The sequence below is a fragment of the Rhinatrema bivittatum genome, chromosome 3 (genome assembly GCF_901001135.1).
Source record: "Rhinatrema bivittatum chromosome 3, aRhiBiv1.1, whole genome shotgun sequence".
NCBI classification, from domain to species: domain Eukaryota; kingdom Metazoa; phylum Chordata; class Amphibia; order Gymnophiona; family Rhinatrematidae; genus Rhinatrema; species Rhinatrema bivittatum.
In genome coordinates, this window is record NC_042617.1 from 501,827,553 (window position 1) to 501,896,100 (window position 68,548).

Sequence of the window (68,548 nt, forward strand, 5' to 3'; positions counted from 1 at the left end):
GCGACCAGTTCCTTTCGGCGCATCTAATACATTGGAGAGCATTGTTTGTTAATAACATAGCGGCGCAAGATATAATTATCAGAGACCATTTTATGTATATGCACAAATTGAAACCAGGATACTCAGAAACCCCAAAACGATAAAACTGAGCCCCTGACGCAGCCCCATTGTAAGAGGGCTTGTTTGAAAATTTTGTGTCTCTGTCCAATAAAGAATCCAGATCGGACATTTGGCTTCTAATTTCGTATTGTCGACTCATTACTATTTATACACATTTTGAAAACTAGACTTGTTTGTGGTCCTCAGACTGGAATCATGCACTTCAACAGTGCTTCCAGATTAGACAGTTTGGGGAGTGGGGGGGCAGCATCACTATACTTTTAGTATCACTTTAGTGTTGCATATTGGCTGAGCAGGGGGGGGGGGCAGCATCACTATACTATTAGTATCACTTTAGTGTTGCATATTGGCTGAGCAGGTGCAGAGGTGTTTACATGCATTCAGTGACTATCTGGAATCATGCCAGGTAAAAAACTTTGACATAAATAAGTCGCAGGAGTATGATAAAAGGGCAGATGAGGTACTAAATAAAGAAGCTTAGAAGAAGGATAATGTTTTTCCATCATAATACTTTTAAACCTGGATTTTAGTGAATTATATATTTATTTTAATGATTATTTGCTTTAAGTAGATAAGAAGCTTTTAGCCCCTAAGAGAAAGAACATTATATACAGTATTCAGTTCCTGCTTGCTTCTTCATAGGAAGTACATAACACCATTCAAAAGAAAAATATAACAACTAATAAAAGGGTGTGCATGAAGAGCACAGGAGCTGTGAGAATTCTCCCCCCTTATAACACAGGGTAAAGGAGAGGGGGACTTTTATACCATGAATGCCTTAATGTGATTTTGGAGGTGGCAGTTTCTTCAGGTATATAGAAACTGACACTCAGGACACCACCAGGTAAGCCTCTTCAAACCTCTGGGTGGGCCCAGGCTCTCCTTCAGCACCCGGTGTCCAAGGGGGCATACTTCCTTCATGTAGATCTGGTAGTGCAACCGCTTCCCCTGCAATTTGTTGTGCAACCAGTTTGAGCTGAAACGAAGGGCATGATTGAGCAAAGATTCCACATTCTCCAACTTCAGGTGCGAGCCCTGGGATAAGGGGTGGATCTTTGCCATATACAGGATCTCATTTTTAATGATATTTCCTAAAAAGCACAAAAAAAAAGAGCAATTATAGACAAACTGGACAATACAGAGCACTGGACTGTACAGACATAAGACATAGTAGGAAAGCCTTGTAAATACAGCACAGCTCAAGGACCTCACTATCAAATAACCTTGGATAAAGAGAATACAAAAAAATCTAGAGTACAGAAATTCTTGTGAACATCATGGCTGTCTATAAATAGTATGTTACGCTTTAGTTTAGGCACCAAATTATAAAATTTAGAGCATTTATTAACGGGGAGGGGAGTAGAAGATTAAAAAAAAACCCTGATTCAACCTTGCATTCAAGTTGCTCTACCTTAAACATTCACACTAAATTAAGGAAGAGAAAGCTCAGCATCTAGTACACTTAAGGCACTCTGCTCTACTTTAATCTCAAAATCCAGTATAGCACATAGTGTGGCACTCAAAACTAAGTTATATCCACCTGTGTCCAGAAGATAGATACTAAAAATGTATTTTCCAAAACTTGACATCATGAAAGGAGTTGTGATTCTGAAGACACTGGAAGCACAGGAAGTGTGTAGTCTGCACAGCTCATAACAAAAGGAAAATTGGTTCTTACCTGCTAATTTTTGTTCCTGTAATACCACAGATCAGTCCAGACAAGGGGGTTTATTCATCCCTACCAGCAGATGGAGGCAGAGGACAAAATTTTGGGCACTGCTACTTTATTTATTTATTTATTTATTTAAAGTTTCTTTTATACCGATGACCGTTTACACATCGCATCGGTTTACAGTTAAAAAGGAACAAAAGGGCAGAACCCTTACATATAACATTGAAAAAACAGGTTAACTTTTGGGCAGGGCCCTTACATGTAACTGAGAACAAGGTGGTTAAAAGTGGGATAGGGTATAGAGCTGACTATGCCGCGAGCGTCCGTGATATCAATAAATAGATACAGCAAAATCAGTAAAATCACAACTATTTACAAAAGCTAATTACATAATTAGCCGAGTCAAAGTACAAAATCGATGGGCATGAGACATATTCCGAGAAATAGATTCCTAGTCATGTAGCAAATTCTTAGTTACTCAATTTTTAGTTAAACAGTGGGGGTTTATGTAATGGCAGGTGATGTGTGGTAAGCTTGCTGGAAGAGCCATGTTTTCAGTTTTTTCTTGAAAGTGGGTGTGTATGTTTCCAGGCGTATATCGGGAGGCAGGGAGTTCCATATGGAGGGGCCAGCGAGAGAGAAAGCTCTGCTTATGGTAGATGATAATTTGAAAGATTTGATGGGTTGGGCACGTAGGGTTCCTTGGAGGGCTGTACGTGTGGGTCTATTCGAGGTACGGGGGAGGAGTGGGGGGTTAATCCAATTGAGGTTAGAGTTCAACAGACTTTTGTGGATGATGGAAAGGGCTTTATAGAGAATTCGGGAGTGTATAGGGAGCCAATGAAGTTCGATAAGTGTGGGGGTGATGTGATCTCTTTTTTTTTTAATTTGATAGTATCCTAGCGGCAGCGTTTTGTAGTAGTTGTAAGGGTTTGGTATAGGTGGCGGGAATGCCTAGAAAGAGTGCATTACAATAGTCTACCTTAGATAAAATGATAGACTGGAGTACAGTGCGGAAATCAGAAAAGTGTAGCAGTGGTCTGAGTTTTTTTATGGTTTGGAGCTTGAAATAGCATTCCTTGATGATAGATTTGATGAAGGGTTTGAAAGTAAGATGGTTATCAATAAGGACACCAAGGTTGCGAACGTGTGATGGGAAAGATGTGGATGAGTATGCAGGTGGGATGTCTGGGAGCGGTGGCCTATTAGATATGATTAAGAGTTCAGTCTTGCTGGGATTTAGAGCTAGTTGCATGTCATTTAGTAATTTGTTGATAGAGGAAAGACAGGCTTCCCAGTTAAGCAGAGCAGTATGGAGAGAGTCAGAGAATGGGAAGATGAGTTGCACATCGTCGGCATAAATGAAATGCTTGATGTGGAGGTTAGTGAGGAGGGTAGTGAGGGGAAGCATGTAAATATTAAATAGGGTAGAGGAGAGGGAGGAACCTTGGGGAACACCTTGGGGAAGATTAATGGGGTCAGATTCATTGTTATCTACTAATACAGTGAAAAGGCGATCCTGGAGATATGATCGTATCCAGGATAGGGCATTGCCAGTGATCCCGATACTCCTGAGTATGTTGAGGAGGACATCGTGATTGACTGTGTCGAATGCCGCCGAGATGTCAAGCATGGCAATAAGATAAGAGGTACCTGAGTCGGTTCCTTTAATGAGGGTATCGTGTAGGGAGAGCAGCAGGGTTTCAGTACTTAAGTGCTTTCTGAAACCGTGTTGTGTAGATGGGAGAATGTTGTTTTGTTCCAGGTGATCGGAGAGACGGGAGTTGACAACTTTTTCAATAACTTTAGCTAGGAGGGGTAGGTTAGAGACAGGTCTGTAATTGGATAAGGTGTCTGGGTCAAGATTGGGTTTTTTGAGTAGGGGTTTTACTACTGCTTGTTTAAGAACTTTAGGGACTGTGCCATGCTCTAGGGAACAGTTAAGGATATTTGAGAGGGGTTTGGCAATCACCTCGGGGATAGCTAGCAGGAGTTTTGTGGGGATGGTTTCGGAGGGATGAGATGATGGTTTTAATTTTTTAAGGATGTTTTGTACTTCAAGGGAGGATGAAGAGTCAAAAGATGAGAGGGAGACTGGAGAGTTGATGGTGGGCAGACAGATATTGCTGTTATTCTGTGAAAATTGTGCAGTGATGGAAGAGACCTTGTTTTTGAAAAATTGGGCTAATTCATTGCAACGATTTTTAGAGGGATTAGCAGGTAGTTGTTTGAGGGTAGGAGAAGTGAGGTCCGCAACCATGGTGAATAGGGCCTTAGGGTTATATTGCATACCATGTATTTTTTTAGCATAGTAATTACGTTTAATCTGAAGGATGGAATTTCTATATTCATGCATTTGTTGGTAGTATAATGTTTTAGTTGCGGGGGATTGGTATTTGCGCCATGACCTCTCAGCTGTTCTGAGTTGGGTTTTAAGATTCCTAAGTTCAGGCGTATACCAGGGTTTTCTGTTTCTACGGTTTGGGTTGATAGTTTTTATTGTGAGGGGGCAGTGTTTGTCAGCAATGCTGAGGGTGAGGTTGAGCCAGGTAGAGATGGCATTGTCTGGGGATGAGACGTCAATGTGACTGTCTATGTCAGCGCATGCTTGTGAGATGGTATCTATAGCGCATCCGAGAGTGCCACCTGCAGTCCCTCTGTATTGACCTGTACCCAAGCTAAGATAATTTAACAACAGGGCGAACAACTCCCCTGGGATGGATACCCCTAAACCGGATAGCCACCAACCAAAATAGAAATCAACTACAGAAAACTTTGCAACTTCAGAAACAAATAACAAAAATTCCTTTTTCAAATCTCTTCTTATGAGCACATAAGCTCAGCAGTAGAACAAGCAGTCTTTTGGCAGAATCACAGAGGGTGGGCCTCTGGACTGATCTGTGGTATTACAGAAACGAAAATTAGCAGGTAAGAACCAATTTTCCTTTCCTGAACATACCCAGATCAGTCCAGACAAGTGGGATGTACCAAAGCCCCCGTTATACTGAGCGGGAAGCCAAAAGACCCACTCAGTACACTCTCACCAAAGGACATAACCTCAGGCGTGCGCACATCCAATCGGTAATGCTTAGTGAAAGTGTGAAGTGAGGACCAAACTGCGGCCCTACAAATCTTCTGAGAAGACACCAGCTGACACTCGGCCAAAGACACCACCTGAGCGCAAGTAGAACGAGTTTTAAGAACCATTGGCACCGCCCAGCCCTTAGAAACATAGGCCGAGGAAATAGTTTCCTTCAACCAGTGGGCTAGGGAAACTTTAGACGCTTTCTCACCTTTCTTAGGGCCACTGAACAAAACCAAAAAGATGATCAGATCGTCTGAAAAAATTGTTGACCTTCAAATAACGCAACATGGTGTGCTGCACATCCAAGAGATGGAGATCCCTACCTATAGAGGAATCATGAGACCAGTCTGGAAACCGTGGCAAAAACACTGTGATTCACATGAAAGGCAGAGATCGCCTTAGGGAGAAAAGAAGACACTGTACGTAAAGAAACCTTGTCGGCAGAAATCTGCAGGAAAGGATTGTGACAAGACAGGGGGTTCCAGCGGGTTAAGGTAGGGAGTGCATATGAGCGAACGCCCAAGGAATCAGCTTCAACGTTGAAACCAGTGAGCCCAGGACTTGCAGATAGACCCAGACCTTCGGAACCTGCAGGCGAAGCAATAGAGTTATCTGATCCTGGATCTTGACCACCCTGTCTGCCGTGAGGAATACTCTTCCTAGTTGAGTTTCAAAATGGGCCCCCAAGACAATCCAGCCCAGCAAATCCAGTAGAGATCTCACTCTGTGTACCAAACGCAAGCACTCCTCCTGCGACTTCATCCTGATGAGCCAATCGTGGGTTTAAAAAAAGTTTGGATAAGTTCTTGGAGGAGATGTCCATTACCTGCTATTAATCAAGTTGACTTAGAAAATAGCCACTGCTATTACGAGCATCAGTAGCATGGGATACACTTAGTTTTTGGGTACTTGCCAGGTACTTATAGCCTGGATTGGCCACTGTTGGAAACAGGATGCTGGGCTTGATGGACCCTTGGTCTGACCCAGTATGGCATGTTCTTATGTTTTTAGATATGGGTGCACCAACACCCCGTCCTTTCTGAAGGCTGCCGCGACTACCATCATCATCTTTGTGAAGGTACGAATAGCCGTGGCAAGGTCGAAGAGAAGGAACCAAAACTGAAAATGCTGACCCAGCACTTTGAATCGGACAAACGTCTGGTGGTCCTGGTGAATGGGAATGTGCAAGTAGGCCTCTGTGAGATCCGGAGACGTCAAAAACTCTCCCTTTTGGACCACCGCAATCACAGTCCACAAGGTCTCCATCTGGAAGCGCTGTACCTTCAAACTCCTGTTCACCTTTTGGAAGTCCAAGATGGGTTGAAAATTGCCCTCTTTCTTGGGAACCACGAAATAAATGGAGTACCTTCCCTGTCCGTGTTTGGAAACTGGAACTAGTACTACAGCTTCCAGGCTTAATAACCTTTGGAGGGATTCCTCTATCGCCACCTGTTTGCTTTGGGAAAGACAGTGCGACTCCAGAAAAATCGACCTGAGAGGGTGAGCAAACTCTAAGGCATAACCTTCCCTGACAACCTCTAGAACCCACTGGTCAAAGGTAATCTTGGTCCACTCCTCGTAAAAGAGACAGTCTGCTGCCGATCGCCAAAGACTAGACGTGGACTTGCCTGACTTCAATGGGAAGATTTGGTTCCGCCCGCTCCCTGAGCAGACCCGCCTCTAGAAGACTTTCCCAAACCTAGAAAGGACTGCTATCTACTTGAGGACCACCGTGTCGCTGCGGTTCTGGAACCTCTGCCAGCACGAAACAGTCTCGGCTCACGAAACAGAGGTCGAGAGGAAAAAGGCTTCCTCGCCATCTTCTTATCCTCCGGCAGGCTGTTGCCTTTAGTCTCTCCCAAGGATTTCATATGCTGGTCGAGGTCCCCCCCGAACAAGAGCTTGCCTTTAAAAGGAAGGTTATAGAACTGTGACTTGGATGACAGATCTGCCGACCAACTGCGTAGCCACAACAGCCATCATGCAGCCACCACCGAAACCATTCTTTGCGCTGTGGTACACACGAGATCATACAAGGCATCAGCTACATATGCGACTCCGGCCACAAGACGAGCCATTTGGACTGGGGACAGCGTTCCTGAGGCTTCTGGATCCAACACACATAGGTAAGCTGCATTAGGATGGCACAGACCACAGCTCAGAGCCCAAGAGCAGATACCTCAAAAACCCTCTTAAGCTGTACTTCCAGCTTGCGATCCTGAACATCCTTCAGAGCAGCTGCCCCGGCCACAGGAATTGTGGTCTTCTTGGTGACAGCCGACACGGCGGTATCCACTTTAGGGGTTTTAAGGGCATCCAAATGGTCCTGCAACAAAGGATAAAGTTTCGCTATCGCTCTCCCCACCTTCAATCCGGAATCCGGAGAGTCCCATTCCTGGCTGATCAACTTCTGGATCTTCTTAGGAATGGGAAAGGCCTGGGAGGTCTCCGTAGGCCATCTAACACTGGATTAACCCCCTCGTTATCAGACTCCTCCAGGAAGAGCTTAACCCCCAATTCCTCTATCACCTGGGAAATAAGGGGATGCAACTCCTCTCTCTTAAACAGGCGGACCACCTGTGGGTCATCGCTCTCTGCCTCAGGACCTTGAAAGGGCCCCTAATCCTCCTTAGGTCCGTCCGGGGCCAGGGGGAGCCCCCATCAGGGTCTGCATCCAGATCCGCCGCCGAAGAACCACCATCACTCTGAGGGTCATCAGAATCATTCAGTTCCCTGGGTTCTGAGTCCAGCCGCATAGCACGGGAGCCCCGCAGTGAAGGTGCGAGCTGGTGGGCTGCGCACGGGACCCCCGCGACCTCTTGGTGGCAGGCGCGGGCCTCAAGAGAAAATCGGCGCTTGCAGAGAAATCTTCCTCCACCCAGGGGTTACCTCGGGCGTCGGCTGGAGCAGGTTCCCCTCCCACACAGCTCGAACCTCCAGGGGAGCTGTCGGTTCTGCTGAACAGACTGCTTGTCAGCCTGCACTGTTCTCGCTGGACTGCCCCCTGTTCTTTTTCTTTTTTTAAAGTAACAGAAGCAGTAAACAAAGAACAAAGGAGCCCCAACAGGGGATACTTTCCTGGAGTCCAGTGGGCAGGAGGGGACTTCGGGTCCCACTGAGGGAACAAGTCCCCTGGCTGTCAGTGGTCCCGGGAGTCTTGGGCTCAAACCACCAGGGGTATCCAACCCCCCGTTCACCCGGCTCAACCTGAAGAATGGCCCTCAACAGGAACCTAACACCTTGGGGAGTGTAAGATCGTCTAACCACAATCACTGCAGGTTTACACCTTTACTATCTGCTGGAGGCAGAGAAATACTGAGGGACTTGCAGGTGGCACTCCCGGATAAGTTGCTGTGCCCAAAAGTTTTCCTCTGCCTCCATCTGCTAATAGGGATGAATAAACCCACTTGTCTGGACTGATCTGGGTATGTTCAGGAACTGTAATTTAACAAAAAGAATCTCTCTTATGTGCTTTAGACTCTAGAACCACCCATTCAAAACAGAATAAGGCCAAATGAAGATGTACAGTACATAATTCTTGCTGTATATAACTGGGCTTCCCTTAAGTTATCATATTCTAAATAATTACAGCATGAGTAATGACATATCCCAGAGGTTAATACCATACTGCTTAGGTTCTTGAATATGCTTATTTCTTTACAAGATCACAATTAAGTGAAGCTATTCTTTGGGCTACTACACTATGAGGGTAATTTTCAAAAGGATTTGCATGCTTAAAACTGGGTTTTACACTGGTAAATGCAAATATACCCATGTTAAATGGGCTTTTGAAAATTGCTACGGTAGTATGTTACATTTATACGCATAACTCCTTTGAAAATTCCCTAAGTGTGGTAGGAAGCCAAAGATGTGTTCTATGCTTCCTACCATAACTTTCTAAAATATTTTAGCCCCAATCCTGAAAAACAAACATTGAACAATAAAGCATGCTTGACATACCCATAAACCCCTACTCAGATTGTGCCACTACTATAAAGAAAAGTCACCATTTGTTCCCAGTCAGCCAATCATGCGACTCATCATGCATACTACATAATGCATGACATTCTGCATTATCCAAAGCTAGGCTAGTTCTCCATAATACTCCCTTTCCAGATCTTATTATACTGTTTTCATGTGCACATTCAAGAGCTTACCACTTGAAATTTGGAAAGGAATGATCCTTAGCAGAAAGGATCCCATGCCCAGGCTTAAATGGATGAAATGATACCTAAACAAACATTTAGCTCTTGAGATGGACTCATGCCTTCTTTACCACTTTTTCCTTCCTAGTTCCCACTCTATTTCTCATCTATTCTCTCCCTCCCATTCATTATCCTTTATTCAGTCCCTGCTTACTGATGGTTTGTGCACCAATTAGAACTGCATTTCCTGCGGTAGTTGCTTGGTATCTGCAGTAACAGTGAATTTAAAGTTTACTGAGAGAACTTTGAGGGTAATCCATCTTGTTCCAGAAACCTAGATGCACTGCTATTTTCTATGCTGGATGCGTAGTACAGCAGAAGGCGGACAGGTATTTGGACCACATCTCATAGTTCTGCAGCAGGGCCCAGATACTGGAGCAAGACTTTGCTGTAATACCTGCAGGAAACTGGGGATTTTACCTATAAGCTTCTTATAAGAAACAACAATGCATACCTAATCCAGAGAAGTATCTTTGATCCAGTAATATACAGCAGACAGGTCTTGGCTGACAAAGTGCTTCCAGTGCCTGGCCCTGATGAAACTGGACAGAGAGGATGTCACAGGTAGGTTTGATGGTGGGGCCTGAGCACCAGGCCATGCGACAGTTGTAGAAAGCTAGGAAGCCTCCACCATCAAAGTGAAGAACCAATCTGAAACCAAAGGTGGGGACAAAATTCCCAGACTAAACAAAGACAGTAAAATTCAACACAATGTTCAAAGGCAGAAGAGAACAATTAAAGCATCAAATCAGAGAAGGGGGCCTCAATGGAAATTTGGAACCAGATAAGTAGGGTAACAAAAAAGTACAAAAAAAAAGGTTTGCAAATCTGTTTCTTTGTACAATTTTGTACTAGCACCATGTCCCCTTCCTCCCTGTTCCACCACCCTGAAATTCAATTTTGTAAATTTCTGTTTGTGACTTCCGCAGATCCCCAAATAATTATTTTTCAGGTAAATTAGACCAGCATTTTGAGTCAGCTGAAGACTAAGCTAGCCCAGGCCAAGTATCATGGGGGAATTAAGGCATAACCAATGCTCCCACAGGCAATGGCTTGAATTGGGAGATACAGTCTTAGGCCTGTGCATTCTGACATCAGAGATCTCCTTGCATTATTCAGGCCTGCGCGCTAGAGGAATGAGGAGAAAATGCAGGCAGTCATTCCATATGCAGGACATAAAGACTGTGGCTTTCTTTTTCAAAATGTTTCAACAGCCAAACACAGTCTCGGCATTACACTCTTCACAAAAAACACTTGTAGCAATCCACATCAGGAGGCCAGATCTAGCTACCAGTTATGGATCCTACTAGACAAAGGGCAGCATGTTTAACTGGGCTGGAGAGGAGAAAGCAAATCCTAAGAAATAATCAATGGAACAAAAAAAACCCAACAACCCCGCCCCCCCCCCCCCAAAAAAAAACCCCCCAACTATGTGCATCCTGAAATTGTTCTCTTCTTGGATGTTCTCTGAAAAGTAGAAGTGACCAAATCCAAAAAAACAGCCTGCAAGCATTTTTTGGGGGTTTGTCACTTTGTCTTGCAGTTTTTTTCCCCAGATGGTCAATATGTAGGTTTATCTATTTTAAAGGATTTATTACCCACATGCTTCACAGTTTGAGGTGGGTTACACAAGAGCATTCCTAATCTGCATTAACATATAAAACAAAGAAACAGCTGAAAAGCAAGTCAACCTAACATAAAGAAGGAAACCAGTTAAGGTCTTCACTCAGCAATGTAATACCATCTGCAGGAGATGTCAGAAATCACAGAAACACAGTTAAGCCAAATGCTAGCTTAAGGAAAGCAGTTTTTAAATCTCTTCATGAATGTCTGGATATGGTCAATGGCCCGTAAGTTCTCTGGCAAGGAATTCCACAATATAGGCCCAGCTATAGAATCAATTACTCTGTCCTGATAGGTACTACTTGTAGTGAAGGTACAACCAACAAAAGCCCCAACCAGAAACATCATTATTCAAAAGACCAAGGAAAAATCATGCTGATTAGGAATTTAAATTATCCACCATATAGGAAACCAATGGAAACTGCAAAATGAAACCAATATGAAACCTCACCTGGTACGTCAGCACTCACACATCCGTATTCTGCACAATCTGCAAGGCCTTAAGAATTTTGGCTGATAATCCAAATCTGCCCCAAGAGGCTGACAATCTAAGAGCTTGATGTAATATGATGTAAGTAAAAACAAAAAGTGTGCTGAACTTTTTGGCACTTTTTAGTTCAGGAATAAAGAAAATGTGCAACTCCCGGAGTTAAAAAACAAAACACTAACAGCTCTAACTGGAAATATACATATAAAAATATGCTTAGCATGCACAAAACATGCTTTCCGTACAGCATCCTGGCACCATGACCTCCAGGTTCAGCCCCACAGATTTAACACTAACCCCAGAAAATGTACTCCACCCCTGCCCAGGAGTTGAATTTCCAGTGTCAAAAAACATGCGTTAAGCCTATGCACTTCTCTGCATTGGGGAGTAATAGTTAATGCCCTGAACAACATGGGATTTTTATGGAGGAGTGCTAATGCATGTGCACATGTGTGCAAAACACCGTTGATTCAGGAAAAAAGCTTTATTCTACAAGGATGTAAAGCCTATACTCATCATCCATGCAGTACCTGGGTACAGGGTCCTTCCAATCCCCTCTCTTGTTTGCACTCCTGGCTCTGGCAAACTCATTAGCTCGAATGCTTCCGAATAGCCAAAAATGAAAATGCAGCCACTTCCAGGGATCTTCTGCAGGCTCCAAGTAATTGCTTTCCTGAGCTTCCTGCTGCTGGTTATCTGTACTGGGGAGCTTTGGCTCCTGTCCCTTGATTTTTGAAAGTGTAATGCCATCTCTCCCAGTACCCATCACCTCCTCCAAGGCGGTTTCTTCCTGCCCTCTCTCAGGATGCTGAGACATGACAATTTCTCTTTCATCAGAACCAAATGCCAGAAATAAATTCTTCCCATGGACCTAAAAATAAAATCAGAAAGGAATCAAGAATTCTGCATAGGTAACCCCAAAAGTAATTTTCTTGATTGACTAGGACACATATGATGCTTCATCTCACCATCACAGTTACATACTAGATGATGGTAAAAAAAAAGAAAAAAAAAAAAAAAAAGAGACCATCCACTCAAGCCACTCTGCCCGGTTATCTTGATCCACCTGGTAAGAGCATCTCTCAACCATGGGGTGTGACCATATTTTAATGGATGTCTTTCTGGCTTTAACAGCCTCCTTCACAGCACTATTTAGACATACCAGCAGACACTTGATCTTCCTTTGACCTTTAACTTGCAAAATACATATCTGAGTTTCTGATATGGTATTTTTTTTAAAAAACAGTCTCCATGCAGAATTTAGATAGAAGGAAACTAAAAGAAGCAGTTAAAAAGATAAATTTCCACATTTTATCATAGTCTCCCTTTTTTAGGTTATATATCATAATGAGAAATTACTCCTTACCAGATAATTTCCTTTTTCTTTAGACCAGACAGATGAATCCAGAATAGGAAAATTAGTTCTTACCTGTTAATTTTCGTTCCTGTAGTACCACGGATCAGTCCAGACAGTGGGTTGAGCCTCCTTTCCAGCAGGTGGAGACAGACTAAAACTTGAAGGATGCCCTATATCAGGACAGAGCCTATCCTCTACCCCTTCAGTATAACGTATGTCAAAGCATAAAACAACAAACCCAAGAATAGGATCAAGCAAGTAACTGTAAAGCTCAACGGAGCAAATCTAGAATCATGTAGAAAACATGGTATACCTATACGCTCTTGCATCAACTTGGTATAAGAAAACGACCAAGGCTTCCGGTGTAATTGCTCAGTAATCTTGCACAAAGAAATATATGGAAATCTGCAGACCTGCAAGAAAACAAGCTTCGAGAGGACAGAAGACAGACAGGGAAGGGCGTCTGGACTGATCCGTGGTACTACAGGAACGAAAATTAACAGGTAAGAACTAATTTTCCTTTCCTGTACGTATCCGGATCAGTCCAGACAGTGGGATGTACCAAAGCTTCCCTAAACTGGGTGGGACCGAGACAGTCCCGCTCGAAGCCCTTGCCGCCCAAAGGAACCGAACACCGGAGCGTGTACATCCAGACGGTAGTGCCGAGCAAAAGTGTGCAGAGACGTCCAAGTGGCGGCCCTGCAAATCTCCTGCGGGGAGACAGATTGACTCTCTGCCCACGAAGTAGCCTGAGAACGCAGAGAATGGGCCTTCAGACCCTCAGGAAGCGTACGACCTTGACAAAAATACGCCGAGGAAATGGCTTCCTTCAACCACTGCGCAATCGTGGTCTTAGAAGCCTGTTTACCGCGGTTGGGACCACTCCAAAGGACGAAGAGATGGTCTGATACCCGGAAGTCATTGGTGACCTGGAGATAGCGAAGCAAGACTCGTTTTACATCTAGCCGACGAAGGTCGCCACCCACCGTACCCGCAATCTCCTCCGGAGAGAACGCTGGGAGTTCGACCGACTGGTTGACATGAAAAGTGGAGACAACCTTAGGCAAGAAGGAAGGAACCGTCCTGAGAGAAACCCCGGAATCCAAGAAACGCAAGAAGGGCTCCCGACAGGACAGCGCCTGAAGCTCGGAAATACGGCGAGCAGAGGAAATATAGACCAGAAAGACAGTCTTTAGAGTAAGATCCTTGAGCGTAGCGTGGCGAAGAGGCTCGAAGGGAGCCACACAGAGAGCACGAAGGACTGGGTTGAGACTCCACGATGGACACGTGGACCGATGGGGGGGGGGGGGGGGGGGGCGGAGGTGTCTAACGCCCCTCAGGAAACGAATCACGTCAGGGTGAGCTGCTAAGGCATGACCGTCCACCAGACCCAGGAGAGAGCCGAGCGCAGAGACTTGAACGCGTAGAGAACTGAAGGAGAGGCCCTTAGAGAGACCCTTCTGAAGAAAAGAAAGAATCAAAGGAATCGAGGCAGAGCGCGCAGGGACACCCGCCTCCGTACACGCGGACTCAAAAACTTTCCAGATGCGCACATAGGCCAGAGAAGTCGACTGCTTCAGGGCTCGCAGCAGGGTGGAGATGACCTCCTCCCTATAACCTTTGCACCTCAGGCGACGCCGTTCAAAAGCGAGGCCGCAAGACAGAAGCGATCGGCCTGGTCAAAAAATACAGGCCCCTGCCGGAGGAGACGAGGGAGATGACCGAGGCGCAGGGGCCCGTCCACCGCTAGATTGATGAGATCCGAGAACCACGGCCTTCGTGGCCACTCGGGAGTGACGAGAATCACCGGTCCCCGGTGGAGCTTGATTCTCCTGAGAACTTTCCCCTTCCAGTGGCCACGAGGGGAAACACGTACAGAAGGACGTCCGCTGGCCAAGGTAGAGCCAGAGCATCCACGCCCTCTGCGCCATGCTCCCTCCAGCGGCTGAAGAACCGATTGGCCTTGGCATTGCCCAGAGTCGCCAATAGGTCGAGGTGAGGAGGACCCCACCTGTCCACTATCAGAGCCATGGCCGCGTCCGAGAGCTCCCACTCTCTCAGATCGAGCGACTGCCGGCTGAGGAAGTCGGCTTGAACATTGTCTTTTCCGGCGATGTGAGAAGCCGCAAGGCACTGTAGGTGATGCTCCGCCCAAGCGAGGAGACGGCTGGCTTCTAAGGCTACCAGGGGACTGTGAGTGCCCCCTTGGCGATTGATGTAGGCCACTGTGGTGGAGATGTCGGACAGGACTCGTACCGCCTTGCCACGGATCAGGGGAAGGAGCTCCTGAAGTGCCAGGCGGACCGCCAAAGTTTCCAGTCGATTGATGTGCCAGCGCGACTGAGTCTGCGACCATGTTCCCTGGGTGGACTGAGAAAGGCAGACCGCACCCCAGCCCAACAGGCTGGCATCCGTGGTCACTATCGTCCACTGTGGAGCTTGAAGAGGCATCCCTTGCAGAAGATGAGGAAGAGACAGCCACCACTGTAATTCGTCGGCAGTAGAATCCAAGAACGGAAGGACCACGTGGAACTGCTCCGACACTGGCTGCCAACGGGACAGCAAAGCTTTCTGTAACGGACGCATATGAGCAAAAGCCCAGGGGACAAGGTTGATGGTAGAAGCCATGGATCCCAGGACTTGGAGATAATCCCAGGCTGTCGGGGAGGGTAGGGCAATCAAAGTCTGGACCTGATCGATCAGCTTGAGGGTTCGCGCCCGAGGTAAGAAAACCTTGCCTATTCGGGTGTCGAAGTGGGCTCCCAGAAATTCCAACTCCTAGGAGGGCTGAAGCTTGCTCTTGGAGAAGTTCACTATCCACCCGAGAGAGGCAAGGCGCTCCAAGACGCGATCCACCGCCCGCTGGCAAGAGGTCTCAGACTTGGCCCTGATGAGCCAATTGTCCAGATAGGGATGGACGAGAATCCCCTCCCGGCGCAAGGCCGCTGCTACTACTACCATGACCTTCGTGAAGGTGCGAGGAGCGGTTGCGAGGCCGAAGGGGAGAGCTCGAAACTGGAAGTCCTGGTTGAGAATGTGGAATCGGAGATATTTCTGATAGTCGCGGTGAATGGGAATATGAAAATAAGCTTCTGCGAGATCGAGGGAAGCAAGGAACTCTCCGGGGCAGACCGCCGCAATGACCGCCCACAGGGTTTCCATGCGGAAGTGGGGGATCTTGAGAGCCCGATTGATCCTCTTGAGGTCCAATATTGGGCAGAAGGACCCGTCCTTTTTGGGCATGGTGAAGTAAATAGTATACTGGCCGGCGCCAATTTCCCTTTCCGGGACTGGGACCACCGCTCCCAGATCCAGAAGCTTGGAGAGAGTCTGGACCACCGCGTCCCTCTTGGCCTGGCCGCAAGGCGAGAAAAGAAAGAGATCTGGAAGTTCCCTGACGAGGTTGAAAGCGTACCCGTCTCTGATAATGTCGAGGACCCACTGATCCGACGTGATCTTGACCCATTCCTCGAAGAACAGGGAGAGGCTTCCGCCGAGTTAAGGAACCGAGGAATGGGTCGGCTGAACTTCATTGTGTGGCAGGTTACGCGGCAGCACGCATGGGCTGGCCGTCTGCCACGAAAGGACTGCGACCAGGACTGTGCACGAGAAGACCCCCTCGCAGAACCGCCCCGCCCCCGAGAAGCGAAGCGACGCTGGCCCCTGAAGCGAGAGGCCGCGAAGGATCGGGAAGACTTAGGGCGGTCCTCTGGGAGCTTATGGACCTTGTTGTCAGCCAAGGAGTCCATAAGCTTCTCAAGATCCTCGCCAAAGAGCATCTTACCTTTGAAGGGCAGCGGGCCCAGCCGAGTCTTCGAGGACTGATCAGCCGACCAGTGACTAGAGCACCAACATTTTCTGCGTTTTGTGATTTTGGATCATCATTATCAGTTTCAAGCGCTATTTTTTTGGTCTGAAACCGGTACTCGCTCCTCGAGGGCCCTCATTCCCAGACTTGCTCCATATTCTCTACTGCCTGGAAGTCATCACTGCCAACTACATCAGTGAGTTACCATCGCTCTCTCAGAGTTTTCCCTGGAACCAGGTACTCGCTCCTCCAGGGCCTATACATTCCAGCTCCTGGCTTCTATGAGACATTGTGTGAGTGTTACCATCAGGTTTGGTAAATGAACTCTGCATACCCTGCGTACTGACTATATTTCAGTTTTTCTACAGCTCAGCCTCCAGGGATCACTGCTCCAGTATCTGAGGGACTACAGCCCAGCTGGGCATTCCAGCTCACTACTGCCACCTCTGGTGGTTCAGTATACTGTCTAATAAAAGAACTAGTGTGTGTCTGTCTCCTAACTCTGAGCCTGACCGGTGGTCCCTCTTGGGATCTTCCCCCGGGGGCGTGGTCATCTGCCACTGGTCTGAGGATCCACCCACAACTCTTCTAAATGACAACAGATTGCTAACTCCCAACAAATTGCTAACTCCAGCAAACTGCTAACTCCCAACACTGATGAGGCCTTCACCCAATCGATGTTGGGGTAACTGAAATCTTCCATTACTGGGTTTCCAGGTTTGATAGCCTGCATAATTTTGGTTAGCATTTCGTTCTCTGTTTCATCATCCTGTGTTGGGTGGGCAATAGAATGCCTCCACCCTGCCATGCATGGAATTTCTATCCAGAGAGATTCTAGGTTGTTACTTGTAGAATTTGTCTCCTACTTGGCACTATATGTTACATTCAGTAAAGTCGAGTCACTACCGCGTGTCTCTGCTGTGTCATTTTGGTAAAATTTGTATCCTGGTTTCGCTGTGTCCCATTGATTTTCTTTTTTTCACCAGGATGCTGAGATAGCAATTATGTCAATCTCTTCATCTAGTGCTGTACGCTCTAACTCTTCTATATTATTTTTTAGACTTCTGGCATTTACATACAGACACAAACATTCTGTGTCTTCTTTTTCAAAGTCCGCTTACAAGCAATTGATTCAGCTAATTTGGAATAATTTTCCCCCCACATCCTCATTGGCAGGACACTTTTGATATTCCTTTTTTTTTTTTTATTGTATTCTGTGTGGATACCTTGTTCCTGGTTCTGAACTATACATGCTTGAGCAATTGTCAGCTTTCTCCCATGATCTAGTTTAAAAGCTTCTTTAGTTCCTTTTTAATTGTTAGCGCCAGCAGCTGGGTTCCATTTTGGATATGGAGGAGCCCATTTGCCTGAAAAAGGTTTTACTTCCCCAAAAGTTCCTCCTTTCCTAATGAATCTAAAGCCCTTCTCCTTGCATCCAAGTATTGAGACTGTGGAGCTCAGCCTGCGTCTGGGATCCTGCGCATGGAACTGGGAACACTTCAGAGAATGCTACCCTTAGTTTCCTTCCTAGCATTCTAAATTTTGCCTGCAGCACCTCTCTATGCCACTGGTGCTCAAGTGGACCATTACAATTGGTTCTCTCCCCAGCAATCTCTAAAATCCTATCTAGGCAGGTGCATGAGATCTACTACCTTCACACTAAGCAGGCAAATTAGCAAGCAATCCTCGCAGCTGCCAGCTACCCACTTTTCTAATGAAAGCATCACCAATAACAATGGCAGTCCTGTCCCTACTATCCTGGGCACACAATCCTTAAGATGTATCCATGGTGCGAGAGCAGATCCCAGCTATAGAATCATTTCCTGCCACTGGCAGGGGATGATCTTTTTCCTGGTGACCTTGCTCCTCCAAAGCAGCACAGAAACTGCCAGAGAAGAGATGGGACTGCTCTACTATATCCCTGAAGGTGGTCTCCAAGTCCCTTTCTGTCTGCCTCAGCTCCTTCAGGATTACCACTGTAGTCTCCAGAGACCATAAGTGCTAGGAGCTCTTTGCATCGGGTGCACACATAACCTCTTCCCAGCAAGTGGCGGTCTGTAGAAAAAAAGACTAGATAACCTCATCCCCTTTCATCTTACTCTTTTCTTAAGTCTCATCTCATATGCTTCTTGGTGCAGACACTGCACTATTCTGAGTGTCTCTTTCTTGAATTTCTCCCATTTTTCAGAATTAGACACAATATCCTAGAAGGGATTTCACCAGAGGCTTCATCATCTCTTTTTTCTGCATGGAATAAATTTTGCTATTCCATTTCAAATAGGAAAGAGAAGATGGCCTTGTGGTTAGAATAATGTACCTGGAACCAGGAGACCTGGGTTCAAATCCTGCTTCTCCCACTGACAATATTTGTAACTTGGGCAAGCAGGGCCAGCAGAACCAGGTGTGCATACCGTGCAATTGCACAGGGTGGCACACCTGGGGGGTGGTGGCATCAGTAGTGGAAGCAAGCAGATTCATAGCAGCCTTATCCTCTTCCTCCCAAGTCCTGATTGGATGATGTACTGAACAGCAGAGCTGGTGCCAGCTGCTGAGAATGGAAGTGGCTATGTCAGCAGGGTAGGCAGAATTGCTTTCAGGCCTATTTAAGCCTGTAGTGGGGCTTATCCTGCAGAGGAACCAGTCAGAAGAGGAAAAAAAAAAAAAAGCAGGAACAGAAGTTTTGAGCAAAATGGGGAGCCCTGTATAAAGAGTAACGGAAGCAGTAGTGTATCTGTGTGCGAATGGGAGCCTGCATGCCTGCCTGGGTTGCGCACACGATTGTTGTGTGAATGGGAACTTGCCTGGGTTGCGTGCGTGTGTGTGAAGAAATGTTTGTGCCATCCTCACTAATTTATGACAAGCTCAAGATGACAGGATATCAAGTTTTTTCAGGTACGGAGAGTGGGGGATTTTTCCATTCTTATTAGTTTTAATTATTGGGTATTTGATGTCTCTGCTATTTTGAAATATTTTATTGCTGTTTAGAAAAATTATAAACACATTTATATGCTTTCTTGATTATTGGATGTTATTCTATTTGTCAACTCTTTGGCAGTATTCTTTTTATTAGTATGTTTATCATGCTTGAGTTATATCTCTTGATTTTGTTTGATGATTTGTGAGAAATGTTACTGTTTTTCCATTACTGTATTGCATAAATGGTCTGGTTTGTTGCAGTTTCCAGTGCGGTTTCTGTCTATTCTTTATGGTCTCTTTATTCTGTATTTGGTGAGGGGTCTGTCTGTGTTTGGCATCTGTGACCGAGGTGGTGTATTTTGCTAGTATGTAGTTTCTGTGTAGGGATTTATAAAGCCTGGTTTGTTCTGCATTCCTAAAAAAGAGGAGTGTGAGGGCCTGGTGTAATATCTGCAGTGCTGCTTTTCATAGATAGAGTTGTTCCTGTTTTGAGTGCTGACAGTACATTTTTGGTACCGGAAGTTTACTATATCATTGTCATTCAGTTTACTCTATGCTTTCTGAGGGCCAAAATCACATTACAATAGGCATAATACCATATGGGTTCCAAATGTATTTTTTCAGGGTTTTCTTTGTGGTACTACCACAATGCATGCTACAGGACCAAGCCAGTGCAATTTTTATCTGATAGGTGGGGTAGGAGTATCTGGGGATCACCTCTGAACAATTTAGGTGCGTTGGACCTGTGGATGGGGTAAGATATGTTCAGGGGGTGTGCTGTATTGTCAGAGAGCTTTTTTAAGTGGGGAAAGGGGGTATGAGAGAGCGTGAGACTGATGGTTTCTATTGTGTGTTGGTTATTGGGAAAACAACAATTCTGTATTAAAAAAAGAAGAGAATGGTGATGGGGGACAGCACCATAATTGTGGGCAAGTCACTATCTCCCATTGCCTCAGGTGTCAGTTTGGGGCAGGGACTTGTATCTCTGGGCAGGTTTGCAAATGCCCTGCAAATGCTGAAACGAAACACTGGAGGCAGACTGGGTACTAGAGCTTTTTCTTATCCTTTTCAGTGGCAAATAATCTCCCCTGTAGCACTGCTCTTACCGCCACCAGGGGCCCAAGCTGTCTTTCTCTTATTGGCTTCATATCCCTTCTCACATCTTTCAACTCCCAGCCAACCCTTTCACTTTCCCATCTTCCCAGCATCATCTCCACCCTCTCCTCCTTTCCCACAATTCACCCTCTTGCTGCTTTAGTTAAGTGAAACTAACCTGGCAGTCCTGGAACCGAAGCTCCTTCAAATTCTGCAAGTTAATCCGCTTGCTGCTGCCTCCCACCTTTGCCACTACCTGCCCCACAAAGGGAGAAGCCAGCAGAGAGAACTTCTTCACAGAGGGCCCTTCTGGCATTTCTGTATGGATTTCTGCATGGACAGAAAAGCAAGCATAAGACAAATATCTGCTACCAATACCCAATCTTAACTGGTATGTAATAGCACAAAGAAAATTGTACCCAGCTCAGTGGGACGCGCTTCCCCGCGAGTTACTGGTAGAACTACAAAATTGGTAAAGTCACTGTTAAACAGTTTCCCAACCAAATCCTTTAAGTAAATAAGAAAAGGCAACAGCTATGGAATCAGTCGCCAAAATGAATTCTGTATGCATTCCACATTTCAAGCGAACTCCAAACTTGAGCAATATAATAATTAGCCGTCCTAGAACTGGAAGGACTTTCAATGTCACTGGTATTTGCTTTACAACCCAGCAGTTTTCTCCTACTCTTATGGCTTCCAGCTCAAACTGGAAACAGGGCTGGGGTCTGGCACCAGGAGCCTTTTGAGCCTTTATTCATAAATACCCAGGGATTATTTCTCTCTTCTATTTTATTTCCTCTCACAACTTATTTTAATCCAGTCATTGCAGAGATGGTCCTCAGTTGGGGGACCACACACCAGGGCACCTTTATTCATAAATACCCAGGGTTTATTTCTCTCTTCTATTTTATTTCCTCTCACAATTTATTTTAATCCAGTCATTGCATAGATGGTCCTCAGTTGGGGGCCCACACACCAGGGCACCTTCTAAAACCCTGCAATCAGGAGCTGTAAATTCAGCCACTAAATGTTGCCATTGTGGCAATGACTAGGGCTACCTCCCCCCCCCCCCCCCTCCTAGGGCCTGTGAAATCTGCCTCTGCATCATCTCCAGCCCAGCCAGCTTGTTGAGCAGAATACCGGAGCTGGGAATCACCGCTGAGCCGTGTGCCCTTTGTATTTGAAACTAGACACCTGAAGAAAATGGACTATTTCTACCAGGCTTGATTCACTCTCAGCGGTTTGAATTCATTTGGTGAACGAACCGCTGAATCTGGCATTTCTGCAACTATCTGACCACTACCCATGTCTGCATATGGTGGTGGCTTAAGGTGACTCAAAAGGCTCGCTCCTGAACCGCGCCTGTTTCCTGGCTTCAGAAGCGACAGTAACTGCACCATGAACACCCAGACCGATCGGTCTCTGACACCACGTTCAACCAGCCGAGCTCTGGAACAGAGGAAGGAAAGGACCTCCACACCAGGAGCTAGGCGCAGTGTGCAGAGGGAACCTGAGGCCAGAGAGAGTGGAAACTGCTGCGGTCCTGTCGTCTGGAGCAGAGAAAGGCAAAGAGTGGCGTTTCGGGAGCCAGGAGCAGCGTGCTGAGGGACCCTGAAGCTGGAGAGCGCAGGTAAGCAAACTAACAAATTGGTGCTGCCGACTCGCTGGCTCGTGGTCTGCAAACAGGCCGACAGAGTTGGTTTACTTCAATAAGGGCGAGCAAAAAAGGCGAGAAGAAAAGGGCGCGGCGAAAAAAAAGCCGCATATTAAAAGGGTTGTTTATTAGTAAGGACGCAATTAAGCTCGTGCCTTGATTAAGGCCGCAGGCCGGGAGAGAAGGTGGTTGGGAGGAGCTTTGAAGCAGCGCCCCAGAGCTCCCTCTAGCTGCTGTCATCCGCTAGGTTCCACGGTGCTGTCTCAATGCTCCCCCCCCCCCCCTTCTCTCCCGGCACGCGGCCTTAATCAAGGCGCGCGCTTAATTATTGCGCCCTTACTAATCAATGATCTTTTTAAAAGGGCTTTTTGCGGTACCCTTTTGTGCTCACCCTTATGGAAGGATACCCTGCAAGTTCAGCACTGACCGTTTGCGATCGATCCCTGCAAAAACTGCCTTGGCCCTACCATCCGGCTTCCTCCAGAGACCGATCACAACTGCCCGGCCACCCCCCCCCGAGGCAGACTTACTGGTGATCGATCCTCCAATGGCCTGTCGCCACCGGGCCCGCCACTGCCTGACCTTCCGGCTCCACCCCCTGAAACTAAAACAACCTGCAGCTGCCCGGCTGCAGCTCGGCCTGTAACTGCTCAGAATCCCACCGCCCGGCCTGCTGCTACCGCACAGACTACCACCACCAGCTGAATCCTGCTACCTGGCCTGCCGCCGCACTGACTACCACTGCTAGGCCTACTGCCACTTGGTCTGCTGGCCCAACCAGAGACCGCTGGCTCTGACAACCTGCCTGGACTTCCAGTTCACCACCACCGCCTGTTGTGGCTCAGACCACTACCGCACGGCCCCCAAAACCATCTACATGACTCAGACCACTGCCATCCGACCCCCACCAGGGCCTGCCGCCCTCCGCCTGGACTGCTGGCTTATAACCACTGACTGCCATGGCTCAGACCACTGCCGCCGCTGCCTGGACTAACGGTCCACACTAGCGGACCTTGCCTGGACTGCCGGCTCACCACCACCGCCTGCCATAACTCAAATCACCACCACCAGGCAGCTACCACCGCCCACCATGGCTAAAACCATCTCCGAATGGCCTATCGCTGGCTAGTCCATTGACCCCCACCTGAGGCCCCATCAGAGGCCAAGCCGACCCTCAAAATGCTTCTCGGAACTAGGATGACTCAACCTGCTGCTACCCGGCTGCTGACTGCTCCACGGAAAGAGGCCGACCTGCTGTTGCTCGGTCTACCGTCACCCGGCCTGTCGCCACCTAACCTAATAAATCTAAGTCAGTTTCCAGACCCGCAACCTTCCCATCCGACTAGACGCCTGGCTGACTGCCTAGCTGACCAAATGATTGACCGCTTGACAGTACAACTGCATAGCTGACTGTCCAGCCTAGCTGACTGCCCGGCTAATCACCCGGCTGACCACCAGGTCCACAAAGAAAATGGACCAAACAAATAATATCGAACCTGTGCTTGGACAAGAAAAAAAAACGATGTAATGAAAAATGCAACGAAAAAATACACCAAACAAAATAAAATAAACATCAACACTTGCTTAATGTTCTTATTACTGCTACTTAATGCACAATCAATTAAAAAAAAAATCCCCATCATCAATGACCTAATTGAAGACCAACAACCAACAATCTTTTGTATAACAAACTTGGTTAAATGAAAATGACAATGTTCTCATAAACCAAATCTCTAACCCTAAAGATGAACTTTTCCACATACCAAGGCAAAAAAGAAAAGGTGGAGGCCTCCTAATTATCTGTAAGAAAGAAATTAGTATTAAACAAAATTGAAATTCACCCTCCCTACAAAGTAGTCATCCTAAAATCAAAACAAACCAAAGGTCTAGTACAAAGCTTTCCAAACTTTTCATGCTGGTGACACACTTTTTAGTCAAACATAATTTCACGACACAGTAATTCAGTCTACTAGCAAACCAGAGGTTAAAGGTTAAACGAACGAAATGTATTTCGACAATTTATGTATGTTTCCTTAAATATATACATAAAATGTTTCACAGCACAACCTATCTCATGAAAACCTTTCATTTATATTAAAAATATATAATATTCCAAGATTAATGTTATTGTTATAAATTATGAGCAACAATAATAAAACAAATTGTCTGTCCCCCACACACTCATCTCTCTCCCTCCAGCACATGTCTGTCCCCCACACACTCATCCCTCTCCCCCAACATGTCTGTCCCCCACACACCTCTCTCTCCCTTCAAGCACATTTCTGTCCCTCACACACATATCTCTCCCCCCAAGCACATGTCTGTCCCCCACACACTCATCTCTCCCCCCCAGCACATGTTTGTCCCCACACACTCATCTCTCTCCCCCAAGCACATCTGTCCCCCACACACTCATCTCTCTCTCCCCCAGCACATGTCTGGCCCCCACACACTCATCTCTCTCCCCCAAGCACATCTGTCCCCCACACACTCATCTCTCTCCGCCCAAGCACATCTGTCCCCCACACACTCATCTCTCTCCCCCCAAGCACATCTGTCCCCCACACACTCATCTCTCTTCCCCCCCCCCCCCGCAAGCACATGTCTGGCCCCCACACTCATGTACCTCTTCTTTTTGATTGTTGCCAGTGCTTCACTCCCTTCAGAGTTCAAGCCTGCCATGGTGCATAACACTTTCCATGATCACCAGACACTGTTGCTTGCAGTCATGGCCAGGCCTCATCGGCAGCAGCAGCCAATGACAGGGACAGCTGGGCTCAAGTCCCACCCACCCAAGCCCAAAAAAACCGCGATTGACAGCAAAAATCACCAATAATAAGCAACCCACGAATTGAAAAAAAAAAAAGTGAATCGCTAGAATAAGAAGCCCAAACTCGCATTGGAGTTGACCGGGATAGCGCGACACACCTGCACACTGCAAGCGACACACTAACGTGTCACGACACACAGTTTGGAAAGCTCTGGTCTAGTATATTGCCCACCTGGCCAGCATATCAAAGACTGCTCACCAATTATAGAAGTTTGCCAAAGTATTTTCCACATCTGAAACTACAATAATCTTAGATGATTACAATCTACGGGTGGACAAAACACCCAGGTCACCCGCATGCTATATGTTCCTTGAAGCAATGGAAGCCCTAGGATGGACTCAACACCTCACTAAAGCAGGTCATACCCTTGATCTAATTTTTGTTGATGCAAATAACTGCCAAATTGAAGCCGAATACAAGATAATGCCATTGTGGGCTCACCAATTAATCAAAGCAGCTCCGCTTATTCTGGGAGGGGATCTAAATTGTGTAGCAGATAAACTTGGACAAGAGTAACAATTCTCCCTCTACATATACCAGTCAAAATAAAGAGGTGGGATTTCTGTGCTCAACATTACAGGTACTAGATATTTGGAGAACATTAAATCCTGGAGCAAAAGAATTCACTCATCATGCCAGAGCAAATGATTCGCGATCCAGAACAGATTATATTTTGGCGTCAGAAGTTTAGTTCCCCAGGATAATTGCAGCAGATATCAACTTCCTCTTATGCAGGCAAGTCAGTCCGCACCAGTGGGATGTACCAAAGCTACTACCCCAAAGGGCAAGAGGCTGCCTGAGGCCCAAATAGCATTACCCTAGCAAAGGCAAAATCCTCCAGCGCCGCCACATCTGTTACATGTGCCAGCCGCAGCAGACCCGTGGCCCGGCCCCCTTACCTCTCTTTGCCAAATCCAGCATCTAGTTCCTAGTCTCTGGTGGCGGTGGGCTCCCGGCTCTGTCCTTGGGCCACCCCCGGTGCTCCAACTTTATCTACAGGCCTCTCTGCTCCCTAGGCGCACTCACATCACTGGTACTTATGAAGGCCCACGGCGGAAACTTGGCCGTGGCCCTGGATGATGATGTCGTCGAAGCTCCGGTATATAAGGTCTGGCTCGGCTTCCTATGGTCACCTTTGCAACAGGTCTCCATGCTGGTCGTATACTTCGTTGCCTCCTGGTGATTCTCCTGCGTTCCTGATCTCTCCTAGTTCCAGTTCCTGTTCTCTTTCGTTCCTGCATTCCTGATTCCTCTCCTTCCTCAGATTGACTTCTTGGATTCGACCTCTGCATTGCCTGACTATGCTACTGACTCTCTCCAAGCCGGGACCTCTGCATTGCCCGACTACGCTACTGACTCTCCAAGCCGGGACCTCTGCATTGCCCGACTACGCTACTGACTCTCTCCAAGCCTGGACCTCTGCATTGCGACCTCTGCATTGCCTGACTACGCTACTGACTCTCTCCAAGCCCGGATCTCTGCATTGCCTGACTACGCTACTGACTCTCTCCAAGCCCGGACCTCTGCATTGCCTGTTGACACCTTTGATCTTCTCCTTGTCCAGACTTCAGCCTCGCCTTGCCACCGCTCCTTGATTGCCGCTGGCCCTGACTCCAGCTTGCTCTACGATGCCTCTTCAGTCTACGTCCTGGACTTGGCCTATTCAGGCTTCGGCCTGTTCTTGCCCAGATGCCTCCTGTATGACTTTGGTTCTATTGGCGCCCGGGTCTCCGGTAATTCGCCTCGTCCAGTGCAGACTTTCCAGTTTTGCTGTTGCTGCCTCTGGGCTGATCTTATTACCACTCTATCGACAACATACGGAGGCCCACCTAAGCCCAGCCGGCCCCGGTACCCAAAACCCGTGGGGAACGAGGGCTGGTATTGGTGAAGCTCCAGCTGGCCTCCGTCCATCAGCCCACTCCGCCTGCCGACGGTGGGGACCCATAGGATCCTTTCTACGGGTAGCGTCAACCACCACCTCGGCCCCAAGGGTCCACCTCTGGCGCAACAACATCCAGTCAGTAATACCTGGCAAATGTATGTAAAGACGACCACATCATTGCTCTAAAGATCTCTGCCAGAGAAAGCAAACACAATTCTGCCCAGGAAATTGCCTGAGTCCAGGTCGAATGCACTTTGACTTGTCTTGGAAGAGGCTTCCCGGAATGCATATAGGCTACTGGCATTACTTTCTTAATCCAACAAGGCACCGTGCCCCAAGAAGCTGCCTCCCCCTCCTTCACCCCTGGTGAAGAACAAAAAGCCTATCCGATTTCCGAAACTCGTTCATAACCTCCAGATATCGCGATAAATGATGATATACGTCTAACGGCCGCAATTTCCAGAATTCCCAACCATCCATATCTTTATCCAAGGATGGTAACACAACCAATTGGTTTAAATGAAACCCTGCAATTACCTTCGGAAGAAAGGCAGGTACTGTCCGAATCTGCACCCTCTCCAGAGTGATAAAAAAAAAAGGGATCTCTGCCCGACAAAGCCCAAATAGCATTCAAAAACACCGTCTTCAGAGTCAGTAACCACAAGGGAATACCCGGAAGAGGATGAAAAGTCGAACGCGCATGAAAGGAGAGGACCAGACTCAAATCTCAACGAGTACCGGGAAATCCAAGGGAGGTCTAAGGCGTTTTACTCCCCTCAAGAACCTAGATACATATAGGTGAAAAGAGAGCAGTCTCCCCTTCACGCAGCCCCGATAACATGCTATAACAGCCACCTTCACCTTCAGCGTGTTCAAGGCTAATCCCTTAACTCAGACCTGTTCCAAGATTAAGGGAACAGGCACTGAAGCGGGCAAAGAAGTTCGATTCTAACACCAGTGCTCAAACTCGCCAAAGGCAAATATATGCCAAGAAGATGGAAAACTTGCGCATTATCAAAAGCGTTTTCACTACTGCCCAAGTAACCTCGCTTTAAGTTCCTAGACCTCTCGAGGGCAGAACAGTAAGACAAAACTGCCTCCGATTGTCGTGAAACATTGGTCCCCTACCGTAACAACCCCCTGAGAAGAGGGAGTTGCCACCAGAAGATGATTCAGATTCGCATACTAGGGTCTGCGCAGCCAATCTAGGGTGTTACGACTGGGCTCCGGTCAGGAGTTGTGAACACCACCCAGAAGGGTGGCTCCAGGTGGAGAGAGACAGGAATGGTTAGAACAGTGTCTGGGTCCAGGCTGGGTCAGGGCAGGCGGCAAGTAGCAGTGTCTGGGTCCAGGCTGGGTCAGGGCAGGCGGCAAGTAGCAGTGTCTGGGTCCAGGCTGGGTCAGGGCAGGCGGCAAGTAGCAGTGTCTGGGTCCAGGCTGGGTCAGGGCAGGCGGCAGATAGCAGTGTCTGGGTTCAGGCTGGGTCAGGGCACAGTAAGCAGGGCAAGGCAGGTCAGAAGGCCCGTAGGCCACACACACACAGAAGGCCCGTAGGCCACACACCGTAAGCAGGGCAAGGCAGGTCAGAAGGCCCGTAGGCCACACACACACAGAAGGCCCGTAGGCCACACACCGTAAGCAGGGCAAGGCAGGTCAGAAGGCCCGTAGGCCACACACACACAGAAGGCCCGTAGGCCACACACCGTAAGCAGGGCAAGGCAGGTCAGAAGGCCCGTAGGCCACACACACACAGAAGGCCCGTAGGCCATACACCGTAAGCAGGGCAAGGCAGGTCAGAAGGCCCGTAGGCCACACACACACAGAAGGCCCGTAGGCCACACACCGTAAGCAGGGCAAGGCAGGTCAGAAGGCTCGTAGGCCACACACACACACAGAGTTGCAGGCCCAAAGGCACACACAGTACAAGGCGAGGAAGAAGGCCCGAAGGCCGTGCAAGGAAAGAATAAGGCCCGAAGGCCGCGCAAGGCAAGGTCCAGGGACCAAACGCACAGCAAGCAAGGAAGGAAGGCTAGAGCAGGGAGCCCAGGTGAGCTCGATGCCGAAGCACCGAGGGAACTGTCAGGCAGGGTAATAAGGGAAAACCCAGAACATAGAGTGGACAGGGGAGATGGATTGGGCCTGTCAGGAGAGCCAGCACTAGAGGGACCCCTGGTGGTGAGGCGGTTGCACAGCAGCCATAGCCATAACATAGGGCACCAGAAGCACCATGCCTGGATGTCGCGCTATCTTCTGCAAGAAAAGGCCGATCATGGTCCATGGTGGAAATGCATAGAGTAACTTCTCTTGCGGCCACGCCTGAACTAGGACATCTACTCCGAGAGCTTGATCATCCCTTATCAGACTGTAAAATCTCTCCACTTTTGTGAGTTGCCATTAGATCCAGAAAGGGGCACTCTCAGCAATCCACAATAAAATGAAACATGTTGGGAGCCAGTTCCCATTTTCCTGGACCTAACTTGTGACGACCGAGATATTCCACCTACATGTTGTCTGCTCCTGCTATATGGGAGGCTGACAGTGCCTGTAAATGAAATTCCACCCAAAGCAGAAGGACATCCATTTCTAGAGAGACTTGTTGACTTTGAGTCTCTCCTTGATGATTTATGTACACCACTGAGGTCGCATTGTTTGACATAACTTTCATCGCCTTTCCTTCTAACCGGCCTGCAAACTGAAGGAAAGCTATTCAAACGAACCCTCTTTCTTGGGAACCACCATGTTAATGGAATTAGTGCCCTGTGCCCTCCTGATCCTTTGGAACTGGAACCACTGCCTTTAGGCGAGCATGTGTGGCAGCGTGTACTGAACCACTGACTTTTCTATGGAGTTGCAGGGACAAACCATAAAAGAGTCAGAGAGGATGGATACGCTCCAAAGCGCATTCATCATGCACCATTTCCAGTTGTCTGCTGCCCAACCTGCAAAAGATCGTGTCAGCACCTGCTCCCAGCACTGCTCAAACGCACACACTATTTTTTTTTCCCAATAAACTTTCCCAGACAAAATCGGCAAAATAAGAAAAGCAGGAAGAGAGTAGAGGAAAGAAAGCAGAACCAGACAGAGAAGAGGACTATGCAGCAGGGCTGAGCCCAAAGCTCAGATCTCTTCTGCTGCCCAGAGGAGGGCTAGGGCCGCAGCCTTCACCTCACTCCTGTCCTATTTTTGCTTATCTCCTGAGATTGTTTCTTAACCACTCAAATGAGGGAGGGAGCTACTGCTTTCACCACAGGAGGTAAAACTGGCCTGTTCAAACCAGGCAGGCCAAGATCCACAAGCACGGATGCATGTCCATCACCTGCTGGAGATGGAGAAAAACTGGCTGGCTGGTGCCTGAGCAGAGCTATGACAGTGATGTCAGCATGTCTTTGTTCACCGTCTCTATTTGCTGGTTGGCTTGCCTAGATGAAGAGGAAGCCAAATTTATGACTACACAAATAGACCAATGCAATGCCGTGTGCTGGCCACAGCACACAGCTCAACAGGCGATTGGACACGCATCCATAACCCCCGATTCAAAAAGGGGGTTAGTGCGTCCAAAACGCGTGTCCAATCGAGTGCATAGATAACAGCCCTCACCACATGTAAATTCATGTTGATGAGGCTATTACCTATCCCCCCCCCCAATTCAGAAAAAGAAAATGTGCATCCGAAGTGCACATTTTAACCCACAAAAATTAACACCTGCCAGGAGCAGGCATTAATTATTGAGGAGCCCCAAACAATTACAGAAAAGCAGCCTATCAGGGGAGAGAAGGAGAGAATCCCCAGGTATGCTGGACAGAGGTAATGAGAAAGAGGGATAGAAAACCACCATGGTCCAGCAGGGAAGAAGGGAAAGAGGACTACCAAGGATGAAGGAGGAGAAGACAATGACCAGGTGTGGATATGACATTAAATATAAAAGTTACAGAGACATGGAGATCTCATTAGCCTTCTTTCTCGCTGAAAAGCAGGTTTTTGTACTGCTTCTTCTAAAATCTAAATTTAAGAGATATTTTACAGGTACACATACTTAGAGATTAACTATGTTCAGAATGTGACAATTTGTTAGTCACACCTACACACAAGGCAGCATGATTAGAGTATCACGTGAGCTAGCCTTTTCAGTCCTAGATCTATTCCTGTACAATGCTCTGCCTCATGAGCTTTCAAGCTGTTAGCTGCGTGGACCCTTGGGCCGACCGGAACCGATGGATGGAATGCTATGAGGGTTTGCAGCAGTGGTCCCGACCGGGAGGCGGCAGAGGCAGGCTTGAGGATGGCCGGAGGAAGAACCACAGAAGACCCTATGCGACCAAGGGCTCAGAGGGAAGATGAAGAGAGGCGAGATTGACCTGGTGGTAGAAGGTCTTCGCCCTGGAAGCCGGTACTCCCCCGAGAGGAGCTCGTAAGAGTCCGGCCGCTGGGACTTAGGAGATTCACCCTGGAAGCCGGTGTCCCCCCAGGAGGAGCCCGTAGGGACCCGGCCGCTGGGACTTAGGCGGGTCTTCGGAGACGGGGTCTGACGGAGTCCTAGGTGGAGAACCAGAGGGTCGTCGCTCACCAGGCCAATGTCGTGCACCAGGGAATCTCCGCTAGCCGATCCGGGGTCAGGAACCAGAGAATCACCGAAAGCCAAATCTGAGTCAGAAGCCAGAGGATCACCGAAAGCCAGTCCGAGTCAGGAGCCAGAGAATCACCAAAAGCCAGTCCGAGTCAGGAGCCAAGGAGTCACCGAAAGCCAATCCGAGTCAGGAGCAAGGAAGGTCAGGAAACGAAGCAGGAACACCGCAACTGGAAGCAGGGGCACCCTGGGAACCTCGTTGCAAGGCAGGGAAACCTGGGACTGTAGGGCTTACATAGCCCTGCAGCGTCTGACATCATCCGAGGGAGGAGCAGGGCTTTCCCGCGCTGGCCCCTTTAAATTTAGTGCTGAGACGCGCGCGCGCGTCTGAGGGGGCGGGGCCAGCCGCGGCAGGACGCCGACTGCTCCGTCGGAGCAGGAGCGCGGCGTTAGAGGCCCCAGCAGGCCTAGGCGAGGCGGGCACGGGCCGGAACCGCGTCGGTGGTAAGTGGCGATCCCGGGGCCGACCCGGGATCGCAACAGTACCCCTCCTCCTACGCCCCCTCCCTGGGGGTCGCGGCTTGGTCGGGTGCGCCAAATGAAACTGGAGAAGAAGGTCCTTATCTAGGATATGCGAGGAGGGTTCCCAAGAATTCTCTTCTGGGCCATACCCCTCCCAGGACAGAAGGTATTCCCACCGATGGCGGCGACAACGTACGTCCAAGACTTCCTTCACCGTGTATGTGTCTCCCTGGGCGGTGGAGGCAACGGTGGGCTCAGGTGGAATGGTCCGGAAGCGAGAGAGTACCAGCGGCTTGAGAAGGGATACATGGAAAACATCATGAATCTTCAGCGTGGATGGGAGGCATAACCTGTAGGACACTGCCCCTATGCGTTCGGCTACCGGGAAGGGTCCAATGTAGTGAGGCGCTAGTCTCATGGAGGGAGTCCGCAACTGGATGTGTTTAGTGCTTAACCAAACCTTTGTCCCCGGTAGAAAAACTGGAGCGGAGCGTCGAGACCGGTCTGCATATTCCTTGAACCGGGCCGCGGTCTTGTGAAGTTTCTCCTGAGTGGAGTGCCAGAGCTGATGGATCTGGTCAGCCGTCAACTGTGCTGCCGGAGAAGAGACCGTCACAGATAACGGCAAAGGAGGCTTGGGTACCTTCCCGTAGACCAACTGGAAGGGGGACTGTAGCGTGGCGGAGTGTTTGTGTCGATTATAAGAGAACTCAGCTCAAGGGATAAGGGAGACCCAGTTGTCTTGGAGGTCCCCCACAAAGGCTCGGAGGAAGGCCTTGAGAGTACGATTCGTCCGTTCGACCTGACCGTTACCCTGCGGATGAAAGGCTGTAGTTAGATCCAGTTGTACCCCGAACTTTCTGCAAAGGGCCCTCCAGTACTTTGCTGTGAATTGGGGGCCTCGGTCCGAGGTAATATGCAGGAGTAATCCATGTAGCCGAAAGATATGATGGACGAATAAGTCGGCCAGTTCAGGAGCTGAAGGCAGTTTAGCAAGCGGCACAAAATGGGCCATCTTAGAGAATCGGTCAGTAGAGACCCAAATCACGGTCTTCCCCTCAGACGGAGGTAACTCCACAATAAAATCCGTGGATATGTGCGTCCACGGTTCCGTGGGAATGGGAAGCGGCTGAAGGAGACCCCAGGGACGGCCTGGTAATGGTTTCTGCTGAGCGCACGTGGGACATGACTGTACGTAGAGGCGGACATCGTCCCTCATCCGTGGCCACCAATAGAACTCTGTTAAGAGCTCAAGAGTCCGGGCAATCCCTGGGTGCCCGGCCGTGAGGGAATCGTGCGCCCATGCTAAGACCCTCCTCCTGGAGCGGACTGGGACAACAGTCTTCCCTGCGGGTCCGATGTCAGAAGCGGCCAGACAAACCTTAGCCGGGTCCAGAATGTAGCGGAGCGGTTCTGGAGTATCCTCCGTCTCTGTAGCACGAGAGAGGGCATCTGCCCTTACATTCTTGGCTGCCGGTCGATAATGGAGGGAGAAGTTGAATCGACTGAAGAAAAGAGACCAGCGGGCCTGCCGGGGGTTTAGTCTTTGGGGACGGCACAAGTACTCCAAATTTTTATGATCGGTGTAGACTACGATGGGATGCTGGGCTCCCTCCAGCCACTGGCGCCACTCCTCAAAGGCTAACTTGACGGCGAGTAGTTCCTTGTCGCCGATACCGTAGTTCCTCTCGGCGGAGGAAAACTTACGGGAGAAATAGGAGCAGGGCCAGGTTTTCCCATTCTTGGAGGGTTGAGCCAGCACAGCCCCCACTGCCACGTCGGAGGCGTCCACTTCTACAATAAATTGGCGCAAAGGATCAGGATGTCGGAGGCAGGTATCCCGTAGAAAGGCCTTCTTGAGTTCCTGGAAGGCTTGTATTGCGGTGGGAGTCCACCTATGTGCATCGGCTCCGTTACGGGTGAGGGCCGTCAGGGGCGCTACCAGGCTGGAGTAGTGCGGGATGAAGTGGTGATAGAAGTTGGCGAAGCCTAAGAAGCGTTGGAGCGCCTTCACCCCCCTGTGGCTGCGGCCAGTTCTCAATGGCTGCGACCTTATCCGGGTCCATCCGAAAGCCGGTTGAGGAGACAATGTATCCCAAGAAAGGCAGCGACTCTTGTTCAAATTGGCATTTTTCCAATTTAGCGTACAGCCGGTTCTCTCTTAATTTCAGGAGTACTTGGCGGACATGTTGACAATGAGAGGCAAGGTCCCGGGAGTAGATTAAGACATCATCCAAGTACACGATAACCGTGGTATGCAGCAGATCGCGAAGAACCTCGTTCATAAGATTTTGGAACACGGCCGGAGCGTTACAGAGACCAAACGGCATGACGAGATATTTGTAGTGGCCGCCCTGGTGTTAAAGGCGGTCTTCCACTTGTCACCCGGACGGATCCGTACTAGGTTATATGCCCCTCGGAGATCTAGCTTGGTGAAAATGCGGGCCCCTTGAAGGCGATCCAAGAGCTCCGGAATCAGAGGCAATGGGTACCGATCTCGTCGGGTAATCTGGTTCAGGCCCCGGTAGTCAATGCAGGGCCGGAGAGACCCATCCTTCTTTGCCACGAAGAAGAAGCCAGCACCAGCTGGGGAATTAGATGGTCTTATGAACCCTCGGTCCAAGTTCTCTTTAATATACGTAGACATAGCCTGGGTTTCAGGTAGTGATAGGGGATATACCCTACCGTGGGGAGGCGTGGTCCCTGGCAGCAGATTAATCGCGCAGTCAAAAGGCCGATGTTCCGGGAGTAATTCAGCCCCCTCTTTGGAGAAGACATCCCGGAAGGCGTGGTACTGTGGCGGAACCGTCAGCGGGGCTGCCAGGAGCGGAAGCATCTGCACGGGACGAGCAGGGAGACAGCGGTGAAAGCATGAAGGCCCCCATGACGTGATCTGAAGCGAGCCCCAGTCTATCACTGGCGAGTGTTTCCTCAGCCAAGGCAGACCTAAGATAAGCGGGTGGATGGATTTTTCAAGGACGAGGAAGGAAATCTCCTTATGAAGGAGGCCAACCTGAAGCTGGAGGGCGCAGGTCCGGGTGGTAATGGTCCCAGGAAGGGGGGTCCCCTGGATGGAGGATACCCGCACGGGCGGTTCCTGAGGCAATACCTCAAGCTGGAGTTGTTGTACCAAGTCTCGGAGGATAAAATTCCCCCCGGACCCGGAGTCTAGCAGAGCCAAGGCGTCAAATCCCCCCTCCGGGAGACAGAGTTTTACCGGTACGGTACATGGGGAGTTCGGAGAAGTATTGCCTAGAATCAACTCCCCACTAGACTCTAGGTTCGGGCGTTTCCCGGGCGCTCGGTGCAGCGAGCTAGGAAATGCCCCTTACCACCACAGTAGAGACATAACCCCTGCGAGCGTCTGCGCCTCCGTTCTTCGGAAGAGAGAGGACCCCGGCCCAATTGCATGGGTTCTTCCGTCGGGACGGCAGTGGCCGCGGGTGGAGATGATCGAACCCGAGGCGGCGTGGTCCTACGGCCGGTCTGTCCCGGGGTGGGTCTTCGCTCACGGAAGCGACGCTGGATGCGTCGATCGACTCGCCCGGCCAGCTCAATCAGTTCTTGGAGATCGTCAGGAAGGTCCCGAGCCGCGAGTACGTCCTGGAGCCGTGGAGAAAGCCCCTCCAGGAAAATTCCATGCAGACTGTCCTCCCCCCAGGCCAGTTCAGAGGCGAGGGTCTGGAACTCCATCGCGTATTCTTCCAGGGGCCGGTTCCCCTGTCTCAGCTGGAGCAGTTCTGAGGCGGCTGTGGAGGCGCGAGACGGTTCGTCAAAAACTCTCCGAAAAGACTTGATAAACTGCACTAGGTTGTTCAGTCGGGAATCCTGACGTTCCCAGAGGGACGAAGCCCAGGCCAAAGGTCTTACATCAAGGAGGGAAACAATATAAGTCATCTTGACTCAATCCGTGGGAAATTGCGCGGGGAGCAGGTCAAAGCGGATGTAACATTGATTGAGGAATCCTCGGCACGACTTCGGATCTCCTGAGTACCGGGCTGGTGCAGGCATCTGTACAGGAGCGGTGGAACCCATACTGGCCTGAGACGAGGATGCCACAGACGCGGCTGCAGAAGCCCCCTCCACACGATCCGCCAGGCGTTGTACAGTCGACATCAAGGTGTCGAGGCAGATCTGTTGCTGCTGTAGCTTCTGGGCTATGCCCGGAATGGCTTTGAGGCCGGCAAGGTCCGCCGGGTCCATGGCCTTGCAATCTGTTAGCTGCGTGGACCCTTGGGCCGACCGGAACCGATGGATGGAATGCTGTGAGGGTTTGCAGCAGTGGTCCAGACCGGGAGGCGGCAGAGGCAGGCTTGAGGATGGCCGGAGGAAGAACCACAGAAGACCCTATGCGACCAAGGGCTCAGAGGGAAGATGAAGAGAGGCGAGACTGGCCTGGTGGTAGAAGGTCTTCGCCCTGGAAGCCGGTACTCCCCCGAGAGGAGCTTGTAAGAGTCCGGCCGCTGGGACTTAGGAGATTCACCCTGGAAGCCGGTGTCCCCCCAGGAGGAGCCCGTAGGGACCCGGCCGCTGGGACTTAGGCGGGTCTTCGGAGACGGGGTCTTGACGGAGTCCTAGGTGGAGAACCAGAGGGTCGTCACTCACCAGGCCAATGTCGTGCACCAGGGAATCTCCGCTAGCCGATCCGGGGTCAGGAACCAGAGAATCACCGAAAGCCAAATCTGAGTCAGAAGCCAGAGGATCACCGAAAGCCAGTCCGAGTCAGGAGCCAGAGAATCACCGAAAGCCAGTCCGAGTCAGGAGCCAAGGAGTCACCGAAAGCCAATCCGAGTCAGGAGCAAGGAAGGTCAGGAAACGAAGCAGGAACACCGCAACTGGAAGCAGGGGCACCCTGGGAACCTCGTTGCAAGGCAGGGAAACCTGGGACTGCAGGGCTTACATAGCCCTGCAGCGTCTGACGTCATCCGAGGGAGGAGCAGGGCTTTCCCGCGCTGGCCCCTTTAAATTTAGTGCTGAGACGCGCGCATCTAAGGGGGCGGGGCCAGCCGCGGCAGGACGCCGACTGCTCCGTCGGAGCAGGAGCGCGGTGTTAGAGGCCCCAGCAGGCCTAGGCGAGGCGGGCACGGGCCGGAACCGCGTCGGTGGTAAGTGGCGATCCCGGGGCCGACCCGGGATCGCAACACAAGCGGGCCGATACAGTAAAAGTCGTGGGAGAGCGGGTGAATGCTCGCTCTCCTGTGCGCGCGATTCAGTATTTTAATTTATTAAAATTAGGGCCGGCAGTAAAAAGAGGCGCTAGGGACACTAGCTCGTCCCTAGCGCCTCTTTTCGGACAGGAGCGGCGGCTGTCAGCGGGTTTGACAGCCGACACTCAATTTTGCCGGCGTCGGTTTTCGAGCCCGCTGACAGCCACGGGTTCGGAAACCGGACGCTGGCAAAATTGAGCGTCCAGTTTTCGATCCGCGAGCCTATTTCAAATTTTTTTTTTTACTTTTTTTTACCTTTCGGGACCTCCGACTTAATATCGCCATGATATTAAGTCGGAGGGTGCACAGAAAAGCAGTTTTTACTGCTTTTCTGTTCTCTTTCCTGGTGCCCGGAGAAATTAGCGCCTACCTTTGGGTAGGCGCTAATTTCTGAAAGTAAAATGTGCGGCTTGGCTGCACATTTTACTTTCTGTATCGCGCGGGAATACTTAATAGGGCCATCAACATGTATTTGCATGTTGTGGGTGCTATTAGGTTCGGGGGGGTTGGACGCGCGTTTTGGACGTGCTATTACCCCTTACTGAATAAGAGTAACAAGTCGAGTAACTGACTCGGTACCCCCTCGCCGAATATGATTAAGAATGCTGTAAATATACTGTACATTGTAGTTATCTTATGATAGTTCTGTTTATTTATATTTATATTTACTCAGTTGTTTCTGCTACCCAGTCTCAACAATAGTTACTGTTACTGTAATTGCATATTATACCCCTATTTTAGTTACTATGTCATTTACTAATTATCTTCAACTGTTACATGTAAGGGCCCTGCCCAAAAGTTATTAGTTTGATGTAAACCGATACGATGTGTGAACGGCTATCGGTATAGAAGAGACGTTAAATAAATAAATAAAAATAAGGGGTAAAGCTAGCGTGTCCAAAACGCGCGTCCAATCGCAGGTTAACAGTGCGCTCCGCCTGTTACTCCGCCTGTTACTTTCCGATTACATGGTTTTTTGATAACAGCTTAAAACTCACTTATCCCAAATGGCTTTTGGATGAGTTTATATATGTCTTCCATTTTCATTGTACTGAAATGTCTGGTAATTATAAAATATTGTTTACTCTAACCTGCTTAGAATGGCTAACAGCCTGACCTCGTGGGATATAAGTTCTATAAGTAATTAAATAAATTACTGCTAATGATACAATTGAATAATGCTGACATCAAGAGGACTGCTTTTGTCAGTAGCACTTAAGGATACTTTTGCTTAGGCAACGTTCTTGTGTTTTCTCTAAGCTTACAGAACAGAGTTTGCATTCGGTGTGCATATTACTATGTGTGCAGTTATCAGGAGGGCATTTGTAATGCCGTCCTATAGTATTTATTTTATTTATTATTTTTTATATACCGACATTCGATCTGAGATATCACATTGGTTTACATTCAGGTACTGTAGGTATTTCCTTATCCCCAGAGGACTTACAAGAGCTTGCAGTTTTTGCATTCTTTGTAGGTTGTGACACTTTTGATTGAACCAACATAATTATCCAAAGATGTTGTACCATATGAGCTTTCAATACTACAGATTTTTTAGAATAAGAAATTGCCTTGCTGGGTAAGACCAAGGGTCCATCAAGCTCAGCATCCTATTTCCAACAGAGGCCAAACCAGGCTACAAGAACCTGGCAATTACCCAAACACTAAGAAGATCCCATGCTACTGATGCAATTAATAGCAGTGGCTATTCCCTAAGTAAACTTGATTAATAGCCGTTAATGGACTTCTCCTCCAAGAACTTATCCAAACCTTTTTTGAACCCAGCTACACTAACTGCACTAACCACATCCTCTGGCAACAAATTCCAGAGCTTTATTGTGCGTTGAGTGAAAAAGAATTTTCTCCGATTAGTCTTAAATGTGCTACTTGCTAACTTCATGGAATGCCTCCTAGTCCTTCTATTATTCGAAAGGGTCCTCCTTGTCACCATTACTCTTCAACATTTACCTATTACCACTGTGTTACCTTTTAAGCGGTTTGAACTTAACTTTCAAAATATACACAGATGACATTCAATTCATGGTCCCTTTTACCGATACTTGGAAAAAAACATTCTCACTACTTCAGTTATATTTAACAGCGATAAAAACATGGCTCTCTCATAATAGATTAAAATTGAACACTAAAAAAAACAGAATTAATATTTCTATCAGTGGTACCTGATTCCATATTTCAACCTCCTGCCATATTTAATTTTGAAGGACAAGATATAGCTATAAAATTACACGCAAAAAATGTAGGCATCATCATAGATGCCAGACTCTCTATGACAAATAATATATCAGCTTTAGTAAAAAAAATCATTTTTTAAGGTCCATATGCTAAAAATGTTGAAACCATTATTATTACCTTCTGATTTCCGCTCAGTAACCCAGTGTTTGATTTTGACGTCTAGACTATTGCAATGCTCTGTATTTAGGTTTACCGATTTCAACTACACATCCGCTATAACTTGTTCAAAATGCTACTGCTCGAGTACTATACAATATTTCATGCAGAGATCATATCACCCCAGTATTACATATAAACATAGAAATGACGGCAGAAATGACGGCAGAAAAAGACCAATCGACCCATCTAGTCTGCCCAGCAAGTTCCCACACTTATTTTCCCATACTTATCTGTTTCATCAACCACCAAGTTCAGGGCCCTTGTTGGTAACTGTTTGATTCAAATTTCCTGCCATCCCCTGCCATTGATGCAGAGAGTAATGCTAGAGTTGCATCAAAGGTGAGCATAAGGCTTAATGGTTAAAATTACATTGGTTGCCAATATCCTACCGTATTACTTATAAAATCCTCACCATCATGCATAATTTATTACATAACACCAATTCAGTATGGCTGAATTTATAAACCAGCAAGGCAATTATGTTCAATGGATAAAGGTATGCTGGAAATTCCATCAGGAAAATTAGCACATCTGGAACTGACACGCAAACGTGCTTTTTCGATTGCTGGACCAACCCTCTGGAACGCATTTCCTGAAGCAATTCGTTTAATGGCTAATACCAAAGAATTTAAGAAAGCTTTAAAAACATATCTTTTCACCGTAGCGTATAAAATCACATCAAAACAATCTCCCAAGTAACTATTACCAAATTCAACTGCTATGTGTTTTTAGTGTAAACAAATGTAATTTTTTAGAGATTTGTTGTACTGTTTTTTTAAATTGTTACTTTTAACTATGTATGTTTTAGTTGTAAACTGCTTAGATGGTCATGTCAATGTCCAATGTGCGGTACACAAAACTTTTTAATTAAAATAAGTGTAAATAACCAATTCACATCTACTCGTTCAAGACCTCTGTTATATCCCCCTCTCAGCCGTCTCTTCCCCAAGCTGAACAGCCCTAACCTATTCAGCCTTTCCTCACAGGGGAGCTGTTCCATCCCCTTTATCACTTCGGTTGCCCTTCTCTGTACCTTCTCCATCACAATTATATCTTTTTAGAGATGCGGCGACCAGAATTGTACACAGTATTCAAGGTGCGGTCTCACCATGGAGCGATATAGAGGCATTATGACATTTTCCCTTTTAACCATTCCCTTCCTAATAATTCCTAATATTTTGTTTGCTTTTTTGACTGCTGCAGCACCCTGAGCCGACGATTTTAAAGTATTATCCACTATGATGCCTAGATCTTTTTCCTGGGTGGTAGCTCCTAATATGGAACCTAACTTGCAGGCCGATTCAGTAAAAAAAGTGGGAGAGCGGACGAACACCCGCTCTCCCGGCACGCGCACCGGCCACTTGCCGGTGCGCGTGATACAGTATGCAAATGAGGTGGTGCGGTAGAATCGGGCAAAAGGAGGCGCTAGGGACATTACCGTGTCCCTAGCGCCTCCTTTTAGCCCGGAGCGGCGGCTGTCAGTGAGTTTGACAGCTGATGCTCAATTTTGCTGGCGTCAGTTCTCGAGCCCGCTGACAGCCACGGACTTGGAAACCGGACGCCGGCAAAATTGAGCGTCCGGTTTTCGGCCCGACAGCTGTGGGCCGAATTCAATTTTTTTTTTTTTAACTTTTTTTTACTCTTCGGGACCTCCGACTTAATATCGCCATGATATTAAGTCGGTGGGTGCACAGAAAAGCAGTTTTTACTGCTTTTCTGTGCACTTTCCCAGTGCCGGAAGAAATTAGTGCCTACCTTTGGGTCAGCGCTAATTTCTGAAAGTAAAATGTGCGGCTTGGTTGCACATTTTACTTTCTGTATTCCGCGTGCATACCTAATAGGGCCCTCAACATGCATTTGCATGTTGAGGGCGCTATTAGGTGCCGAGGGTTGGACGCACATTTTTCTCCCCTTACTGAATAAGGGGTAAGGGAAAATGCGCGTCCAAGAGCAGGCTAACTGTGCGCGCCGTCGGAGCGCACTGTACTGTATCAGCCTGATTGTGTAACTACAGCAAGGGTTATTTTTCCCTACATGCAACACCTTGCATCTAGCCTAGAAAAATCTCTCATAGAAGCTATAAAAAAAATCAGATAGAATAGTTTAACTTTCAGCTTGGATCTAGAAAAATATAAAGAAAAGTTGCTCTACATTTTGCATAAAAGAAATTAATGGATACTAACAAAACTATTAGCCAACTTTTTTGGGTGGGGGAGGGGAGAAGCATTTAAAAAATTTCAGGTTTTAGATATAAAAAGTTACCCAACAAATTCAGAAACAGCAAATCTGAAAAAGCTCTGCATCATGCCACAAAAAGCACGCAATTTTGCAATTAGAAATCAATTACAGTATTTGCTTACACAAATTACAAATGTCTATTTTACAAAAAAGGGTTGAAATGTTCTGCTGAACTATGACGAACTCTAAAGATGAATTTTTCTCATCAGTGGCCAGTTTAAATATTAGAATTCAGAATAAAATAGCACCAAACTTCTAGGCCTTCATTTAGTTACTACTAAAATACTCAAAATTACAAGAAACAAAACACTGTAAATATGAATACCAAAAACCGAGGTCCAGCAAAAACAACAGCTTCAGCAACCCCTAGAAGGTGCTGATAGGATCAGGCCTATAAACTCCCATGCTCGTGAAACACAAGATGAGCAACATCTGGCAAATGCCACGCTCCACTGTCAGGTGAAAACTGGGCTCCGTTCCTAGCCGAGCCCTTATCTATGTGCATCTGGAACTCATGGTGAAGCCGGAGATCCAAAGTTCACACTAGCCCGGTACAAACATAAAGGCAGAAGCATTACTACACTCCAGAAACAGTCAATTGACAAGATTAGCAACAGAACCTTATTTTAATCGCCTTATATAGCAAAGCTGCCTAATCGGCCTGTCTTGAGGGAACCCGGGCGTGCCGGCAAGTTTTAGTCGGGAGGAGGGGTTGACAGATCCCAGCTACTGCTGCCACCAGATGGGGTGAGAAAAAGGGGAGTAGCATTGCTGGGGAGAGGTAGCTAAGACGGTTATATCAAGGGGAGAGCAGTGTTGCCAACCTCGCTTATTTCCTGTGGGTTTGAGGGTTTTCCCTAGCGAGTCGCTTTTTTTTTTTTTCTTCTTCAATTCGCTGGTTGCTTATTATTTGGGCGTTTTTTCTGTAATCGCGTTTTTTGGGCTTGGTGGGTGGGACTTGAGCCCAGCTGTCCCTGTGATTGGCTGCTGCTGTGATGAGGCCTGTCCACGGTCAGAGGAGCACTTGGGAAGATAGGCAGTGACGGCAAGCAACAGCGCCTGGCCAAGAGGAAGATTGTATGCACCACAGCAGGCTTGAATGGTGAAGGGAATAAAGCATTTAACTGGTAACAATCCAAAAGAAGAGGTACTTGGAGGGGGAGGAATGAGTTTGAGGGGGCCAGACGTTGGGGGGGATAAGTGTGTGGTGCCCTTTTTTTTTTTTCTCACTTTGAAGGAGCTACAGAGTTCGGTGGCTGAGACTGTGCACCAGTCAACCATAAAACTGGCCTGCATCGGAGGATGGCTAGGTAGAAGCCATTACTGAATAATGAATTGTGTGTTTAAAAATTTACTTTTAGCGCATACTGTCTGGAGCAATCTGTGTAATGTCATGTGAGCCACAAAAATCTGATGGCCATTTTAGGGGGTTAAATAATATTGCAAGGCACTGTATTTCTTCCATTACACTCACAAAAGTATTTTTTAAGTGTTTTCTGTGTAATACCTTCTAATAAAAGTAGTTTTAATCTCATGTGTTTTGGGCTTGGTTTTTTTTTGGAAAATACTGCTTGTTCTTTCATGAAAACCTGGCAACCCTGAGACAGGAGCAGGGAACATTGGCTACATGGCATTTTCAGCACCAAGATGTTACACTGGGCGTTTTGCGCGCCGGACATGTACATCGCAGCCACCATTGAGACGTTAAAGGATATATCAAAGTTTCATACCTTTGATAGGAGTTCTCCATGGATGGCAAAACAAAACAGCCACACATTCTGAGTGACATCACCGACTGCACCAAGACTGACCAGTCTTGTACTTCCCAGCTCCAATTCTACAAAATGTTTTCAGAGCATGCGTAGTAGGGTTCCTGTGCTGGAGCAAGGTTACTTTTCTTCAGAAGTTTGTCGCTTTCAGGAAGGATTGTTTTAGTTTTCAACCTCTAGGAGGTGGACGGAAATGTGTGGCTGTTTTGTTTTGCCATTCAGAGAGAACTCTTGTCACAGGTGTGCAACTCTGATTTCTCTCTGAACCAGAAACAAAACAGCCCCATATTCTGAGACTGCTTAGCTATATGAAAAATGTAAATATATATATTATCATGTAAAAATCAACATTTTTCATTTCCTGAGAGGTTGAAAAGTATTATTACTGAAACCAGGGTCAAAGGAACATTAGGTTGACTAGGCTGGTGCCGGAAGGGGTGCAGTAGTCTGACATGAGGATGGCATTTTTGAAAGCAGCAAATTGGGGTGGAGAGGCATGGAGCTGGGAAAGGTCACGGTGTGTGAATGGAGCTTTAGAGGTTCATGATGTGCAAAGTTCAAGTTGGTGAGGGAGGAGAGAGAGAGAATACGTGGTGCCATTAAGTCATTGCCGCCAAGTGCAGCTGCAGACTCTTGCACCAGCACTGACAGAAATGAATGTAGCATTTCTGGACCTAAAGAAGAAGAACTCGATAGTTCAGTATTCAAACAGTACTGCTTAAAAAAAGTATGGATAGACGACCAAGTGGCTGCCCTGCATATCTCTTGAGGTGATACATTAAGGTATGCCAGAGATGTGACTGTAGTCCTTAATTTGTGTTCTGTGACTGAGGTCTGTAACTGCTTTCTTACTTGATGACAGCAGAAAGTAACGCATGCTTTTATCCATGATAACGAGATTTGCCATACTGGGTCAGGCCAAGGGTCCATCAAACCCAGTATCCTGTGTCCAACAGTGGTCAACCAAGTCGCAAGTACCCAAACATTAAATAAATAGTTCCCTGTATGTACCTGGATCAGTCCAGACCATGGGTTTTGCCTCCCTTCCAGCAGAGGGAGACAGAAGAAAGGCTTTTAAGTTTGCCTGCCTTACAGCTTGTATGTGTACCTGGCCTTGAGAATAGGCTTGTATTATTTCTCAGGTAGGTTTGCTTTCTTTTAATTTTTTTTTCTCCGTTCCTGGCCCTATGGGTGCAAGCTGGTGGTCCAGCCACTCCCCCTACCCTAAGACTGACTGGCCCGAGAGGTGCCATTCCTCGGGGCTCTGTGGGCTGAGAGGCGCCATTCCTGAGTTCTATTAAAAAAAAAAAAAGAAAAAAAAAAAAGAGAGAGCCCAAGCCGTTGCGGTCATTAGGGGAGAAGTTTTTGGCTCCGTTTACTTTTCTCGGTGGCTGCCAGGAGCACTTTCGGGGCAGTTTTTGTCAGTGTCTAAGCTGTTCCCTTCCCCCATGCCGCGACGGATGCGATGTGCCACCTGCGGGGAGCCCGGGATTCTGCTCCTTGCCGTGAGGGGATCTGTACCAAATGCCTTCCCAGTGGGGAGGCCTATCGAGTAGCAGACAGTGGACGGGGGCAGTGGTGTTTCAGCCCATCTTCCCTTGGGGGGGGGGGGTCGGCCCCGTTCCCGCCAAGCGCAGAAACAGCAGCCATTTTGAATGCAGATGTGTCTATGTCAGTGCATCCACAGGGCAGCCCGATGCCGATTTGCTTACTCCGGTGGACCCCCCGGGGGACCCTTCAACTTCAGGGCACAGCTCCTTTGTTCCCCCAGATGGGGCCCATCCCCCACCTGCCTTTTCGGCTGATTTTATTTTATTAATGCATAATGCTTACCTGGCCCGTATGTTTCAGCAGGACAGCGTTCCTTCCTGGCCCCCCCTTCCCCCAAGGTAAGCAGATTGGATGTGCCTGGGACGTTTCGGGGACTCACTCAGGTTCGAGTAATTCCCATTCCCAACTTGCCAGACCCGGCTCCAGTCGACCCGGATCTGGACCAGGATAGTGCTGCGGACCCGAATGGGAGCTTTGTCTGGTGTGCACGTGGAGGGGATGACCCAGGGTCTTGCGGTTCTTTAAAAGGGAAGAGCTCGAATCGCTTATTTCCCATGTACTTTCTGAGTTGAATATAGATGCGCCTCAGGACCCCCCAGACACGAATACGGGGGTGTCAAAAGGTGATCCTGTTTCTAGCGGGACTGCGTCCTCCTGCAAAAAACATTTCCTTTTTATCCCATGCTACTGCAAGCTGCTCTCCAGGGAGTGGGGATTCTCCTGACTCGAGCCTCCGAGTGGGACGAGCTATGATAAGCTCTATCCTCTCCCTGAAGGAATTCTTAGAACTTCTTAAAGTTCCAAAAGTAGACACGTCGGTGTCGGCGGTCACTAAGAGGACCGAACATCCCAGTGATGGGGGGAACAGCTTTGCGTGACCTGCAGGATCAAAAAAACGAAGTACAATACCTCAAGAGGATCTTTGAGGTGTCCAGCATTGGGTGTCAGAGCAGTGTCTGCAAACTCTCTAATGCAAAGAGCAGGTCTGAGATGGGTACAGCAGTTGCTCGGTACCCAGGAGTTGCCGCCTGGAGAAGCGCAGCAAGCAGAATGCCTGAGGCGGTGATTGCTTATTCAGCGGATGCGCTTTACGATCTCTTGAGGGTCCTGGCCAGGTTGATGGTGTCGGCAGTCTCTGCCAGACGTCTCCTTTGGCTCCGGAACTGGTCAGCAGACTCTTCTTCCAATGCGCAGCTGGGCTCTCTCCCTTTTAAGGGTAAATTGTTATTTGGAGAAGATTTGGAGCAGATTATCAAATCCCTTGGGGAGAATAAAGTACACAAGCTTCCAGAAGACCGTCCGAGGAATTTTCAGACGTTCAATTCCTCTAGGGCCCGTTTCAGAGGACAACAGCGTTTTTCGCAGTCAAGACCTGTTTCTCAACATCCTCCGTCAGCCAGGTCTCAATCTTGGTCTCATTCCTTTCGTGGCCACAGATCCCCTCGGGGGGGGGGGCTTGCCACAAGGAGCCATTTCCAAGGCAACCCAATCAAGGGTCGCCGACCCACTCTTCGCCGCCCAGAGTTCATGGACAACTCTCCCTGTTTTATGAGGAGTGGGTCAAAATCATGTCGGATCAGTGGGTCCTGGATATTCTACAGCACGGTTACGTTTTAGAGTCCTTAAGAGACAGGTTCCTGTTCTCCCCCTGCGGGCCATTGTGGAAACAGCTAATCGTGCATCAGATGTTCAACAGACTCCTCGACCTTAGAGCCATTCTTCCAGTGCCGCTGAAGGAGCAAGGCACAGGCCACTATTCTGTCTACTTCGTGGTTCCCAAAAAGGACAATGCCTTCAGGTCCATCTTGGATCTCAAGACAGTCAATCGGGCCCTAAAGGTTCTGCACTTTCGGATGGAAACACTACGCTCAGTGATAGCGGTGGTCCGCAGCGGGGAATTCCTGGCGTCCTTACACCTCACAGAGGCTTATCTCCACATTCCCATCCACAAGGCTCATTAGAGGTTTCTCTGGTTCAAGATTCTGGGCCAGCATTACCAATTTCAAGCCCTGCCCTTCGGTCTGGCAACTGCTCCCCGCACCTTCACAAGGTAATGGTAGTGGTGGCAGCAGCTTTACGGAAGGAGGGTGTCCTAGTTCATCCTTACCTGGACGACTGGCTCATTCGGGCGAAGTCCCAGGATCTTTGCAAGCAGTCGGTCGACAAGGTATTGAATCTCTTGAACGCTCTTGGATGGGTGGTTAATTTTTCCAAGAGCAGTCTCACATCGTCACAAACACTGAATTTCTTCAGTCGGCTTCGACACAAGTGTGGGCAAGGCTTTCTTGCACCAGGACTGGGCGCTCAATCTCATTTCCCAGATACATTTCCAGAGTTTGACACTTCCCACGGCGTGAGATTATATCCAAGTACTGGGCTCCATGGCCTCCAACCATAGACCTTGGTACCCTGGGCTTTGCGCATATGCGACCTTTGCAGAATGTGTTGCTCTCTCGCTGGAAGTCGGTGTCTCAGGAGTTCCAAGCTCCCTTTACCACTTCCAGATCTGGCCAATAACAGCCTGGGCTGGTGGCTCAGTCTGGATCATTTGCTCAGCGGTGTAGACCTGGAAGTGCCACAGTGGGTGGTCGTCACCACGGATGCCAGTCTCTCCGGCTGGGGGGCGGTGTGTCAAACTCAGGCGGCGCAGGGCCACTGGTCATCAGAGCAGGGGAAATGGCCGATCAATCGGCTAGAGACCCGAGCAGTTCATCTCACCCTGAAACGATTTCTCCCTTTGGTGCGCAGCATGTCTGTGCGGATCTTCTCCGAAAGTGCTACGACGGTGGCATACATCAATCGGCAAGGAGGAATGAAGAGTCAGCACGTCTCTTGGGAGACGGATAAGCTCATGACATGAGCGGAGTGTCACCTCATGCAACGGGCGGCTTCTCACATAGCAGGAGTAGACAATGTGCAAGTGAATTTCTTAAGCCGGCAGATGTTGGATCCAGGAGAGTGGGAGCTATCCGGAGAAGCAATGTCACTTCTGGTCGGGAGGTGGGGGCCTCCCCACCTCGACTCGATGGCCACTCTAAGGAATGCAACGGTGCCCCACTTCTTCAGTCGCAGACGGGAGCACGGGGCGGAAGGGGTGGATGCTCTGATACTGCCCTGGCTTCACGACATTCTGCTTTACGTGTTTCCCCCATGGCTTCTGGTGGGAAAGTTTCTACGGAGAATAGAAGTTCACCGCGGAGCAGTGATTATTGTGGCGCCAGAGTGGCCAAGAAGGCCGTGGTTTGCGGATCTAGTGAATCTAGCGGTGGACGGTCCACTTCGTCTGGGACATCTTCCTTGACTCCTTAGTCAGGGTCCCGTATTTTTCGACCAGATCGCTTCTGTCTTGTGGCCTGGCTTTTGAGAGGAGAAGGCTGAAAAAAAGAGGCTATCCAGAGGAAGTCATCTCTATGCTTTTGCAGGCCAGGAATACTTCCACCTCCATTTCTTATGTGCGAATATGGAAGGTTTTTGATTCCCGTGTGACTTCAGGGGGATTGCTCCTCGTCGTGCGTCTGTGGCTCAGATCCTCTCTTTCCTGCAGAGCGGGCTCGGCAAGGGTTTGGCTTACAATTCTCTTTGGGTTCAGGTAGCAGCCCTTGGATCGCTCGTAGGGCGTTTGGATGGAACACCTCTGGCATCACATCTGGACATTGTCCGCTTTTTGAAAGGTGTCAAGCACTTGAGACCTCCGGTCCATGCCCTGTGTCCTTCGTGGAATCTGAATTTGGTGCTATGGGCTTTGGGTGGCCCACCTTTTGAGCCCCTGAAGCATTCTACGCTCAAGGATTTAACTCTGAAGACTGTGTTCCTCGTGTCTATTTCTTCAGCTCGCAGAATATCGGAACTGCAAGCTTTATCTTGTAGGGATCCCTATCTGCGCTTCATGGATTCAGGTGTCACCCTGACCATAGTGCCATCTTTCCTTCCGAAGGTGGTATCCTCATTTCATCTCAATCAGTCTGTGGAGCTTCCAGCTTTCCAAGAGGAGGACTCCATCGAGCTGCCTCCGCTCCCTGTTAAGCGAGCGCTCCTTCGTTATCTGGAGGTCACTAACTATTTCCATTTTTCGGACCATCTGTTTGTTCTCTGGAGTGGCCCCAAGAAAGGACAAAGGCCTCAAAGACCACTATTGCTCGCTGGTTGAAGGAAGCCATTGTTGCCGTGTATATCGGATCAGGTAAGCGCCCTCCAGAGGTTATTAAAGCACATTCACTCCATTCTCAGGCGACTTCCTGTGCGGAAAGTCAGTCGGTGTCTCCTCAAGAAATTTGCAGAGCGGCTACATGGAAGTCACTACATACCTTTGCGCGTCATTATCGCCTAAATCTTAAGTCCACCAGGGTTGGGTTCGTTTGGCGAACAGGTCATTCGAGCAAGGCTATCGAGGGCCCATCCTTTGTAGGGAAGCTTTGGTACATCCCATGGTCTGGACTGATCCGGGTACGTACAGGGAAAAGAAAATGATTCCTTACCTGCTAATTTTCGTTCCTGTAGTACCATGGATCAGTCCAGATGCCCACCCGCTGGCTTTTGGTAGATGATTACATGAGCAATATTTTATTTTTCAGCTAGCCTGCTTGACGACGTCATTAAGGAGAGGCACTGCATTTGCAAGTTGTGGGCTACAGAAACTATATGGCTTAACAACAACTTGTATATAGTTCCCTATTTGGTTGGGATGTTTTTTTTGCTTGAGCCATTCACCAGTTAGTTCTGTGTTTGTTCTGCTTTGATATAGACGCAGAGGGCGCTCTTGAGTAATAGCGGGTGCCTCACAAGTTTTCTTCTGTCTCCATCTGCTGGAAGGGAGGCATAACCCATGGTCTGGACTGATCCATGATACTTCAGGAACGAAAATTAGCAGGTAAGGAATAATTTTCTTATCTCAAGCTACTAGTCCTTATTGATTAATAGCAGTTCACTTCTGCTCTAGGAACTTATTCAAATGTTTTTTTAAACCCAGCTACACTAACTGCCATAACCACATTCTTTGGCAATGAATTCTAGAGCTTAATTATGCATTGAGTGAAAAATAATTTTCTTTGATTTGTTTTAAATGAACTACTTGCTAGCTTCAAGGAGTGCCCCCTAGTCCTTGTATTATGTGAAAGAGTAAATAACCAATTCACATTTACCCGTTCAACCTTTCATGATTTTGTTGACCTCTATCATATCCCCCCCTCAGCCGGTTCTTCTCCAGGCTGAACAGCCCTAACCTCTTTAGCCTTTCTTCATAGGAGAGCTGTTTCATTCTCTTTGTCATTTTGGTCGCACTTCTCTGTGTCCAGTCCAACTATGTCATTTTTGAGATGCAACGACCAGAACTGCCCACAGTATTCAAGGTGCAGTCTCACCATGGAACGATACAGAGGCATTATCACATCCACCATTTTATTTGCCATTCCCTTGCTAATAATTCCTAACATTCTGTTTGCTTTTTTGACCGCAACAGCACACTTAGCTGATGATTTCAATGTGTTATCCATTATGACTCCTAGATCTCTTTCCTGGGGGGGTAACTCCTAATGTGGAGCCTAACACTATGTAACCACAGCAAGGTTTATTTTTCCCTATATGCATCATCATGTACTTGTCCACATTAAATTTCTTCTGCCATTTGGATGCCCAATTTTCCAGCCTCACAAGGTCCTCCTGCAATTTATCACAATCCACTTGATATTTAACTACTCTGCATAATTTTGTGTCATCTGCAAATTTAAGCACCTCACTCGTTGTGCCTATTTCCAGATCATTTATAAATATATTAAAAAGCACCGGTCCTAGTACAGATCCCTGAAGCACTCCATTGTTTACCTTTTCCCATTGAAAACAGCCCATCTAATCCTACTCTTTTTTGTTTCCTGTCTTTTAACCAGTTTGCAATCCACAAAACGATATCGCCTCCTATCCCATGACTTTTTAGTTTTCTTAAACGCCTCTTATAAGGGACTTTGTTGAACGCCTTCTGAAAATCCAAATACACTATGGGGCGGATTTTAAAAGCCCTGCGCGCGTAAATCCTTCCGGATTTACACGTGCAGGGCACTCGTGCGCCGGCGCACCTATTTTGCGTAGGCCGCCAGCGCACGTAAAGCCCCGGGATGCGCGTAAGTCCCGGGGCTTTCGAAAAGGGGCGTGTCGGGGCGTGGCCGGAGTGACGTGGCGTTTTGGGGGCGGCAACGCGCATGACGCAGCATTTTGGGGGCGGTGACGCGGGCGTGGTTTTGGCCCGGGGGCGTTCCGGGGGCGTGGCTGCGGCCTCCGGACCAGCCCCCGGGACCGGAACACGGAGCGGGGCTGCTGGCCGGCGCACGCAAAGTTACGCCTGCTGAAAGCAAAGGTAGAGGGGTGGTTTAGATAGGGCCAGGGGGGTGGGTTATGTAGAGGAAGGGAGGGGAAGGTGGGGGGAGGGCGAAGGAAAGTTCCCTCCGAGGCCGCTCCGAAATCGGAGCGGCCTCGGAGGGAACAGGCAGCGTGTGCTGGGCTCGGCGCGCGCAGGTTGCACAAATGTGCACCCCCTTGCGCGCGCCGACCCCAGATTTTATAAGATACGTGCGGCTACGCGCGTATCTTAGAAAATCCAGTGTACATTTGTTCGCGCCTGGTGCGAGAACAAAAGTACGCGATCGCGTATTTTTTTAAGATCTACCCCCATATCTATTGGTTCACCTTTGTCCACATGTTTATTCACCCCTTTATAAAAATGTAGGAGATTTTTGAGGCAAGACTTCTTTTGGGTAAATCCTTGCTGGCTGTATCCCATTAAATCATGTCCATCTAAATGTTCTGTAATTTTATTCTTTATAATAGTTTCCATGATTTTTCCCGGCACTGAAGTCAGGTTCACCAGTATATAGTTACCTGGATCTCCCCTTGAGCCATTTTTTAATTTTGGGGTTATATTAGCCACCCTCCAGTCTTCAGATACAATGGATGATTTTAATGATAAGTTACAAATCTGTAGTAATAGGTCTGAAATTTTATTTTTGAGTTTTTAGAACCCTGGGGCGTATACCATCCGGTCCAGGCGATTTACTACGCTTCAGTTTGTCAATCAGGCTTGCACATCTTCCAGGTTCACCGTAATTTGGTTAAGTTCATCTGAATCATTATTCTTGAAAACCCTCTCCAGAACAGGTATCTTCCCAACATCTTCTTCAGTAAATACTGAAGCAAAGAATTGGTTTAATCTTTCCGCAATAGCCTTATCTTCCCTTAATGCCCCTTTAACCCCTCGAACATTTAACGGTCCAACTGACTGCCTTGCAGGCTTTCTGCTTTGGATATATTTTAAAAAGTTTTCATTATGAGTTTTTGCCTCTATGGCCAACTTTTTTTTTAAATTTTCTCTTAGCCTGTCTGACACTTAACTTGCCAATGCTTATGCTTTATCCTATTTTCCTCTGATGGATCTTTCTTCCAATTTTTGAATGAATAAAATAGCTTCTTTCACCTCACTTTTTAACCATGACGATAATTATTTGGCCTTCCTTCCAGCTTTCTTACAGGCCGATACAATACAGTGCTCCGCCGGAGCGCACTGTTAACCCGCATTTGGACGCACGTTTTCGACTCGCTGGCTTTACCCCTTATTCAGTAAGGGGTAATAGCGCGCCGAAAATGCGCGTCCAACCCCCCTGAAACTAATAGCGCCCGCAACATGCAAATGCATGTTTTTGGCCCTATTAGTTTTGCCTGCGCGATTCAGAAAGTAAAATGTGCAGCCATGGCGATATTAAGTCGGAGATCCCAAAAGTTACAAATAGTTAAATTTAAAAAAAAAAAATTTAAAATGGGCCCGCGGCTCACGGGTTGAAAACCGGACACTCATTTTGCCAGCGTCCGGTTTCCAAACCCGTGGTTGTCAGCGGGTTTGAGAACCGATGCCAGCAAAATTGAGCTTCGGCTGTCAAACTCACTGACAGCCGCCGCTCCTGTCCAAAAAGAGGCGCTAGGGACGCGCTAATGTCCCTAGTGCCTCTTTTTACCGCAGGCCCTAATGTTAAATAAATTAATTTACTGAATCGCGTGCACAGGAGAGTGATTTTTACTGTATCGGCCCGTTAATACATAGAATACATCTGGACTGTGCTTCTAAGATGGTATTTTTAAACAGTGTCTACTGTTGCACACTCTTTACCTTCATAGCTGCAACTTTCACGTTGGGGTTTTTTTTTTTTAATTATTTTCCACATTTTGTCAGTTTCCCTTTTGAAAGTTTTGTGCTAGAGCCATGGAATTACTTACTGTCCCTCTTCTTGTCATTAATTCAAATTTAATCATGTAATAATCACTAATGCCAAGTGGCCCCACCACTGTTACCTCTCACCAGATCCTGGTCTCTACTGAGAATTGGATGTAAAATTGCTCCCTCTCTTGTCTGTTCTTAAACCAATTGCTCCATAAAACTGTCATTTATTACATCAGGAATTTTATCTCTCTAGCAAAACCTGATGTTACATTTACCCAGTCAATATTGGGGTGATTGAAATCTCCCATTATTACTGCACTTCCAATTTGGTTAGCTTCCCTAATTTCTCTTAGCATTTCACTATCCATCTCATCAATTTGGCCAGGTAGATGGTAGTAATCTCCTATCGCTATACTCTTCCCCCAACACACAAGGGATTTCTACCAGTAAAGATTCTGTTGTGCATTTAGAATCTTGCAGGATCTTTATCCTGTTGGACTCTATGCCATCCCAGACATAAAGCGCCACCCCGTCACCAAGTTGCTCCTCTCTGTCATTGTGATATAAATTGTACCCTGGTATAGCACTATCCCATAGGTTATCCTCCTTCTATCATGTCTCTGAGATGCCAATTAAATCTGTCATCATCAGTCTATACACTCTAACTCTCATAAGCATACATAGAAACATAGAAATGACGGCAGAAGAAGACCAAACGGCCCATCCAGTCTGCCCAGCAAGCTTCACACATTTTTTTTCTCATACTTATCTGTTTCTCTTAGCTCTTTGGTTCTATTTCCCTTCCACCCCCACCATTAATGTAGAGAGCAGTGATGGAGCTGCATCCAAGTGAAATATCAAGCTTGATTAGTTAGGGGTAGTAGGGGTAGTAACCGCCGCAATAAGCAAGCTACACCAGTGCTTATGTGTTTTACCCAGACTATGTTATTCAGCCCTTATTGGTTGTTTTTCTTCTCCCCTGCCGTTGAAGCAGAGAGCTATGCTGGTTGTGCGTGAAGTATCAGTTTTTCTTCTCCCCAGCCGTTGAAGCAGAGAGCTATGCTGGATATGCGTAAAGTATTAGTTTTTCTTCTCCCCTGCCATTGAAGCAGAGAGCTATGCTGGATATGCATTGAAAGTGAAGTATCAGGCTTATTTGGTTTGGGGTAGTAACCGCCGTAACAAGCCAGCTACTCCCCGCTTTGTGAGTGCAAATCCTTTTTTCCACATTTCCTCTTGCTGTTGAAGCTTAGAGCGATGTTGGAGTCACAGTAACCATGTGTATGTTTATTGAATAAGGGTATTATCTCCAGGCAGTAGCCGTCATTCTGGCGAGCCACCCACTCTTCATTGACGGCCTCTTGACTTTATGGATCCACAGTGTTTATCCCACGCCCCTTTGAAGTCCTTCACAGTTCTGGTCTTCACTACTTCCTCCGGAAGGGCATTCCAGGCATCTACCACCCTCTCCGTGAAGAAATACTTCCTGACATTGGTTCTGAGTCTTCCTCCCTGGAGCTTCAAATCATGACCCCTGGTTCTGCTGATTTTTTTCCTACGGAAAAGGTTTGTCGTTGTCTTTGGATCATTAAAACCTTTCAAGTATCTGAAAGTCTGTATCATATCACCTCTGCTCCTCCTTTTCTCCAGGGTGTACATATTTAGATTCTTCAGTCTCTCCTCATAAGTCATTCGATGAAGACCTTCCACCTTTTTGGTCGCCCTTCTCTGGACCGCCTCCATCTTGTCTCTGTCTCTTTGGAGATACGGTCTCCAGAACTGAACACAATACTCCAGGTGAGGTCTCACCAAGGACCTGTACAAGGGGATAATCACTTCCCTTTCCTTACTCGATATTCCTCTCTCTATGCAGCCCAGCATTCTTCTGGCTTTAGCTATCGCCTTGTCACATTGTTTCACCGACTTCAGATCATTAGACACCATCACCCCAAGGTCTCTCTCCTGCTCCGTGCATATCAGCCTTTCTCTCCCCATCGAATACCGTTCATTCGGATTTCCACTCCCCATGTGCATGACTCTGCACTTCTTGGCATTGAATCTCAGCTGCCATATCTTCGACCACTCTTCCAGCTTCCTTAAATCCCGTCTCATTCTCTCCACTCCTTCCGGCGTGTCCACTCTGTTGCAGATCTTAGTGTCATCCGCAAAAAGACATACCTTACCTTCTATCCCTTCTGCAATGTCGCTCACAAAGATATTGAAAAGGACCGGTCCCAACACCGATCCCTGTGGTACACCGCTTAAAACCGCTCTCTCTTCAGAGAGAGTTCCATTTACCATCACACATTGTCTTCTGTCCGTCAACCAGTTTGCAATCCAGGCCACCACCTCGGCACTCACTCCTAAGCTTCTCATTTTATTCACCAGTCTCCTGTGCGGGACAGTGTCAAAAGCTTTGCTGAAATCCAAGTAGATGACATCGAGTGCTTTTCTGGGAGATATACTGCTATAAATGTGATTCCATTTGTCAAGACTAACCTCCAGAATTTGACCACTTCTGCACAAATGCATAGTGAACCCATTACCCCTTGCTTGTTGATGTACTACAGACAGGCTGATACAGTAAGGACGTGCGGAAAACAGGTGCTCAGTATTGAGCACGTGCTTTCCTAACTTGTGCCCAGCCACCTCATCTGGGTGCGGGGGGTCACGCTAAAAAGAAAGCGCTGGGGACAATAGCACACCCCTAGCACCTCCTTAGCACTGGAAGCCCAGGAGAGGTGATTGACAGTGGAAAATGAATGCTCAATTTTACGAGCATCTGTTATCCTTACCTGAATGCCGGCATGCTTTTTTTTTTTTCCACTTTTTTGGGCTGCTCAGAAATTAGTGCCTGCTCTTTCGGCAGGCATTAATTTCTAAGCGTAAAATGTGCAGATCGGGTGTTACACCCGTCGGTCGCAGATGGCTGCAATCTCTCATGCTCACCTCTTTTTTTTCCCTTCTCCATCAATTTTGGGAAGAGTGGCAACCTCCGCCAGTCAATGCCGGTGTCCCCGGGAAAGCGTGGGAGCTGCCAACCGCCATCTTGAACCTGGAATCACCTATGGCATGCGCACGAGGGCGTCCTTTGTACACGTCATGGCAGGAACCTTGGGGGCATCCCCTCCGGATTATATCAACTCAATGCTGTACTTAAGCCGACCATCCCTCTGCAACTACAAGTTAGCAAGGTGTTTCCTTGTTGCTGAATCCACTCTACACTAGAGTTTCTGTTCCGGATTTCCCTTTGGGTAATTGGATGCTCTGGGTACCCCGCTCCTTGGAGGGCCTTACTACCCTGGGAACTCTCATCCCCTTCATTCCACCCACCCTAGCATCCCAACATGCAGGCTCGCCCTGTTCCCATTCTCAAACACCACACCTCCAAATCCATGAATCCACGCTTAACACCCCTCACCCTTCACACAAGATCCCTATTGCCAATCATGATATACCCTTTGACACAGGTTCTGGGCCTCACTGCCTTCACCCTCTTTCTCTTTAACTCACAATCCATTGTTAAAAAGACTCCCATTCTCAATGACATCCTCCTAGACTGCAAACCAGACATCTGTGCTATAACAGAAACCTGGCTTAAAGAAACAGACTTAGTCCTCTTAAACCAACTCCCCACACACATATATGACATTTTCTCCATACCAAGACCAAAAAAAAGAGGAGGCCTCCTTCTAGCAGCTAAGAAAAACCTCAAGCTCACATCACAATCTACCACCACCACACCCAAACTTGAAATAGGTTTATTCAAATCCCCACAACTACCAAATATGCTTAGTCTACACTCCCCCTGGTCTTCTTGCAAACGATTCCTCCCCCCTCATCGAATTTATAACCGAGAACATAGAAATGAACATTCCGGCGATCATTCTCGGGGATTTCAACCTCCACGTATACAACCTTCCCCCTCTCCCCCTCTTGCGAAGCCTTCCTAGACTCCTTCAAAGCCATGGGATTCAAGCAAATTATATCCGGCCCCACTCACAAAACAGGCCATTCCTTAGATTTAATTTTTATAAACTCACACATCCTTTCTACTGACGACCCCTCCTGCACCCCTATCCCTTGGTCCGACCATACACTCATTAAAACCAATCTATTAATAAAGAAAACACCCACCCCCCATCACACAAACAATAATACCATCCACTTGAGGAAACCCTGTGCCAAAGACAACCTAATCAATGCCCTCACGAATACCTTTGGCAAACTAGATCTAACCGACACTGAAGCTTCCCTCTCTTCTTGGAATAATCTAACAACATCACTAACACTATCTGCCCGCTATCCACTAAAAAACTAAATCCCTCCCAAAACTTAACCCTGGTACTCACCAGAACTAAAAAAACTTAAACATGATCTAAGACTCAAAGAAAAGAAATGGCGCAAAGATCCCACCCACACTACGCTGGCAATTTACAAATCCTCCTTGAACCTCTACCGAGAGCCATCCTTAAACCAACCGAGACTTCTATGCCCTTAGAATCCACAACCTGCAATACAACGCCAAAGCACTATTTGCTTACGTCTGATCTAACCAAAACATACTCCCCATCTATATCAGACGAAGACTCCAATTCAAAATGTGATAACCTAGCCTGCTTTTTTAATGATAAAATCGCCAAACTGATACTGCATTTTCCACCAGCCACCTCACACACCAAATCCCACCCAATAAACCCTCACACTACTATGAACGCCTTTGAGACCACCTCCGCTACCGAGAGAGAATTTCTATTAAAGAAAATGAACCCTCACTACACCCATCTGATACTATCCCAACTAAATCCCTCCTGCCATCCCTGACATAATTGCACAACCCCTAGCTGACATAATCAACTGCTCCCTCACCCATGGAAATGTCTCTGATTCCCTAAAACAATCTATAGTCAACCCATTCTAAAAAAAAACCCAATCTCGACCCAAATGACCTTGCCAATTTCCAATCTTCCCTTCCTAGCAAAAATCCTTGAAAAAGTTGTTAACATCCAACTTTCTGACCATCTAGAAAAGCATAATATTCTATCCCCAACTGAATTTGGTTTCCGCAAATTCTTCAACACTGAAACCCTCCTAATCTCACTCTCAAACTCTCTCCTTAAAGGTTTAGACAAGGGCCACTCTTACATTCTTGCATTACTAGATATATCATCTGCCTTTGACACCATAAGCCACAGTATCCTTCTAAACCGTCTTACCAAAATTGGCATCTCAGGAACCCCCCTTCGCTGGTTTGAATCTTACTTAAATAACAGACTCTACAAGGTCAAAATAGGCAATAAAGAATCCAAAGCTATCAATCTAACTTGAGGCGTTCCACAAGGCTCCTCCCTATCCTCTACCCTCTTCAACATATACTTAGTACCCCTATGCCAACTCCTCTCTGATCTAGGCCTTACTCACTTCATTTATGCGGACTACATCCAAATCCTTGTCCCTGTTACAGACTCCTTATCTAAATCCCTCAAAACCTAGGAAAACTCTCTCTCCGCAATCAGCAATCTCCTCACCAACCTCAACCTCGCACTTAATACTTCCAAAACTGAACTTCTTATCATCTCCCCCCACCATAACACCATGAACCTCTCTGAAATGAATTCATACCCCCCTGCAATGTCCTTCTCAAACCACACTAGAGATTTAGGTGTCATCATTGATGACCAACTAAACTTAAAAAAATTCATCAGCTCCACCATGAAAGAATACTATTATAAACTCCATATTCTAAAGAAACTAAGACCCCCTTCTCCATTTCAACGACTTCCGCACTGTCCTTCAGGCCACTATTTTCTCTAAAATTGACTACTGTAATGCCCTACTTCTAGGCCTCCCCAAAGTCTCTATTAAACCTCTACAAATGCTTCAAAATGCTGCCGCCAGAATCCTCACCAACACATGCAAAAAAGACCACATCACTCCCATCCTCTGAGATCTCCACCAGCTCCCAATCTCATTCCAAATTCTCTACAAGACACTCACAATCATACATAAAACACTACACAACCAAAATATGCTCTGGCTAAATGACTCCAACCACTTCCACACCTCTAACAGACCCACCAGAGCTTCTTACAAGGGAACACTACACACACCCTCTCCTAGCCTCACCCATCTGATCACAACAAAAGAGCGTGCCCTATCCATTGCAGGACCATCCCACTGGAACGCAATGCCCCCTGACCTGTGTCAAGAACACTGCCCCCAAAAATAAAAAAAAAACCTGAAGACTTGGCTATTCAAGCAGGCCTTCACACAACCCCACCCACAAATTTACTCCTCATCCACCTTATACTAAATAATGGTACTGCTTCGTCCTCTCCTCTCAATTTTCCACCCTGATCATACACACGCCTTACTACCCCATCCCGCTCATGTCCAATTAACAACTACAATCTGAACCATCACAACCCACCTCATATTCTTGAAATCTCAACACCCCCTCCTAAATGCTTTATTTATATCCACTTTCCCTTCTATTATGTTATCGTTACTGTTACTCTTGCACTTTGCAAGTTTATATTTTGCTGTTGAAAGATGTTCCCTGTAAACCTCATATCTTGTTGTTAAAATTGTTCCATGTAAACTGATGTGATATGTAAATGAATGTCGGTATATAAAAACATTTAAATAAATAAATACATTTGGACTTTACCTTGGACCTCCACCTGTGAGTACTTCTTACAGACTTCTATGAGTCAAGCCTATACTGAAGCCTTCCTGCGATTTATCCCGGGCCACTACCGTTCCTGCTTCAGTGAAGCCTTTCCAACATATCCTGAGCTACTGGGTATTCAAGATACAGCTACCAGTTCCTGTTCCGGGTTTAATATCTCAGTCTTCTCATCTCTGTACAGACTCCTTGGCATACCCCGCTCCGCGGGCCACTACCGGATCTGCACCCCTGAGATCATCCATACATATGGAGGGAACCTATCTGCGTACCCCGTGCTGCGGGCCACTCCCGCATCATCAGCTGTGGTATCTCCCTGATATACCTCCTTGCTTAGGAACTGTATTTACTAACTACCCTGCTTCGTGGGTTCTACTTTCCTTCCTCATAATAAAGTCTCTAACTATAGCCTTGTCATACGCTGCTGAGACCACGCCTGTTGACGGTGAGGCTCACAGGGTTCCTCCCTGTGGGTGGAGACAACGCTCATCTCAACCTAAGGGTTCACATCTACCCATGATCATAACATCGGGCACCCTTTTTTTTTCTGTATCTGGGGTGAATAGCTAATAGTCTCATCAATATGCATTTGCATGTGATGAGCACTATTAGTTTCAGGGGGTGGGGTTTGGACATGCGTTTTGGATGCATTAAACCCCTTATTGTTTAAGGGGTAGTGGATGTGCATCCAAAATGCATCCTGAATGTGACTTGATTGTCTGTCAGAATTTGTACTATTTTGCTCTTCAGTTTGGGAAGAAAGGTAGAAAGTGCTTTGAGAACAGCAATGACTACAGGATATTTATCTGGAGAAGTGTATCTGTCTGGTTCCAAAGGCCTTGTGTACATATTTCTTTGAGGTGCGCTCCCCAACCTTTTAAGGAAGCATCAGTTGTGAGGTATTCCATATGTGGAGGTTGTAGGAACAACTTGCCTTATGTCAAGTTGCTTTCCAATAGCCACCAATGCAGATCTGCTTTCAAGGATTGCATTACTTGAATATTGTGTGACATTGTTTGCAGGAATTGACATCATTGTGTCTTTAAGGTCCAATGAGTAATTTGCATATGCATCTTTACATTCTGCATTGTATGGATTGCTGCTGACATATGACCTAGCATGTGCAGCAGGTTCTTGATATGTGTCAGTTTGGAAGTTACAATTCTGTGTGCTGATGACTTCAGAGAGGCTATTCTTTTTTAGAGAGAAATGCTCTTTATCTTGTATCTAGAGGTGCTCCAGTGAACTCTAGAACTTGGGACTGTGTGAGATTTTTCCCAATTTATAAGGAATCTTAAACCCTGAAGTGTTCGAGACATCTTTAATAGATCATCTTAATAGACTCATTAGCTAATTGTCCAGATAAAGGAATAGAGTAACGCTTGCCTTCCTTAAGTAAGCTACGATGCATTTGGTGAAGACTCTTGGTACTGCTGCAAGGCCGAAAGATAAGAATTTGTACTTGTAATGGAACTGTTGAAATTGAAATCAAAGCTGTTTTCTGAATCTTGGATGAATTGCTATGTGAAGGTATGCATCTTCTAAATCTAGAGAGGTGAGTCATGAGTTCTTGGACACACAGGTTGAATTTCTCTTTCTGAAGAGCTTTGTTCAATCTTCTGAGATCTAAAATGGGACATACACCTCCCGATTTCTTCAGGATGAGAAAGTATTTGAAATAGAAACCTAATTGTTGCTGATTTCTTGGAACTGGTTCTTTGGCCTGCTTCTACAACAAAGTCTTTATTTCTTGTTGTAGTTGCTTGATCTGTTCTGGAAGGTGACGATGGGTTGTGTAACAGTGATCTTGAGACATGTATGAAAAATTCAGAAAATAACCATTTTGTACAATTTTTAGGATCCATGTATCTGAGGTAATCCTTAATCAGTGCCTGAAGAAGTGCTTTAATTTCCCCGTACTAGAATGCCTTGCATAAGGTTGTCTAAAAGACTGTTGCACTTTGTGCAGCTGTTGGTGTTGACGTACCCTCCCCCCCTCTGAATTGGAAATCTTCTTGTTGAAGAAAGTTAAGATGAAGTTTATTGATAAGTGGTTTGCTGATAACTTCTCTGAAGGATTGAAATGGTTGGTAATGCTTTTTTTTTTTTTGAGTAGAAACCAAATTGTATTCTGTTACATGGCATACTAAATCTCTTTTTGAGCGAAAGGATTAAAAGAGGAAGTAGTCAGGACTGAAGTGCAGTGCAGTTTTCCTTCATAGTGTGGACTGCTTTTGCAATTTTGTGCCAAACAAGTCATTTCCCAAGCATGGTACATCTGCTATGCATTCATAAAAACTTCTCTCAAGTTTGATGCCTTTAGCCATGTTAATCTACGCATTGCTATAACCATAGCAGATGATCTGAAAGCTGTGTCCAAAAATGTAATAAGCAGATCTGGTGAGGTGTTTATCTTCAAGATCGCTTATGTGAAAATTTAGAATATCAGTCATCTTTTAACAGGTGGGGAAATTCCTGCTTAAGGTCTTGTAGAATATTGAAAAGATATTGAACCATTTGGATTTGATGGGCTGCATGGCTGAGAGGAATTGGTTTTTTTTACCCAGAGACTCTAATAAAGGTTGATTTTTTTGTGGAGATACTGCAGTGTGCCTTAGATCTTCTAGCCTTTTTAAGGGCAGATTCAACACAGTTGAATCATGGGATAATTGAGATCATTTGAACCTTGGGCCATTCTAGACTTTATATTTAGAATCCACTGTCTTTGAAACTGGTGTGACTGAGTAAGGTGTAGACCATAACTTCTCCTGTACCTTCTCCAAAGTCTTATGGACTGGAACTGATCTCACTGATGGTTTAGGCTATATACATTTGAGAACTCCTGGAAGGTTATCCTCATCACTATAGGTCCCATTTCAATTAGGGAATACCATTCTTGACATTTTGTGAATGAACTGAGAGTATGAACTGTCATGGACCGGAGATGCTGGATTATCCAGTTTAGGAGAATTGTTATATAGGATGTCCACATCAGATTCAATTTTGTTGTGTTAAGCGATTAATAAATTTGAATAAATGAAATGAAAATGATTCTTCTGAAACTTGTTCAGAAATGGCATCTGAAATAGTTGGAGATTGCTCTTGGCGGTAAATCTCATCTGGTGAGATTGAGGCTTCAACCTGTTTCCTATAATTCTCTGCTACCTCAAACCATATACGTCACATAAGTTTTGTCTGGATATGGTTGATCTATTTTATTTATTTTTATTTATTTATTTAAAAACTCTTCTATACATATAGAAACATAGAAATGACGGCAGAAGAAGACCAAACGGCCCATCTAGTCTGCCCAGCAAGCTACACCTTCGTTAAGTTAGATAACCATCACAACGGTTTACAGCAAGGCACGATAATGAAAATATGAGTGTTATAGATTACAAATTAAACATGTGCCATCATAGTACGGTAACAATTTAATACAAAAAACTATGTGTGTAAGTTAGGCTTGTCTGTCGGGAACATATTAGGTGGTTTGAATTTAACATTAATATTCATTTGTAGGTTACAAGTAATAAGTTCTAGTTTGGTGCGTCCTTATCAACTGGATTTCTCCTTCTCTTTATCTTTATAAAAAGCTTGTTTAAAGAGCCAGGTTTTCAGATTGGTTTTGAATATTTTCAAATTTCTCTGCAGCCTTATTTCGAGTGGCATGGTGTTCCATAGCATGGGGCCAGCCAGTGATAGTGCTCTTTCCCTTACTTGCGTGAGGCGGGGCTGTTTTGACAGAGGGGGATAGTTAGTAGAGCTTATTAGCAGATCTCAGGTTTCTTTGCGGCACATGTACACTCAGTGCAGTGTTAAGCCAGTCAGCTTTTTTTTTATCGTGGATTAGTTTGTGAATTATGCATAAAACCTTATATTGAATTCTTTGTTCAATTGGAAGCCAGTGTAATACGGTGAGTGTTCCTGTAATGTGGTCATTCTTTTTCTTGCCAGTCAAAATTCTAGCAGCTGAGTTTTGTAGTATTTGCAGTGGCCGAATTGTAGATTGTGGTAGACCTAAAAGTAGGGAGTCACAATAATCTGTGCTTGCGAATATCATTGCCTGCAGAACTGTATGGAAATTGTTTAGTGTTAGGAGAGGTTTTAGTCTTCTCAGGATCATTAGTTTTGCGTATCCTTCTTTTATTTTCAATGAGATGTGTTGCTTCAAGTTTTAGTTCAGGGTCAATTATTACTCCTAGATTCCGACCCTTTTGTTTGCTAGTTTAACGGTTTGTGGGTATTTTTGATTGTGAGTGTTGGTTGAATGTGATGTATGTTTTTACGTTCAAGGTGTAGGAATTCCGTTTTTGTCAATGTTTATTACCAGTTCCATTTGATTTAAGGAGCTGTTTGATATTTTCAAGATACATGTTGGCAAGTTTCATTGTCTCTTCAATGGAGTTCACAATGGGTAGCAGTAGCTGTATATGTGTCTGCGTATAAGTAATGTATGATTCCAAGTCCCACTAGTAGGAGACATACCGGGAGGAGGTAAATGTTAGAGTGTTGCTGACAGGGCTGATCCATGTGGACACCGGTTAGCAGTGTGACTTTGTTTGAGAGTGTATTTTTGATTTGTGCTTGAATATTGTTAGGTATGACTCAAACCAGTTTATGTTTTATTAGTGAGACCTTTTTCTTTCAGGTCTATTGAGTAGTATTTTGTGATTTACCGGTGTTCGAAAGCTGCGGAGAGATCTAATAGAACTAGAATGTAGTGTGTTTCCTCTAATATATTATCTGATAAAGCTAGTAGCAGAGTTTTCAGTAACTGTAGTGTTTGCGAAACCCATGTGCGTTGGGTATAATATGTTATTACTTTCAGTGTGATCCGACAATTGTTTTGTACTGTTTTTTCAATTAGTTTGGCTAATAGGGATAGATTTGAGACTGGTCTATAGTTATTGAGATTTAGGGGGTCCGAGGTTCTTTTTCTTAATTATTGGTTTGATAATAGCTCCTTTCAGTGTATCTGGCATTACTCTGTCGTCTAGTGAGAGGTTGATGATCTTGGTTAGAGTTGGGGTTATTGTATTGGCTAGTTTTTTTTAGTTCAGTAATGGGAATGGTTGTCAATTATGTGAGGTAGCAGGGTTCATTTGATTTTATCATTTTTTTCGACCAACTTGTGATACTTCTTCAAATTCGGGCCAATTACTAACGTCTCTAGTGGGCATTTTAATCTCTTGTTTGTAGTGTTAGGGATTTTTTTTCTCAGGTTCTCCATTTTTTTCTTTAAAGAAACTGAGCTACCTCGTTGCATTGGTTCTCTTGAAGTGTTGGGTGGTTATTTATATTGTCACTTGTTAGATTCTTTACTATATTAAATAGGGTTCTGGTGTTATTTGAAAATTTTTCTATTCTTTAAGCTGTAGTATTTTTTTTTTTTGGTCTAAAATTGTTTTTTGTAGTATGCTAGTTGTTTTCTGTACTTTGTTAAATTCTCAGGAGTTCTGTTAATTTCCAAATCTTTTCTTTCTTTCTAAGACTTTGTTTTATTTCTTTGATTTGTCACTATACCATGGATTATTTCGTTTGGGTCTTTTATGCGGGCCATTTGCATAGGGTTTAATTCATTAGCTAAGGTAGTGGTTCTGTTTAACCAGTCATTTGTTGCGATGTGGCAATTTGCGTAGTTGATGTGTGTTAATTCTTCAATTAGTCGGTCTTTAAGTGTATCGGTATGGAAAGGGGGAGGTATGAGAATTCAGCTGGTTCTATGTTTTGCTTTATTATTGTCTTGTGTGCTTGATCTGAGAGCTAATAAGGAAGTGGTCGACCATGGGATTTGTGTGTATTTGGTTTTTATGTTTTCAAGGAAGCTACTGTTAATGAAAGTAAGATATATGAGTGGCCAGCTTTGGTGTGTTGGTTTATCTGTGATCAGTTTGAAGCTAGTGCCGTCATTATGTCAGTTAGTGTTTGACAGGTATTAGGGGGGAACGTCCATGTGAAGATTAAAGTCGCCTAATATTATGGTGGTTTAGAGGGATTTAGATGAGTTGAGAAAAATTCTATAAGAGGGGAGATGTTTAGTTCAAGGAGACTGGGTGGGCAGTAGACCAGACAGATATGAAAATGGTTTGTGTCAAAAAGGGCAATTTCATGATTCATTGGCGCAGAGATTGAGAGTAGTTTAGTTTAAATATTTTTTCGTAATAATAATAAACCACCACCTCTTTTATTTATTCTCGGGATGAGAGACTTCATAATTTTTTGTTTGGTAACTGTTTCTTTAGAACTATATCTGATTTTTTTTTTTTTAGCCATGATTCAGTTATTGCTATAAAATTTGGTTTTGTGTCATATATCAGGTCCGTGATGATGGGAAATTTTTTTTGTCACTGATTGTGCATTGACTAGAAGAAAGGAAATCATTAGCAGTTTGTTTTAAATTAATTAAATTGGTATTGTTGGTGCATATTACTGGAATTAGGTTATTTGTAGTCAAATTTTTTATTTTACGGCTGTGTTTGTATTTGTGTTGTTTTCATTGTGTTGTTTGCATACTTACCCTTTCCTGTGCTTACTTGGATGGTTGAATGTCAAGTTTGTGGTGGTTGAGGTTGTTTTCCTGTTGATGGGTAGGGTGGTGGTCTTTTTCCATTTGAATTCTTTCTGGGTGTACAAAGAGGCATGCCCCTTTGTTGCGCCCCTTCGTGTGTGCGCCTGTGCACGGCACCTTCCGAGTCCCCGTTCTTCTTTTATCCTCTAGTCCCCGATGACGTTGGCCGTGTCACCGAGGGGGGCGGGGCCCAACCTGGAAGTCACGGAGACGAGAGAACCTATAAGGGGAGAGAGAGAAACCTGGGGGAAAAAACAGGAAAAAGTGAGAAGTCCAGTGAGAAAAAGCCTCAGATGGGTGCAGAGGCAGGGTAGGCACGGCGCCTTCCGGGTCTCTGTTCTTCTTTTATCCTCGAGGTCCCCCGATGACGCTGGCCGCGTCACCGAGGGGGGTGGGGCCCAACCCGGAAGTCACGGAGGCAGAGAGAACCTGTAAGGGGAGAGAACCCTGGGGGAAAAACCAGGAAAAAGTGAGTCCAGTGAGAAAAAGCCTCAGATGGGTGCAGAAGCAGTAGCCTTTTCAGACTGCTGAGTAGAAGTTTGTCTAGACCAACTCTCTGGAGGAGGACCTCTGGATAGAGACAGAGAAAAATATTGTCTAACTTTCTAGCAGAAGCTCACAAGAGTCTTGAATCACCTGAAAAAATGGTCCCTCTTCAGCAGGATATTTCTGGCATTGAAATCTCTTGTACTTTATTAACATCATTTGGTGAGGAAACATCCTGATCATCTGTTCTGAGAGAGGAATTAACCTCTCCAGAAGATAAATATCATCTGCTCGTGTCTGAGATTATTTTCTGATGCATTGATTGTAATATTGGATCAAGTTCATATAACCCCTGTACATGAAACAGCCTCATTTACAGGTGGGAGCCTATGATTGTCACGTTGGCACCAATACCGAGTGTTTTGACTTAATAGAGCTGTGTTTTTTTGCTGAAACTTGCTTGTTGGCACCGATGAGAGATACTTTGGCACCACCGAAGCACTGTTCGGTGCCGCTAAAATATACTTCAGTACACTGAAGCACTTTTCAGCAGTGATGAGATATGGTTCAGCGTCATCGATATGTTTTTAGCACAGATGAGTGCTTCAGGGCCATTTGATTATTTTTTGCCGATGACTTCAGAGTCAGATCACCAGCGCTTGCTTATGCTCCATAGATGAATGTTCCCATGCCATATTTGTTTGCTTATACGTGGAAGGAGAGTTTCGTGATGGCATAGAAGTCAACGATGCTTGTCTCAGTAATGATGTCGATCTTCTCACTGACTCCTGAAGTGGAGAGTGAGTTGCTTACATATGTGGCATAGAGGAATGGTTAGATGAATGGTGGGTATGTCATGATGCTGCAGTTTCAGACATATCTGATTCTCTATTGAATTTGGAGATTTGTCTTCATCAGTCCCTTTACTGCTTCTCGAAGAGGATTTTGGGTCACATTTATGATGTTTCTTTGTCTTTGTGACTTCCCATGAGGGAGAGCACTGCCTCTTTTGTGTGACATATCGGTTATTGTCTAACTCCTTTGATAGCTTATAAAATCCTGTATTTTAGTGCTTGGGGAAAACATATGTCCGCATGGGTCACAAACTGTTGGATCATGATCCAGGCCCAGACAATGAATGCATACTTCATGGAAGTCTAGGGCTCCCATCTTTGTTTCACATATCTGGTATAGATTAAAAGGTACCTTACCTTTAGCTGATGAGGCCATCATTTGATGTTATCTAATAGAAAATGTGGGAACTGATTGGGATTCCTTAGAAGACGTCTGACTTAGCTGACTTAGACTGAAGAAGAGAAATGTTGCTCCAGCACAGAAACCCTATTACCCATTCTCTGAAAAGATTTCTAGAAGAATCAGAACTGGGAAGTACAAGATTGGTCTGTCTTGGTGCTGTTGGTCAAAATGGGGGCTGTTTTGTTGCTTGTTCACAGAGGGGCGGATTTAAGAGCCCTGCTCGCCTAAATCCGCCCAAATCCGGGCGGATTTAGGCGAGCAGAGCCCTGCGCGCCGGTGAGCCATTTTACATAGGCCTATGGCGCGCGCAGAGCCCCGGACTCGCGTAAGTCCCGGGGTTTCTGAGGGAGCGTG

The 68,548-nt window shown here is 46.7% G+C and overlaps 1 protein-coding gene across 8 annotated transcripts; it reads right to left on the bottom strand.

Moving 5' to 3' along the window:
• Positions 1–626: 626 nt before the first annotated feature.
• NEIL2 (nei like DNA glycosylase 2) lies at positions 627–42,574 on the bottom strand. Of its 8 annotated transcripts, none has more exons than XM_029596133.1 (5): positions 42,503–42,574; positions 20,547–20,698; positions 11,723–12,063; positions 9,537–9,733; positions 627–1,211 (listed from the first exon to the last, which is right to left on the bottom strand). In XM_029596133.1, exons 2-5 carry the CDS (start codon positions 20,682–20,684, stop codon positions 928–930), a joined length of 960 nt encoding a protein of 319 aa, XP_029451993.1. In that variant the 5' UTR covers positions 20,685–20,698; positions 42,503–42,574; the 3' UTR covers positions 627–927. The 8 variants fall into 8 exon arrangements, with proteins under 8 accessions (XP_029451993.1, XP_029451996.1, XP_029451995.1 ...); XM_029596136.1 differs by lacking the exon at positions 42,503–42,574 and adding an exon at positions 42,299–42,423; XM_029596135.1 differs by lacking the exon at positions 42,503–42,574 and adding an exon at positions 22,553–22,672.
• Between the last annotated feature and the right edge of the window lie 25,974 nt (positions 42,575–68,548).

Bases quoted from the DNA above. Each gene is read 5' to 3' on its own strand.
- NEIL2 (XM_029596133.1), bottom strand. From the start codon at position 20,684: ATGCCAGAAGGGCCCTCTGTGAAGAAGTTCTCTCTGCTGGCTTCTCCC. The intron at 12,064-20,546 runs GTTAGTTTCACT...TTTTATTTTTAG, and splicing joins TTCGGTTCCAGGACTGCCAG to GTCCATGGGAAGAATTTATT. The intron at 9,734-11,722 runs GTACTGCATGGA...CTTTGGTTTCAG, and splicing joins TGGAAGGACCCTGTACCCAG to ATTGGTTCTTCACTTTGATG.